The 72089-nt window shown below is 41.6% G+C and overlaps 3 protein-coding genes and 1 long non-coding RNA gene across 12 annotated transcripts in view; 1 reads left to right on the top strand and 3 right to left on the bottom strand.

The window, feature by feature from the left end:
• The window catches only part of LOC112218609 (E3 ubiquitin/ISG15 ligase TRIM25), a 6715-nt gene extending 6446 nt beyond the window's left edge, over positions 1-269 (bottom strand). Inside the window, exon 1 of the mRNA XM_024379540.2 lies at positions 1-269. This exon is cut by the window's left edge and continues 821 nt beyond it. The gene's annotated coding sequence lies outside the window, so the exon portion shown is untranslated.
• A 16731-nt stretch (positions 270-17000) lies between these two features.
• LOC112218608 lies at positions 17001-37257 on the bottom strand. Of its 7 annotated transcripts, none has more exons than XM_024379533.2 (21): positions 35986-37257; positions 35387-35490; positions 35168-35278; positions 34936-35064; positions 34714-34845; positions 34215-34275; positions 33915-34033; positions 33661-33789; positions 33050-33202; positions 32780-32911; positions 32500-32625; positions 32237-32379; positions 30473-30847; positions 29758-30203; positions 29561-29631; positions 28003-28368; positions 27775-27894; positions 18683-18813; positions 18438-18482; positions 17623-17810; positions 17001-17498 (listed from the first exon to the last, which is right to left on the bottom strand). In XM_024379533.2, exons 2-21 carry the CDS (start codon positions 35421-35423, stop codon positions 17465-17467), a joined length of 3048 nt encoding a protein of 1015 aa, XP_024235301.1. In that variant the 5' UTR covers positions 35424-35490; positions 35986-37257; the 3' UTR covers positions 17001-17464. The 7 variants fall into 7 exon arrangements, with proteins under 7 accessions (XP_024235301.1, XP_024235302.1, XP_042157483.1 ...); XM_024379534.2 differs by having other exon boundaries at positions 35387-35438; XM_042301549.1 differs by having other exon boundaries at positions 35387-37257.
• Positions 37258-45773: 8516 nt separating this feature from the next.
• On the top strand, positions 45774-54281 carry LOC112218607. Its single transcript, XR_006079363.1, has 6 exons — positions 45774-45919; positions 46041-47428; positions 48850-48901; positions 49023-50402; positions 51892-51943; positions 52065-54281. It is a non-coding gene; the product is annotated as an uncharacterized LOC112218607 (long non-coding RNA).
• A 15871-nt stretch (positions 54282-70152) lies between these two features.
• LOC112218605 (transmembrane protein 116) overlaps positions 70153-72089 on the bottom strand; it is a 13667-nt gene continuing 11730 nt past the window's right edge. For all 3 annotated transcript variants that reach the window (XM_024379529.2, XM_042301548.1, XM_024379530.2), the window contains one exon: positions 70153-72089. This exon is cut by the window's right edge and continues 662 nt beyond it. The gene's annotated coding sequence lies outside the window, so the exon portion shown is untranslated.

Raw genomic sequence — 72089 nt, 5'->3', positions numbered from 1 at the left:
TGCGTCACAGTCAAACAAAGGCGGATATGATATTGCCACTATTTAATAATAATTAATTTTTCAATTCAAATGTTTCACTTTTATTTAGACAGGTGGGTAATTGACGAATGTGTTTCCTACAATTATGACCTGCCATTGGCTGTGAGTAGATCACCCCGGTTTTCCCAGAAATGCCAACTTTTGCTGAATGAAATAAAGCTGCTTCTTCTGACATTATTGTAAAAAAAAATGTTTTAAAAGGTATTTATTTAAACTTTATTTAACTAGGCAAGTCAGTTAAGAACAAATTCTTATTTACAATGACGGCCTACCAAAAGGCAAAAGGCCTCCTGTGGGGACGGGGGCTGGGATAAAAATAATAAATATATATAAAAATAACATGGTAGCAGCACAAAACATGGTACAAACATTATTGGGCACAGACAACAACACAAAGGGCAAGAATGTAGAGACAACAACACATCATGCAAAGCAGCCACAACTGTCAGTAAAAGTATCCATGACTGAGTCTTCGAATGAAGAGATTAAGATAAAACTGTCCAGTTTGAGTGTTTGTTGCAGCTCGTTCCATTCACTAACTGCAGCAAACTGAAAAGACGAGTGACCCAGGGATGCGTATGCTTTAGGGACCTTTAACAGAATGCGACTGGCAGAACAGTTGTTGTATGTGGAGGATGAGGGCTGCAGTAGATATCTCAGATAGGGGTGAGTGAGGCCTAAGAGGGTTTTATAAATAAGCATCAACCAGTGGTTCTTACGACGGGTATACAGACATGACCAGTTTATAGAGGAGTACAAAGTGCAGTGATGTGTCCTATAAGGAGCATTGGTGGCAAATCCGAATGGCAAACAACATCTAGCCGCTTGAGAGCACCCTTACCTGTCGATCTATAAATTACATCTCCGTAATCTAGCATGGGTAGGATGGTCATCTGAATCAGGGTTTAGTTTGGCAGCTGGAGTGAAAGAGGAACGATTACGATAAATCTAGACTTGGTTTCCTCTAACTTTAGCCTGCAGCTTTGATATGTGCTGAGAGAAGGACAGTGTACCGTCTAGTCATACTCCCAAGTGCTTGTATGAGGTGACTACCTCAAGCTCTAAATCCTCAGCGGTAGTAATCACCTCTGTGGGGAGAGGGGCATTCTTCTTACCAAACCACATGACTTTTGTTTTGGAGGTGTTCAGAACAAGGCTAAGGGCAGAGAAAGCTTGTTGGACACTAAGAAAGTCTACACAATTCCAGTAACCATCCGGTTCCCCTCAGACAGATACAGGTGCTCATTGACTGTGTTGGGTTCCAAGGTCCACTGGCAAGAATCCCCCGTGACAGATTTATCAGGTAGTTCCGGGATTATAATGTGTTTTACTTACACTTTCAAACCTCCGCTCTGGTCTTGGGCTCAGGAGTGGGGTCCATGATGTCACTATAGAGAGACAAACAACTCTTTAGTTTAAATCAACATAATCTTCGATAAGATTACAGCGTTTTAGGAAAACTTCTATTACAAAAGTGAACGCTACCACATCTACATGGAGACTCAAACTTTTCAACTGAATTCCACTAAAACAATTTTTATATCTTTACCAAAGTCATGAGGTAAGGCAGCTTGGAGTTGTCTTCCTCATTTATCCCAGAGCAGATCTATGCCCCTGTACAGTTCTAGGCCTATTGGTTTACACTCCCATAGGCACCAACATCTCACTTCCTCTTCAGTCTCTGCTACTACTTACTTAGTAAGTGACTCATGAAAGATAGCAAGCCCATAAAATGTGCATGACCATGCCACAGATCTGAATTGGTCCACTCACACAGGTGCAACCTCAGGAGGCTGAAGAAATTCGGCTTGTCACCAAAAGCACTCACAAACTTCTACAGATGCACAATCGAGAGCATCCTGGCGGGCTGTATCACCGCCTGGTATGGCAACTGCACCGCCCTCAACCGTAAGGCTCTCCAGAGGGTAGTGAGGTCCAACTGGACATTATAAAAACCCACAGCAATCAACAGGCAAGAAAGGAAATCAGAATGTATAATCAACACCTAGCCCCTCCACTTTAGGCACTTCTATACATCTGAAACAATTGGAAAGGTGGAAGACATATGGTGAAAATTCCATCCAACCAAATGTTACATAATTCTCCCAAAATGTGCACTTGCACACTTCTCAACATGTATTTGAAAGCATTGGATTGTAAAGCATTGGATTGTAAAGCATTGGATTGTAAAGCATTGGATTGTAAAGCATTGGATTGTAAAGCATTGGATTGTAAAGCATTGGATTGTAAAGCATTGGATTGTAAAGCATTGGATTGTAAAGCATTGGATTGTAAAAGCATTGGATTGTAAAAGCATTGGATTGTAAAAGCATTGGATTGTAAAAGCATTGGATTGTAAAAGCATTGGATTGTAAAAGCATTGGATTGTAAAAGCATTGGATTGTAAAAGCATTGGATTGTAAAGCATTGGATTGTAAAGCATTGGCTGGAGAGTTTCCACCATTGTTAAATCCATGAGCGGAGTGTGGAACTTCACAGATCAAGATGTAATCTTAGAAGGCATGATGACCCAATTACATATCAAATTCTTTCATACAGGAGGGTCTAGGGGTATTTTGAATTCAGCAGCGCCCACAGCTTTCAACACATTTCCAAAGCAACTTTTAATTCCATATTCTTTACATTTTACTGACTGAATACACTCAATATCGCTCCCCCAGTCTCTCCCTTATGACAGTGCAGACTAGAAGGTCATGGTTCACCCATGATGATTAAGGGTAGGATTTGGGGAGGGTAACCTCATGCTTGTTCTGCCAGACATAACAGCATTCAGACCAATAGCCTGTTCTTCTCCATCTGATTCATATCATTCCAAAGGGCTCAGACCTCAATAAACAACACTACATAACTCCACTCTGCTGATTTACTGGCATGTCCAGATGTGGTCACCACAGAAAATTAGAAGGACTACTGGTTAGATAGTGTTATATAAATAATCTAATATAAAGCGTTACTAGCAGACCAATATGAAACACCAACAATAGGAAACGGAAACCAATTGTTACTTACCTTATTAATGTACTGAATGTGCTGGTTGACAACATGCATAGTAAAGTTTGCTTAACTATATATATTTGTCTGTCGTGACTACAACACAAAGCATATTGAAACATGGTGACAGCGGTACTCAAAGGAACCTGGATCTCATCGATTAAAATAAAGAATACATCCCAGGCGTCATTTTGGAAAAGTGCCGCGTTAACAAGCTAGTCATCACGCTAAACGTTAACGTTAGCTTTTATCATAGAGTCACGATAGCCAGCTAACTGGCTATTGGATACAAGCAGATTCATGAGTAGCTAACGTTCCATTCTACAAATAAATCGTCATGGAAAATGCACTGAAACTAACCGGGAAAAATATACTTTGATGATTGTAATTTAGCACTCACCTGGAAAAGATGGATAGAGGAATTACATTTGTACATGGGAGAAAAACCTGATGAGCTACTGTATAATCGCATTGGGGGAAAAGGCAGATATTTATGAGACCCTCTTTTTTTTAAATGTTTTAATGTATTATGAACACAACAAATACAAAAAACAGAAATATACAAACAAGAGTACATAAACCTAACAGACAGGGGTATTACATGTCAAGATACATTTTCAATTTGTTAAATATTTTTATGGTGCGTATTGCCTTTTTGTTTTTACATTTACTGATCATTTCAAAATAATATTTAAATTCTATCTTAAATAATGTGAAGAGGGGTTTGTTCTCTGCCCACTTCCTTTTATGGACAAAGAATCTTCCATGAAAGATGAACAAATTAACAATGAAAGTCAAATCAGGGTCCATATCATTTGGTTAAAAATAAAACATAATATCAGACATTCAAATTAACATTGATAGCTGTTTCTTTTAAAATAAAATATTCTAACTCACACCAAAATCTTCTGACATAAGAGCAGTCCCCAAATAAATGGTCAAGAGTCTGGGTCACAATCACAAAATACACATTTGTTGTCAATAGCTATTTTAAATCTGTGTATAATAAAGGTCTTTACAGGGTAGATTCTATGAATGAGTTTGTATGATACTTCTTTTACCTTATTAGATATACAATATTTACCAGACAACAATGAAACTTTGTTCCAGTTCACTTGTCCTAGGGCTGCATTCCAGTTCACTTGTCCTAGGGCTGCATTCCAGTACATTTTAGCAGAGGGAATAGTAACATATTGACATAGTTTCCTTATATACATGTTATTACATTTATAGTTTAAAATGTCAATTCCTTCTAATTGTATTGAGGCTACAAAATCCTCAACAGTTGCACTTGGAGTATTGTTATATTCTCCTAAAAGAAGAATAGCACCTTTAGGGACAGCTCTAACAACTATTTGATACTCCCCGGGAGTGAATGTAACATTGTGTGTTCTAATAAATTCTGGATAATCATATAATTGTCCATCATTATTCAATAATTGTTTAACCCATATAATGTTGTTGTCAAACCAGTTCTGGAAAAACAAAGACTTGTTTTTGCTTTATGTCTTTATTATTCCAGATTGTATACCTATGAGGGGAAAATTGTGTTTGTACATGAGGTTCCAAGTACTTGTTTATGAAAGTTTGCAAGCTTAATAGGGATTTTACCCATATCAAAGTTGCATTTGAGTAAGAATTCTAGACCACCAATCTGTTGGAATATTAAATTAGGGATGATATTCCAGATGCAATCCTTATTTCTTAAATAGTTTTGTATCCATTTAATCTTAAATATCATATTAGAGGTTTTAAAATCCAGAGCATTCAACCCTCCCTCACCTTGGGTGCTACATATTACCGCTTTTCTTAAATAATGAGGTTTATTGCTCCTTATGAAGTTAAATAATTTAGTATCAACCATTTTAGTTACTGACAGAAGAACACCCAAGGCAAGGGAGGTATAAACTCATGCAAGTAGCTTTCCATCATTGTTCATTAATGTGATTGGTCTCCAATTTTCTAACATCATAGAATATTTGTTTGGTTTGGGTATTACAGAAATGAGGCCTTGTGTCATAGAAACAGGCAGGACCCCTAAATCAATTGCCTCCTTAAAAACATTCAATATAAATTCAATAATATCCTCCTGAAAATATTTATAGAATTCACTGATAATGCCAACATTCCCTGGAGATTTGTTCTCTTTTAATTTGCTGATACATTTTTTAAATTTAATTGATAGAAATAAATTCATCACAAGACGTTTGGAGGTCTTCATCTATGAATTTTGCACAGTCTTTGACAGAGTCTAGAAAGGCAGATATGTTACTAGTAGGACAGGCATTACTGGTATAAAGGTTACCATAGAATTCTGAAACATATTTTGAAATATCTTTGGGGTTTTCATTTTCTTTGCCATCTATATTGAGCTTATATCTATTCATAAGCATTCAGATTTTTTTTTCCTAAATTGTAAAAGTAGTTTGTATTTTTTCACCTTCCTCCAACCATCTCCTTCTTGATCTTACAAATGCCCCTTTTGCTCTCTCTTCATACATTCGGTCCATTTCTAGTTGTAAAGAGAATAACTGAGCCTTTCCTTCTTCATCAAGGTCCTCCATGGAGATTAGAGAAAGGATTTCTCTTCTCTCAATCTTTTAAGTTCGGCAATTTCTTTAACTCTTCATGACTGTTTGTCTTATTTCATGCTTCATTAATTCCCAATATTTCCCATAAGACTTAAATAGTAGTGCTTTCCTCCAATTGTCTTGTATAATTACTTTGGCATCCATCTTGAAACGATCATCTTCCAACAGTCTACTATTGAGTTTCCAATAACTCCGATTCGGTTTAACTTCAGATCCATTAATATTTAAAGATAAGAATATAACTTTATGATCAGTAAGAATTGAAGGTTCAATTGATACCTTGACTACAGAATTATCTAATGAATTAAAAATCAACCAGAAGTCAATTTTCTGACTGTCTGGACATGTCCTTGTTACTCCAATATCTGGGATATCTGTCAATCATCACATTAGATACAGAATTAAAATCTCCACCTTATATAATTTTTACATCCTGAAATACACCTATAACTCTATTAATCTCTTCTTCAAATTCTTGAAATAATATCCTGTTGTTTTGTTTGCTGTTGGATGCATAAATATTCCCTAATAAAAACATTTCATTGTTGAAATGTACTGTTAAAATTAACCAACGTCCAGAGTTGTGAGTCTTACTACTGATGACCTTCCCTTTAAATGCACCTCTTAAAACTGCTACACCTGCAGAGTGGTTGTTGCCATATGATAACCACATATCGTTACCCCATTGATTTTTCCATAAAAGATAGATCGGAAGAACAAGCATGAGTCTCTTGTAGAAAGTAAAAGGCTGCATTAAACCGTTTGCAATACAGGAAAATAGCCTTATGCTTGAGTAAATTACAAATACCCCTGACATTAATTGAACAAAGAGATAAAGACAAACTTCAACCAACAACCTTGTTATGCTAATACAAGCGTTTCCTAAGGAAATGTAAGTCAAAAGGATTTCCATCCCATTATTAACCTCTCCAACAAAAACAAAAACAAATACAGGGTCATAAAGTTACCAAAGTATTCTTACTCCCACAAGGGGAGACATTGCGTAGACTTTACAATAAGCAGTTATTCACCTATAGTTAGTGTTTAGTGTACCAGTTCTCAGGTCAGCCTTTTTTCATTCAAGTGTTTTGTGTACATTTTTATAATAAAAGGCTGCTTTTCACCTGGTAACCAGTTTTTGGCCTGACAGTTCTGCCCGAGTTAGACTCTGGCTCTCTCTCAAATGTTCTGATTTGGCCGCATTTCTTTCCCATCGATGACCACTTGCACAGATAAAAAAATGTAGTTTTCCCTGCCTTTTGAGCTGCAGCCACCATCGGCCACAGTTTCTCTCTTGTCACTTTGTCTGCTGAGGTCAGATCCTCCGTGAACCTCAATTTTAGCTTGATGAGGAATTCACAATTCTTCACTCGCCTCCAAAGAAGATCCGGTGTAGATCTGTTGATGAACCGGATGATGGTTGTCCTCGGTCTCTTGTCTTGATCCTTGTCTTCCCAAACGATGGACGATGTCTACAGTTTCCTGAAGTTTGGCTTTTGATTCGGGAATGACAGCTCCACAGATGTCAACAACTCTGCATTTGATGTTCTCACCTGCCTGCTCTGGAATTCCATGGAGCCTCAGGTTCCACCTGCGCTGGTATCTCTCCTCCTCATTCACATTTTGCTCGAGTTCATCCACCTTCTTTTCACTTCCACTTCTTCATGTCACTCTTGAGGGTTTTCACTTCTCCAAAGATAAAGTCAACAGATTTCTTAATGGCCTCAATTTTCATCATATTCTCCCTAACCATGACCTCCAAGCCATTTGCCCTTTCATGCATCTTTGCTGTCAAAAGCATTAGAATATTGTTTTGCATCTCAAGAAGTGACATACCCTCTTGGACTTTTCCCCCTGGGGCATGACGGGAGTGCCGGGGTCGTTAGGTAAAGGCCTGAGCTGGGGACTGGAGGGGCGCAAGTTGTGAGCATTGTTGTCCGTGCTCACCACATTTTCATCACCTATTGTAGTGTTTCACCCCACAGTTACATTCTGAAGAGGAGTACCCAAAATCATACTATCTTTTGTGGTTAATTGTCCATCTGACAATCTCTCCATTTCTTTCCTTTTGGTTCTGGTCGTGGCAGTTTCCATGTACATTCGACAAGCTAGTTTTTGAGTTAGCTAGCTTATCAGGCTATCTAGTGGTCGCAAACTTAGTTTTAAAGGTGAATAACTTGCAGAAAGTAATCAATTACTTTGGTAAATAAACTAAACCATATTCATACACGGTTTTATGGCCTTAGAAATAATCCAATGGTCATAATTAGGTAAGGAAATAATAATAATAATAATTCCTTCAACTACCAAAACAAATCATCTGTACTGACCGCCATCTTGCGCACACATTTATGAGACCCTCTGTGTGGGCAGTACAAAAGACAATATCTTTGTTGAGGAAGTAATTGCAGCAATGGATGTATTTTGTGATCCCAATTAAAAATATATTTTAATGTGCAGTCAGGGCCAAGATGAGAGTTAAAACAAATATCTCACTGAATTGAGGACTCTAGTGGCCACCTACAACTTGAGTAATCACAGACTCTCTTATCAGAGACAGGATTGTGTGTGGCACGTGTGACCCACACTTGAGAGCGCTTACTCAGAGAGACTGATCTCAGTTTATAGAAATGCATACAGATTGGAAGAGCTGCAGAACTGTCCAGACAGAGAGCTAAAGTCCTAAATGTGCAGGGCCCTGTAGCAGTGCATGCATTAAGACAGGAAGAGAGACAGAGAGGGAGAGGAGACCCTACAGAGGGACAGAGAGGGAGAGGAGACCTTACAAAGGGACAGAGAGGTAGAGGAGACCCTACAAAGGGACAGAGAGGGAGAGGAGACCTTACAACGGGACAGAGAGGGAGAGGAGACCTTACAAAGGGATAGAGAGGGAGAGGAGACCTTACAAAGGGACAGAGAGGGAGAGGAGACCCTACAGAGGGACAGAGAGGGAGAGGAGACCCTACAGAGGGACAGAGAGGGAGACGAGATCTTACAAAGGGACAGAGAGGGAGAGGAGACCCTACAGAGGGACAGAGAGGGAGAGGAGACCCTACAGAGGGACAGAGAGGAGAGGAGACCCAACAGAGGGACAGAGAGGGAGAGGAGACGTTACAGTGGGATAGAGAGGGAGAGGAGATCTTACAGAGGGACAGAGAGGGAGAGGAGACCCTACAGAGGGATAGAGAGGGAGAAGAGACCCTACAGAGGGACAGAGAGGGGAGAGGAGACCCTACAGAGGGTCAGAGAGGGAGAGGAGACCCTACAGAGGGACAGAGAGGGAGAGGAGACCTAACAGAGGGATAGAGAGGGAGAGAAGATCTTACAAAGGGACAGAGAGGGAGAGGAGACCTTACAAAGGGACAGAGAGGTAGAGGAGACCCTACAGATGGACAGAGAGGGAGAGGGGACCCTACAGAGGGATAGAGAGGGAGAGGGGACGTTACAGAGGGATAGAGAGGGAGAGGAGACCCTACAGAGGGATAGAGGGGGAGAGGAGATCTTACAAAGTGACAGAGAGGGAGAGGAGACCCTACAGAGGGATAGAGAGGGAGAGGAGACCCTACAGAGGGACAGAGAGGGAGAGGAGACCCTACAGATGGACAGAGAGGGAGAGGAGACCCTACAGAGGGATAGAGAGGGAGAGGAGACCCTACAGAGGGATAGAGAGGGAGAGGAGACCCTACAGAGGGATAGAGAGGGAGAGGAGACCCTACAGAGGGATAGAGAGGGAGAGGAGACCCTACAGATGGACAGAGAGGGAGAGGAGACCCTACAGAGGGATAGAGAGGGAGAGGAGACCCTACAGAGGGATAGAGAGGGAGAGGAGACGTTACAGAGGGATAGAGATGGAGAGGAGACCCTACAGAGGGAGAGGAGACGTTACAGAGGGATAGAGAGGGAGAGGAGACGTTACAGAGGGATAGAGAGGGAGAGGAGACGTTACAGAGGGACAGAGCATTATACAATGCAGATACTGTGGACGGACACGAGAGAAAAAGGGAAACATGCCCTGCATATGGACAAAAAATGTCAATCCTTTAGAAAAAACAATCACTTCTCTACGGTTTGCAAAAGTGCAGGGACCAGCAAGGATGTTCTCTGCATCACACTAGGGCTAAAGTTAGAGAGCATCAATGTGGTACAGGAGAAAACCACAGACCCCAATGCAGCCCTCTTTGCAACCATGCTGGTCAAGAAAAAGTCAGCCAGATTTCAGCTAGATTGTGGTGCAAGTTGTAATATTATCCCTGCAAACTTCACAAAAGCCAGTCACCTAGAGCCCTGCAGTCAGGTATTGGTGATGTATAACAAAAGTACTCTGACGCCACTGGGGAAGTGCACACTTAAAGTAATCAATCCACACAATAAGGAAACCTACCAAGTTGAGTTCATTGTAGTCAACAAGAACTTGCACAGGCCCATTCTAGGAAGTAAGGCTATCCAGGCAATGGAGCTGATTACTGTGCAGCACCACAACTTCGTGGCCATCGAGAAAACAACAGGATCCTGGACATAATAGCAAATAAAATGGGAGTCTTCTGATGTATTCTGAGATGGATGCTTACCCAGCAAACTGAGGCTGTAAGTGGATGAGCGAGTGGAGCCCGTCCAGCTGCCAAAGAGAAGAGTGCCAGCAGCACTATATAAAGCACTCAAAGAGACGCTTGTGGTCTAGAGAAAAGAAGGACGATAAAAGCAGCTGAAAAAAGCACATTGGATTAGCAGCCTGGCCGTAGTGCAGAAACCATCTGGAAACCTACGAGTGTGTACTAATCCGAAACCTCTGAACAAGGCACTCAAGAGGAGCCATTACCCATTTCCCACTATTGAAGACGTGCTGCCAGATCTCAACAGAGCACGCATGTTCTATGTTTGTGATGTAAAAAAATGATTTTGGCATGTGGAACTGGAGGGGGAATCCAGCTATCTCACCACATTCTCTACTCCCATGGGACGCTACAAGGTGGCTGCACATGCCAATGGGAATCCGTCCAGCCCCAGAGATCTTTCACAGGAAGTTGACCCAGGCAATGGAAGGTCTTCCAGGAGTCAAAACCATTGCAGATGACATCCTGATTGTGGGAGGAGACAATGATGAAGCAGCAACTCTGGACCATGACAAGAACCTGAGAATGCTCCTGGACAGATGCAGGAAGCTCTATATCAAGCTGAATAGCTACAGCTCAGGCTGCCCTACATTGGCCCCCTGCTAACATAAGAGGGATTGAAAGTGGACCCAGAAAAAGTGACAGCCATCAGACAGATGCCTAGGCCTACAGATGTGCAGGGGGTTCAGCGCTTCCTGGGCATGGTAAACTACCTAGCCAAGTTCTGCAGCCACGCCACCGAGCTCTGCGAGCTACTGCAACAGCTAACACACAAGGACTCACTGTGGGAGTGGTCAGAGACAGGAGTTGGCTTTCAATAAAATCAGGGATACCAGTGCACAGACCCCTCTGCTGAAATACTACAACCCAACAGAGCAGCTTGTACTACAGTGTGATGCTTCAGAGAGTGGGTTAGGAGCAGCCTTGATGCAGGGAGGACAACCAATAGCATACGCCAGCTGAGCCCTGACAGAGACTTATAAAGGGTATGCACAGATAGAGAAGGAGCTGCTTGCAGAGCCCTGACAGACTGAAAAAGGGTATGCACAGGATAGAGAAGAAGCTGCTTGCAGTGTTTGGCATGGAGAGGTTCCACCAATTCACATATGGACGAACTGTCGACGTGCACAAGCCTCTAGAGAGCATCATGACAAAGCCTCTCCTCAGCACACCAAAAAGACTACAACACATGCTCATGAGACTCCAAAACTATGAGGTCAGTCTCTGATACGTTCCTGGAAAACATGAGCAGGACGAACAGCGCCTTGGCGTTTTTCCTATTTTGTTGCATTACAACCTGTAATTTAAATTGATTTTATTTGGATTTCATGTAATGTACATACACAAAACAGGCCAAATTGGTGAAGTGAAAAAAAACTTGTTTCAAAAAATTACATGAAAACTAAAACGGAAAGTGCATATGTATTCACCCCCTTTGCTTTGAAGCCACTAAATAAGATCTGGCGCAACCAATTACTTTCAGAAGTCACATAATTAGTTAAATAAAGTCTACCTGTGTGCAATCTAAGAGTCACATGATCTGTCACATGATCTCAGTATATGTACACCTGTTCTGAAAGGCTCCAGAGTCTGCAACACCACTAAGCAAGAGGCACCACCAAGCAAGTGCCACCATGAAGACCAAGGAGCTCTTCATGGTGTTGTGGAGAAGTAAAGATCAGGGTTGGGTTATAAAAAAATATCCAAAACTTTGAACATCCCATGGAGCACCATTAAATCCAGTATTAAAAAATGGAAAGAATATGGCACCACAACAAACCTGCCAAGAGAGGGCCGCCCACCAAAACTCATGGACCAGGCAAGGAGGGCATTAATCAGAGAGGCAACAAAGAGACCAAAGATAACCCTGAAGGAGCTGCTAAGCTCCACAGTGGAGATTGGAGTATCTGTCCATAGGACCACTTTAAGCCGTACACTCCAAGAGTAGCCAGAAAAAAGCCAATGCTTAAAGAAAAAAATAAGCGAACACATTTGGTGAGAACACCATCCCCACAGTGAAGCATGGTGGTGGCAGCATCAGGTTGTGAGGATGTTTTTCATCGGCAGGGACTGGGAAACTGGTCAGAATTGAAGGAATGATGGATAGAGCTAAATAGAGGAAAATTCTAGAGGGAAACCGGTTTCACTCTTCCAGAGATTTGAGACTGGGACGGAGGTTCACCTTCCAGCAGGACAATGATCCTAAGCATACTGCTAAAACAACACTTGAATGGTTTAAGGGGAAACATTTAAATGTCTCGGAATGGCATAGACCAATGCCCAGACCTCAATCCAACTGATAATCTGTGGTATGACTTAAAGATTGCTGTACACCAGCAGAACCCGTCCAACTTGAAGGAACTGGAGCAGTTTTGCCTTGAAAAATGGGCAAAAATCCCAGTGGCTAGATGTGCCAAGCTTATAGAGACATACCCCACGAGACTTGCAGCTGTAATTACTGCAAAAGGTGGCTCTATAAAGTTTTGACTTGGGGGGGGTGAATAGTTATGCACGCCCAAGTCATGTTTTTCGTCTTATTTCTTGTTTGCTTCGAAATAAATAAAAAATCTTCATGCATTGCGCCGACAGAAATAAACATATCTCTGGGAATAAGGGCGGTGGTATATGCTTCATGATCAACAACTCATAGTGTAACCATAACAACATACAAGAACTCAAGTCCTTCTGTTCACCTGACCTAGAATTCCATACAATCAAATGCCAACCATATTATCTCCCAAGAGAATTCTCGTCAGTTATCGTCACAGCTGTGTATATACCCCCTCAAGCAGATAACACAATGGCCCTCAATAAACTTCACTGGACTCTATGTAAACTGGAAACTATATATCCTGAGGCAGCATTTATTGTAGCTGGGGATTTGAATAAAATCAGCTTATTGATTGATTGTGACAATCACGAGGACAATACACTGGACCACTGATAACTTCCGTAATGCGTACAAGGCCCTCCCTTCAGCAAAACCGACCATGACTCCATCTTGCTCCTACCGTCCTATAGGCAGAAATTCAAACAGGCTGTACCCGTGACTAGAACCATTCAATGCTGGTCTGGCCAATCAGAATCCACGCTTCAAGATTGTTTTGATCATGCGGACTGGGAAATGTTCTGTGCAGCCTCAGAGAAGAACATTGATCGATACGCAAATTCGGTGAGTGAATTTGTAAGGAAGTGCATTGGAGATGTTATACCCACTGTGACTATAAAACATACCCTAATCAAAAACCTTGGATGGATGGTGGCATTCATGCAAAACTGAAAGTGCGAACAGTTGAAAGAGGACTGGGAATATGGCAGAATATAAAGTGTAGTTATTCCCTCCGCAAGGCAATCAAACAAGCAAAATGTCGGTATAGGGACAAAGTGTAGTCACAATTCAACAGCTCAGACATGAGACAGATGTGGCAGGGTCTACAGGCAATTACAGACTACAAAAAGAAACCCAGCCACGTCACGGACACCGACGTATTGCTTCCAGACAAACTAAACACCTTCTTTGAGGATAATACAGTGCACCACTGCATCTCAGTGCTAGAGGTGTCACTACAGACCCTGGTTCAATTTCAGGCTGTATCACAACCGGCCGTGATTGGGAGTCCCATAGGGCGGCGCACATGTGACTTCTGAAGGACACCTACACCACCCGATGTTACAGGAAGGCCATAAAGATCATCAAGGACATCAACCACCCGAGCCACTGCCTGTTCACCCCGCTATCATCCAGAAGGCGAGGTCAGTATAGGTGCATCAAAGCTGGGACCGAGAGACTGAAAAACAGCTTCTATCTCAAGGCCATCAGACTGTTAAACAGCCACCACTAACATTGAGTGGCTGCTGCCAACACACTGACACTGACACTGACTCAACTCCAGCCACTTTAATAATGGGAATTGATGGGAAATGATGTAAATATATCACTAGCCACTTTATGCTACCTTATATAATGTTTACATACCCTACATTATTCATCTCATATGCATACGTATATACTGTACACTATATCATCGACTGCATCCTTATGTAATACATGTATCACTAGCCACTTTAACTATGCCACTTTGTTTACATACTCATCTCATATGTATATACTGTACTCGATATCAGCTACTGTATCTTGCCTATGCTGCTCTGTACCATCACTCATTCATATATCCTTATGTACATATTCTTTATCCCCTTACACTGTGTATAAGACAGTAGTTTTGGAATTGTTAGTTAGATTACTTGTTGGTTATTACTGCATTGTCGGAACTAGAAGCACAAGCATTTCGCTACACTCGCATTAACATCTGCTAACCATGTGTATGTGACAAATAAAATTTGATTTGATTTGATTTAAATTGGCCCAACATCGCTGGGGTAGGCTGTCATTTTAATTAAGAACTTACTCTTAACTGATTTGCCTAGATTGAAATCAGAATTGTCAAACAGTTCTGAGAGCAGAACAGTCTCCCAGATATCACAGGAGTGTTGAATGGACAATTGACTCAACAGGCAAAGCTACAATTATACTGAACAAAAATATAAACGCAACATGTAAAGTGCTGGTCCCATGAGCTGAAATAAAAGATCCCAGAAATGTTCCATATGCACAAAAAGCTTACATCTGTTAAAGAGCATTTCTCCTTTGCCAAGATAATCCATCTAACTGACAGGTGTGGCATATCAAGAAGCTGATTAAACACCATGATCATTACACAGGTGCCCATTGTGCTGGGGACAATAAAAGGCCACTCTAAAATGTGCAGTTTTGTCACACAACACAATACCACAGCTGTCTCAAGGTTTGAGGGCGCGTGCAATTGGAATGCTGACTGCAGGAATGTCCACCAGAGCTGTTGCCAGGCAATTGAATGTTAATTTATCTACCATAAGCCGCCTCCAACGTCATTTTAGACGGTCAGGTCCATCAAAAGTATGAGCTCCTGCTGTTGTTTTCCCAATGAGAATACAATCCCTGTATCCAAATCCAGACTCAAATACATCAAGATACAGTATTCAATGTCTGTCGGCCGTAAGCCACTGAAACTCAAACATATCTTTCACATATCTTTTCTTCTCCCACACGGTCTCCTATGTTTCATGCATGTTTAAACCATTCACACCCATGCATTGCATAAAAAGTGTCTTAGATATTGGTGTTTAATATTAAACTATAGAAAGCATTTCCCCTAAAGCCTGTTAGAGATAGGGGGCAGTATTTCCCCTTTGGATGAATTGCGTGCCCATAGTGAACTGCATCAAAATCTGTCCTAAATTGCTAATATATGCATATTATTATTATTGTTGGATAGAAAACACTCTGAAGTTTCTAAAACCTTTTGAATTATGTCTGTGAGTATAACAGAACTCACAGGGCAGGCAATCTTCCAAACAGGTTTTGGAATCCTGAAAGTTGGGGCAACTTTGACGTCACCGCCCCCTCCCTTCCCAACAAGTTATGGATCTGGAAACACTTCCTACGTCTTCCACTAGATGTCCTTATTCAGTAGAAAGTGTAATGGAGCATTTGCTGTGAACTTTGACCTAATGGGAAGGAAAGTAGTAAGTGTCGCAAAAGATTTCCATTTTGTTGAGGCAGCGTTTGCGTTTGAGTGCTTCGGCTGTTCCAATCAGCCGCAGATAAAAACAAATGATCTGGTTGGAATGCTATTGGATCTACATGATTATAACATCCTGAAGATTGATTCTGCACTTAGTTTGACCAGTTTCGTCGACCTGTAATATGTAATTTGGAAGTTTTGATGCAAAGTTATCCTGGACCAGAAGTCATTTTTTGGGCATTGGAGCTGAAAGTGGTAGCAAATGCTGCTACTTGGACACTAGAATTGAACATTATGAAACAAAGCGATTTATTGTTGAACTAGGACTCCTTGCACTACATTCTGATGAAAGATCATCAAAGGTAAGGGGAATATTTATGTTGTAATTTTGTATTTCTGTTGACTCCAACATGGCAGAGAAATATTGTTACGTCTGAGCGCCGTCTCAGATTATTGCAATGTTAGGCTTTTTCCGTAAAGTGAAAAAAAAAATGTGACACAGCGGTTGCATTTAGAACCAGTGTTTCTTTTTAATTATATGTAGAACATGTATCTTTAGTCAAAGTTTATGAGTATTTCTGTTATCTGGCGTAGCTTTCTATAATTCCTCTGGATATTTTGGAGGATGTTCTGAACATGGCGTCAATGTAAACCGAGATTTATGGATATAAAATGCATATTATCGAACAAAACATAAATGTACTGTGTAACATGTCATATGACTGTCATCTGATGAAGATTTTCAAGAGGTTAGTGATTGATTTTTTAAATCCTGCTTTTGTGATTTTCATATTTTGCTGGAAAAATGGCTACGTTTTTTCTTTGGTTTGGTGGTGGTCTAACATAAATATATGTTGTGTTTTCACCGTAAAACATTTAAAAAATCTGACACGCTGGGTAGATGAACAAGGTGTTTATCTTTCATTTGAGGTATTGGACTTGTTTATGTGTGGAGGTTAAATATTTCTAAGAATATTTTTGCATTCCCTGCGCCACCGTTTCAGCTGAACGGGGGGTGGAGTTCCTGTAGGGGAACCCATAGCCTCAAGAAGGGGACAAACTCTCTAGAAGTAGAAAAAGCTGTTTTTAACCTCAAGTAAATGAACATCCTCATTGTTATGGAGCCTCGAGGGTCCCTGAATGAAAAAGCATGGTGTGAGATTATCAGACAGTGACTGACACAATTTCACTGCATACAGACACCCTTCTGTTTAATTCAATACAAACAACTTCAGGGGATGACGAGTGAACAACCATTTCAATCTCAATTCATACATTAACAATGAACAAGATAAATTATGAAACCGTCAAGTGCAAATCATTACACAAATCATTTCAATTTTTCTATTCCAAACAATATTCCAACTACTTCAAATAGGCAGCAAAATACTGCTGTGTAAAAAAAACAAGGTTGAGAAATACAGAACGGACTCTTCATTAATCCTCCATGACCATGAAATTAACATATTTCAAATATAGTACTAAATTAAATAAATTATGTATTTTATTTACAGTAGCACAGCATAGTAATTCATTTCAAACTGGGGACTAAATTATAGTATTTAAACTATTATTGAATATTACATTAGAGTATTTCAAATATATGACTGTGATTTATGTACAATAGACAATGTGTTCTTCTAGGATCTCATGGAGTCTGAATCCATACCCTGGGCTTTAGCCTGTAGGGAGAGAAAGAGAGAATGAGAGAGACAGAACAAAATGGAGAACAAGACCCAAAAAAATGACGAGAGCAGGGTCAGTTGAATACTCACCAACTGAAATTGAAGTCAGTGACATACATACATTTTTGTAAAACCATTGTTGATGCCTATCACCTGCAGGCGTTTGTATTTCTTGGCCAGGTCAACGTTGGTGCGTCCCGGCTGGAACGGATAGGCCCAAAGGATGGAGTTCCAGGATGGACCAAACCGCTCTATACCTCGACACAGATAACTCTCCTCCTCACGGCTGAAGTTCCTCCTCTCCCTCCTCTGTAAATAGATAGAGGTCGCTGAAGACAGACCTGGCTCTCAAGAGCAGACAGGCTATGTGCACACTGCCCACAAAATGAGGTGGAAACTGAGCTGCACTTCCTAACCTCCTGCCAAATGTATGACCATATTAGAGACACATATATTTCCCTCAGATTACAGACCCACAAAGAATTCGAAAACAAATCAAATTTTGATTACCTCCCATATCTATTGGGTGAAATTCCACAGTGTGCAATCACAGCAGCACGATTTGTGACCCATTTCCACAAAAGGGCAACCAGTGAACAAACACCATTGTAAATACAACCTATAATTGTTTATTTATTTTCCCTTTGGTACTTGAATGATTTGCACATCATTACAACACTGTATATATACAACATTTGACATGTCGTTATGTAAGTCTTTTGTAAGTAATGTTTACTGTTCATTTTTTATTTCACTTTTGTTTATTATCCATTTCACTTGCTTTGGCAATATAAACATGTTTCTTATAAAGCCCCTTAAACTGAAATTGAATTGAGAGGGGTGGGGGTCAATGTACAAGGAATGTAGGAGAATGCAGGGTAAAGAACAGTAAGAGAGAGAGACAGACAGAGGACATGAGACAAAACACAAACACACCTCATTGGTATTCACCCTCTTTTCCTTGGTTTTGGAACTGCTCTGCTGCAAGACAGAGGACACCATGACACACATACCTCTGGATAACATTCCCCTACTACACACACACTGGCATAGTGGTCTCTGCTCCCACATTGCCTGATTACTAGAACACTGGTCGTTCTATACTGTCCATCCACTATAGATTCATCTCCAATTCAACACTAACTTCTACAGAGACATCTGGATACACTCATCTCTCTTACGGTCAAAGATGGGTTTCCCATAGAAAGAGTCTTCTGCTGATCATCGATGACACCGTCCTCCCCACCGATGACACCGTCCTCCCCACCGATGACACCGTCCTCCCCACCGATGACATCGTCCTCCCTTCTGTCTGCGTGCGCGTGTGTGTGTGTGTGAAAGTGTGAGGGAAAAAAAGGAGTGAGACAGTAAGCAAAGAACAGACGTGTCAAGCCTCATTGTGAGCAGAGACCAACAGCTCACAGAGCTCATTGAGATAAACAGAGACACAATCAAATAAAGAGAAAATACATATCTCCTTTTTCTTCTTCATTGGAAGTAACATTAGGTCAGTCAGGTCTAATACAGCTGCCTGCTACCAGAACACAGAAGAGATTCACTGACAGGAGAGGGAAAAAGGGAGAAATAAGGTTAAATGGAGCATGAGAGAGGGGCAGAGAGTGAGTGCGGGGGAGAAAGCAAGAGAGAAAAACAGAGAGCGGGAAAGTGGGTTAGAGAGCAAAAGAAAAACGAACAGACAAAGAAAGAGTGTAGTATTTATTTGAAGGAGGAAAGGTGCTCAAAAAGAGCAGAGTAAATCTGTGAACTGTGAATCAACACACAGAAGAGGTGGACACTGCTACACGATAAGAGCGCTATAAGAGTGTAAACTAGCTAGTGTTGTACAACTGTACCTCTATAGAACAGTGTAAACTATCTGGAGTTGTACAACTGTACTGGTATAGAACAGTGTAAACTGTCTGGAGTTGTACAACTGTACCTCTATAGAACAGTGTAAACTATCTGGAGTTGTACAACTGTACCTCTATAGAACAGTGTAAACTAGCTGGAGTTGTACAACTGTACCTCTCTAGAACAGTGTAAACTATCTGGAGTTGTACAACTGTACTGGTATAGAACAGTGTAAACTAGTCTGGAGTTGTACAACTGTACCTCTATAGAACAGTGTAAACTATCTGGAGTTGTACAACTGTACCTCTATAGAACAGTGTAAACTAGCTGGAGTTGTACAACTGTACTGGTATAGAACAGTGTAAACTAGCTGGAGTTGTACAACTGTACCTCTCTAGAACAGTGTAAACTAGCTGGTGTTGTACAACTGTACTGGTATAGAACAGTGTAAACTGCTGGAGTTGTACAACTGTACCTCTAGAACAGTGTAAACTATCTGGAGTTGTACAACTGTACTGGTATAGAACAGTGTAAACTGTCTGGAGTTGTACAACTGTACCTCTATAGAACAGTGTAAACTATCTGGAGTTGTACAACTGTACCTCTATAGAACAGTGTAAACTAGCTGGAGTTGTACAACTGTACTGGTATAGAACAGTGTAAACTAGCTGGAGTTGTACAGTTGTACCTCTATAGAACAGTGTAAACTAGCTGGAGTTGTACAACTGTACTGGTATAGAACAGTGTAAACTAGCTGGAGTTGTACAACTGTACTGGTATAGAACAGTGTAAACTAGCTGGAGTTGTACAACTGTACTGGTATAGAACAGTGTAAACTAGCTGGAGTTGTACAACTGTACTGGTATAGAACAGTGTAAACTATCTGGAGTTGTACAACTGTACCTCTCTAGAACAGTGTAAACTAGCTGGAGTTGTACAACTGTACTGGTATAGAACAGTGTAAACTAGCTGGAGTTGTACAACTGTACTGGTATAGAACAGTGTAAACTAGTTGGAGTTGTACAACTGTACCTCTCTAGAACAGTGTAAACTAGTTGGAGTTGTACAACTGTACCTCTCTAGAACAGTGTAAACTAGTTGGAGTTGTACAACTGTACTGGTATAGAACAGTGTAAACTAGCTGGAGTTGTACAACTGTACTGGTATAGAACAGTGTAAACTAGCTGGAGTTGTACAACTGTACTGGTATAGAACAGTGTAAACTAGCTGGAGTTGTACAACTGTACTGGTATAGAACAGTGTAAACTAGCTGGAGTTGTACAACTGTACTGGTATAGAACAGTGTAAACTAGCTGGAGTTGTACAACTGTACTGGTATAGAACAGTGTAAACTAGCTGGAGTTGTACAACTGTACCTCTCTAGAACAGTGTAAACTATCTGGAGTTGTACAACTGTACCTCTATAGAACAGTGTAAACTATCTGGAGTTGTACAACTGTACTGGTATAGAACAGTGTAAACTAGCTGGAGTTGTACAACTGTACTGGTATAGAACAGTGTAAACTAGCTGGAGTTGTACAACTGTACCTCTATAGAACAGTGTAAACTAGCTGGAGTTGTACAACTGTACTGGTATAGAACAGTGTAAACTAGCTGGAGTTGTACAACTGTACTGGTATAGAACAGTGTAAACTAGCTGGAGTTGTACAACTGTACTGGTATAGAACAGTGTAAACTGTCTGGAGTTGTACAACTGTACTGGTATAGAACAGTGTAAACTAGCTGGAGTTGTACAACTGTACTGGTATAGAACAGTGTAAACTAGCTGGAGTTGTACAACTGTACTGGCATAGAACAGTGTAAACTAGCTGGAGTTGTACAACTGTACTGGTATAGAACAGTGTAAACTAGCTGGAGTTGTACAACTGTACTGGCATAGAACAGTGTAAACTAGCTGGAGTTGTACAACTGTACTGGTATAGAACAGTGTAAACTAGCTGGAGTTGTACAACTGTACTCATAGAACAGTGTAAACTAGCTGGAGAACAGTGAACAGTAAACTAGCTGGAGTTGTACAACTGTACTGGTATAGAACAGTGTAAACTAGCTGGAGTTGTACAACTGTACTGGTATAGAACAGTGTAAACTAGCTGGAGTTGTACAACTGTACTGGTATAGAACAGTGTAAACTATCTGGAGTTGTACAACTGTACCTCTATAGAACAGTGTAAACTAGCTGGAGTTGTACAACTGTACTGGTATAGAACAGTGTAAACTAGCTGGAGTTGTACAACTGTACTGGTATAGAACAGTGTAAACTAGCTGGAGTTGTACAACTGTACTGGTATAGAACAGTGTAAACTAGCTGGAGTTGTACAACTGTACCTCTATAGAACAGTGTAAACTAGCTGGAGTTGTACAACTGTACTGGTATAGAACAGTGTAAACTAGCTGGAGTTGTACAACTGTACTGGTATAGAACAGTGTAAACTAGCTGGAGTTGTACAACTGTACTGGTATAGAACAGTGTAAACTATCTGGAGTTGTACAACTGTACTGGTATAGAACAGTGTAAACTAGCTGGAGTTGTACAACTGTACTGGTATAGAACAGTGTAAACTAGCTAGTGTTGTGTTATACAGCTGTAGAGGTCAGTAACAGAGTTGACTAGCTATCAGCCAGTGTGAGAACATTTCTCTGTGCTACAAGGAATACACTGGAGACCAGGAATCCCACGGGGGAAAAAACACATTCAATTCACCTATTAGTTGTAACCTCATAGCAGCCTGTTACCAGCATCTAACTTAAAGGGTAAATCCACTCATTAGTCCACTGTTGATACAGTCCCAAAATGTTTTGCATGTAAGCAGACAATTTTCTAAATATTGGACTTTCAAGAAGCAAAGTATCACTGGCCACATCAACCAACCAGCCATGGAGGTACGTCACTCGCTGTGGATGTCGACGAAGGCGTCCCTGGCAACAGGGGTCTCCATGGAGATGTTGACCCCGGAACTGACAAAGACCAGAAACAGCTTTGCCGCCCTGGATCCAGAGGTTCCAGGGCCTTCGTCCGTGGTGACTTCCCAATCAAGATCGGATCCGGAGGTACCTGCTTCTTCATTCTCGGCTCTGTCTCCCTCTCCGGTGGCTTCTACCTCGGGTTCAGATCCTAGGAACTCCCAGCCTCACTAGACCATGAGGCTGCCTGAGAGAACAGCCCATTCAACATCACCAACTGTCATCATATGCAGCTCTATGATGAGAAACATCTCAGTCCCCAAGGCAAAAACCCTGTGCTACCAAGGAGCATGAGTACAGGACATAACAAGGCTGCTTCCCGCTGTTCTACCACAGATGCCGGGAGCTGACACTGTCGTAGTCCATGTGGGGGTCAAACGACATCAGGAGGGCTAGCTCGGAACATTTGAAAATTGATTTTAAAAGAACTGATTTTAGTATTAAAAGACTCCAAAAACACCAAATAATTTCAGGTCCAGTACCATCGTTGTGAAAGATTCAGCAGACTGCTGGCATTACACATCTGGCTAAAAGACTACTGTAGCTCTGCTGGAGTCACTTGTACTGATAACTTTGACACCTTCTGGAAACAGAAGATACTCTACAGGAATGACGGAGTCCATCCAAATCATCTTGGCTCCTGGACTCTGTACATGCATTTCAAGGATGCCTTGAAACAATGACTGATAAATGATCCAGGACCAGCTCAGTTAATCCCTACCATTGTGACAATGAGTTGTCATAATGCTGCATCAAATGTACATGATCTTAGGGGCATTGGCAAACAAGTAATTTCATTTATGTACCCCTAGCTGCAAGGAATACATCCGTTTATCCTACAGCTATTGTAAGCAGTAATCATGAGCCTATAAACCAGAGTTACACTGTTAGCACTGAGGCAGTGTGCAGCTCACCCTGCACTATCAGCTCCAATGTAAATACCATGAGTAAGTCTACCTCTGATAAGCTTCCCAGTAAAGCATTAAAAACAATCAAGCAACCCAGAAAAGTACTAAAAATAGCCCATATTAACATATGTAGCCTAAGAAACAAGGTCCATGAAGTCAATAACTTGCTTGCAACAGATTACATTTATATTCTGACTATCTCTGAAACTCACTTAGATAATACCTTTGATAATACAGTGGTAGCAATACATGGTTATAACATCTACTGAAAAGACAGAAATGCCAAGGGAGGCGGTGTTGCTGTCTATATTCAGAACCACATTCCTGTAAAGCTTAGAGACGATCTAATGTTAAATACTGTTGAAGTAATATGGCTACAGGTTCATCTGCCTCACCTAAAGCCCATTCTGGTGGGAAGCTGCAACAGACCACAAAGTGCTAACAATCAGTATCTGGATAACGTGTGAAATGCTTGATAATGTACATGATATCAACAGAGAAGTATATTTTCTGGGTGATTTAAATATTGACTGGCTATCATTAAGCTGCCCACTCAGGAACAATGTTCAAACTGTAACCAGTGCCTGAGTCAACCTACCAGGGTAGTTACAAACAGCACAGGAATTAAATCATCAACATGTATTGATCACATTTTTACTAACGCTGCAGATATTTGCTTTAAAGCAGTATCCAAATCCATAGGATGTAGTGATCACAATATAATAGCCATATCTAGGAAAACCAAACCTCCAAAGGTTGGGCCTAATATAGTGTATAAGAGGTCATACAAGAAGTGTCGTAGTGATTCATATGTTGATGATTTAAAGAATATTTGCTGGTCTGTGGTGTGTAATGAGGAGCAACCAGACTCTGCACTTGACGCATTTATGAAACTACTTATCCCAGTTACTAATAAGCTCACACCCATTAAGAAAATGCCGGTAAAAACTTAAATCCCCGTGGAATGATAAGGAATTTAAAAATTGTATGGTTGAGAGGGATGAGGCAAAAGTTATGGCAAATAAGTGTGGCAGCCCAACTAATTGGCAAACGTACTGCAAATTAAGAAATCATGTGACTAAACTAAATAAAAAGAAACTACACTATGAAACAAATATCAATTATATAAAGAATTATTTAAAAAAGCTTCCGGGGCAACTTAAATGACATTTTGGGAAAAAGGCCAACTCGGCTCCTTCATTTATTGAATCAGATGGCTCATTCATCACAAAGTCCACTGATATTGCAAACTACTTTAATTACTTTTTTCATTGGCACAATAAGCAAACTTAGGGATGACATGCCAGCAAAAAACACTGACACTACACATCCAAGTATATCTGACCAAATTATGAAAGACGAGAATTACTTTTACGAGAGTACTTTTGATTTCTGTAAAGTCAGTGTGGAAGAAGTGAAAAAATTGATGTCTATCAACAATGACAAGCCACCAGGGTCTGACAATCTAGATGGAAAATTACTGAGGATAATAGCAGATGATATTGCCACTCCTATTTGCCACATCTTCAATTTAAGCCTACTAGAGAGCATGTGCCCTCAGGCCTGGAGGGAAGCTAAAGTCATTCCGCTACCCAAGAATAGTAAAGCCCCCTTTACTGGCTCAAATAGCCGACCAATCAGCCTGTTACCAACCCTTAGTAAACTTCTGGAAAAAATTGAGTTTGACCAGATACAATGCTATTTTACAGTAAACAAATTGACAACAGACTTTCAGCACGCTTATAGGGAAGGACACTCAACAAGCACAGCACTTACACAAATTACTGATGATTGGCTGAGAGGAATTGATGATAAAATTATTGTGGGGGCTGTCTTGCTAGACTTCAGTGCAGCTTTTGAAATTATTGATCATAGTCTACTGCTGGAAAAACCTGTGTGTTATGGCTTTACACCCCCTGCTATAATGTGGATAAAGAATTACTTGTCTAACAGAACACAGAGGGTGTTCTTTAATGGAAGCCTATCAACTATAATCTAGTTAGAACCAGGAATTACCCAGGTTAGCTGTTTGGGCACCTTGCTTTTTTCAATTTTTACTAAAGACATGCCATTGACTTTGAGTAAAGCCAGAGTTTCTATATATGTGGATGACTCAACACTATACACGTCAGCTACTACAGCGACTGAAATGACTGCAACACTCAACAAAGAGCTGCAGTTAGTTTCAGAGTGGGTGGAAAGGAATAAGTTTGCCCTAAATATTTATAAAACTAAAAGCTTTGTATTTGGAACAAAACAGTCACTAAACCCTAAACCTCAATTAAATCTTGTAATAAATAATATGGAAATTGAGCAAGTTGAGATGACTAAACTGCTTGGAGTAACACTAGATTGTAAACTGTCATGGTCAAAACATATTGATGCAGTAGTAGGTAAGATGGGGAGAAGTCTGTCTTTAATAAAGCAATGCTCTGCCTTCTTAACAACACTATCAACAATGCAGGTCCTACAGGTCCTCGCACCTTGACTACTGTTCAGTCATGTGGTCAGGTGCCACAAAAAAGGACTTAGGAAAATTGCAATTGGCTCAGAACAGGGCAGCACGGCTGGCCCTTGGATGAACTCAGAGAGCTAATATTAATAATATGCATGTCAATCTCTCCTGGCTGAAAGTTATGGAGAGATTGACTTCAACTACTTTTATTTATGAGAGGTATTGACGAGAGGTCTACCGATTATGATTTTTCAACGTCGATACCGATTATTGGAGGACCAAAAAAAGCTGATGCCGATTAAATCGGCCAATTTATTACAAATTACAACAATACTGAATGAACACTTACTTTAACTTAATATACATAAATAAAATACATTTTCTCAAATAAAAAATGAAACATGTTCAATTTGGTTTAAATAAATGCAAAAACAGTGTTGGAGAAGAAAATAAAAATGCAATATGTGCCATGTAAAAAAGCAAACGTTTAAGTTCCTTGCTCAGAACATATGAAAGCTGATGGTTCCTTTCAACATGAGTCTTCAATATTCCCAGTTAAGAAGTTTTAGGTTGTAGTTATTATAGGAATTATAGGACTATTTCCCTCTATACCATTTGTATTTCATATGACTTTGACTATTGGATGTTCTTATAGGCACTATAGTATTGCCATAATCTTGAGAGTTGATAAATCATAAACAGCGCTGTGCTTCAAGCATTGCAAAGAGCTGCTGGCAAATGCAGAAAATGCTGTTTGAATGAATGCTTACGAGCCTGCCGCTGCCTACCACAGCTCAGTCAGACCACTCTATCAAATATCAAATCATAGACTTAATTATAATATAATAAACACACAGAAATATGAGCCTTAGGTCATAAATATGGTAAAATCCAGAAACTACCATTTCGAAAACTAAACGTTTATTCTTTCAGTGAAATACAGAACCGTTCCGGATTTTATCGCACGGGTGGCAACCCTAAGTCTAAATATTTCTGTTACATTGCACAACCTTCAATGTTATGTCATAATTATGTAAAATTCTGGCAAATTAATTACGGTCTTTGAATAAATGGTCTTCACACAGTTCGCAACGAGCCAGGCGGCCCAAACTGCTGCATATACCCTGACTCTGCTTGCACTGGAACGCAAGAAGTTTCCCTAGTTAATATTGCCTGCTAACATATATTTTATCCAAATATGCAGGTTTAAAAAAAATATATACTTGTATATTGATTTTAAGAAAGGCATTGATGTTTATGGTTAGGGACATTGGTGCAACGAGTGCTTTTTTTCGCGAATGCGCTTTTGTTAAATCACCCATTTGGCAAAGTAGGCTGTGATTCGATGATAAATTAACAGGCACCGCATTGATTATATGCAACGCAGGACAAGCTAGTTAAACTAGTATTATCATCAACCATGTGTAGTTAACTAGTGATTATGTTAAGATAGCATTAAACTTATAAAAATCTATCTAGCAACTTACCTTGGCTCCTTGCTGCACTCACGTAACAGGTGGTCAAGCCTGCCACCAGTCTCCCCGTGGATTGCAATGTAATCGGCATCCAAAAATGCCGATTACCGATTGTTATGAAAGCTTGAAATCGGCCCTAATTAATCGGCCAGGCCATGCCGATTAATCGGTCGACCTCTAGTATTGACACTACTAGTACACAGCTCGGTCACCCATGCATACCCCACAAGACATGCCACAAGAGGTCTCTTCACATTCCCCAAGTCCAGAACAGATTATGGGAGACACACAGTATTACATAGAGCCATGACTACATGGAACTCTATTCCACATCAAGTAACTGACGCAAGCAGTAAAATTAGATTTAAAAAAACCTTATGGAACAGCGGGAACTGTGAAGCAACACAAACATTGGAACAGACACATGCATACACACACGATAACATACGCACTATGTGGAAGTGGTGGAGTAGGGGCCTGAGGGCACACAGTGATGATACCACACACACACAGATGATACAAGAGAAACGATACAGTTATCTCATTATTGGCTGGGTAAAATAAAGGCTAAGGTGTTGTCATGGTGTCTGAACATACAGTACCTCCTCTCTCCTGCCCCCTGCTGGTCACAGAAGAGAGGCTCTTCATCAGACCTTTATGCAAAGGATTCTGAGCAATACCTTCACATGGACCACAGGTCTCAAGTGGAGTGAGACTCACATCTAAGAGAGAAAACAGGGAGGGGCGAGAGAACTATATAATATATTATTGTTTTTCACAGAAAAGACAGAGGGGATATGTAAATATTTTGTTGAGATGGTGAATCTTACGGTTGTGATCAGTGTTGCGTTGTCCGCTGTTGGTTGAGAAGCTCCTCAGGAGGGTTCCTTTACAGACAGGAGTCAGACTGGCCTCTGTTACAACAGGACACATATCCCAATTCAAATCACATCGGAGTGTGGGTGTGTTCAGCACTTCAGGAATCTTATCTCTGCAGTGATCCCAGACGCTCTGTGTCCCTCGCTGAGTCTCTCTCTGTCCCGTTGTGTGTATTTCTCTCCTCCTGCGTATATCTCGGAGGTGCTGTGTGTAGCTGTGTGTGGCCTGCTGCAATACCAGGTGCAGGTCACAGCTGTGGGGACAGTTCCTTTGGAGGACAGGGAACGACCGGCTGGTCACCAAACCGAACACACAGCCTGAGGAGAAGGAAACAGCTGGGTGAACACGGTTTTGCTAAGAGACAGTTAAGCTTTTTTCAGAGCTATTGATAAATAGATACACTACATGAACAAAAGTATGTAGACAGCTGCTTGTCAAACATCTCATTCCAAAATCATGGGCATTAACATAGAAGGGGGGGACCAACTCCATAACAGCCTCCACCCTTCTGGTACGGCTTTCCACTAGTTGTTGGAACATTGCTGCGGGGACTTGCTTCCATTCAGCCACAAGAGCATTAGTGATGTCAGGCAACGATGTTGGGTGATTAGGCCTGGCTCGCAGTCGGCGTTCCAATTCATCCAAAAGGTGCCACAAAGTTGTAAGCACAGAATTGTCTAGAATGCTGTAGAGCTAAGATTTCCCTTCGCTGGAACTAAGGGGCCTAGACTGAACCATGAAAAACAGGCCCAGACCATTATTCCTCCTCCGCCAAACTTTACAGTTGGCACTATTGGGGCAGGTAGTGCTGTACTGGCATCCGCCAAACCCTGATTCATCTGTTGGACTTCCAGATGGTGAAGTGTGAGTCATCACTCCAGAGAAAGCATTATCAATGCTCCAGAGTCCAATGGAGGCGAGCTTTACACCACTCCAGCCGACACTTGGCATTGCGCATGTTGATCTTAGATTTGTGTGCGGCTGGTCGGCCATGGAAACCCATTTCATAAACCACTCGAACAGTTCTTGTGCTGACGTTGATTCCAGACGCAGTGTCGAACTCAGTAGTAGTAGTATTGCAAATGACGACAGATTATTTTTACGTGCTACACGCTTCAGCAATCCGCGGTCCCGTTCTGTGAGCTTGCGTGGCCTACCACTTCGCGGCTGAGCCGTTGTTGCTCCTAGACGTTTCCACTTCACAATAACAGGACTTACAGTTGACCGAGGCAGCTCTAGCAGGGCAGACATTTGACAAACTGACTTGTTAGAAAGGTGGCATCCTATGACGGTGCCACGTTGAAAGTCACTGAGCTCTTCAGTAAGACCATTCTACTGCCAATGTTTGTCTATGGAGATTGCATGGCTGTGTGCTCTATTTTATACCTGTCAGCAACAGGTGTGGCTGAAACAGCCAAATACACTAATTTCAAGGGGTGTCCACATATTTTTGTATACATAGTATAGACAGTTTTGCATTGTCACTTTATCCCATTGACATTTTTGTACCTTCATCATCCAACAGTTTCTTCTGCCTGCTCATTCCTGGCTTGGCTGGAGCTGGGCACTTGAACACTTGGCTAAAACACACACCATGAGGGAGAAAAGAATGGTACACAGAATTACATTTCTTACATGACATGAAACATTTCACAAGAATCCTGTTTCAATAAATACAGCATTTGCATATAGTGCAGAGTGCTGACCTGTGTGTGTGTGTCTGGGAGTGTCCTTCTAGTGGACTGGAGGAGGAGGGGACCAGTGTTCCTGTCCCCAGATATACAGAACACCTCTCATCCTCTCCATCACGGGGCTGCCCAGGGACACTAGCTCTACCAGGTCCATCATAGCCCACGGCTGACACAGACGGTGTGTGAGCCTGCTCTCTCATGTCAAGGTGCTTGTCTCTGCGGTTCTCGGTCTGTGTGTGTGATGCTGTGTTTGTGCATTTCTCTGCGAGTGTGTTTGTGTAGAGAGGATAAGTATTTCTCTTAGCTGCCAAGCCCCTGTCCTTCTCTGGTTGTGTGTTTCCAAGTGTGTACATGTGCAGAGTGGTGTGACTTTGTGTGTGTGTTCTCTTCTCCCTCTCACTCTCTCTGCTGCTGTGGCTGGGTTTCTGAGGCTCCTCACTGGTCTGTCTCCTTACACGCTTCTGATCAAAACACACACACACACCTTGACACTTAACTTACTATAAAATACCCAAGAGAGTCAGTGCGCTTGGAGAGCCTAGTACAGTGTCTGTAAAATAGATTGGTCCTGTCCAGAAACAACATGTCACCGGGCAAGGTGGAGCTACCATATTTCTTATTATACCTATCCAATTCCTTCAGATTGACATGACGTCCCCTAGAGGGTAGGGGTTGTTTCTGGACAGGACCATTGTGTGTGGAGTGGACCAGAGCTGTGTTAGACCCGCACCGTTAGGTCCTGCCCTGTGTTTGTGGGTTGATTCTCCTCTAGGACTCTATGGTGTAGATCCTCTCTCTCTCCATCTCCACCCCTCTCCACTAGAACCGGCCGGACTGGGGTGTGTTCACAGGACATCCCCCTCTCTTCTCCTCCTCCCTCCTCTCTTCTCTCTTGACCCCAACTCTCTACTCCTCTCCAACGCTCTCTTTCCTCACACCTCCTGCCTCCATTCCACTCCTGGTATGGTAAAGAGGTGTGGTGAGGCGGTAGGGATAAGGATGGGGGTAGGGGTAGAGGTAAAAGTAGCTCCTTCCTCTCCCATTCTGCAGGGTTCTGTCGGTCTGGGGAACTTGGTTCAACCCCCTCCCACTCCTCCTCCGCTCCCTGTTCAACAACCCCAACACACACACAATGACATCGTTGAATAATATAAGACTAGAATTAGATGCAGAAGGCTTTCACTTCTCTTCACAAAAATGTAAGTTATTATTTTTATTTGTTTGATTGAATGGTTATGGGTCTGAATAAATAACTGCTATAGCCTACCGCCAGCGCGCGTTCGCTCTTCTTTCAAACTACCTTCTATTGGCTGCTGTATTTAACATTAAGCAAACAAGAGCTTGCATCCCTCTTCAAATAGTTTATTGGTATAAGAAATACAAACAAAAAAAATGTCCAGAACGCTATTCTAGTCTAGATTATCCTGCATGGGAGAAGCCAGTGGAGCACAGGGGCATTTGTTTTGCACAAGAGACAGAGGCTATAAGTTAGAAGCTTATTATGCACAACCCATCATTAATTAGCTAAATATAAGGCTAATACTGCATTGAATGTATTACCTGAAAGAGGTAGGCTAGGACATCTATATATAGGGCTATATATATCAATGTATGTTTTTTTATTTTATTTAACTAGGCAAGTCAGTTAAGAACAAAATCTTATTTACAATGACAACCTACCAAACTGAGTGGTTCTAGCCCTGAATGCTGATTGGCTGAAAGCTGTGGTATATCAGACCGTATATCACGTGTATAACAAAACATTTATTTTTAATGCTCCAATTATGTTGGTAACCAGTTTATAATAGCAATAAGGCACCTCAGGTGTTTGTGATATATGCCAATATACCATGGCTAAGGTCTGTATCCAGGCACTCTGTGTTGCGTTGTGCATAACAGCCCTTAGCCGTGGTAAATTGGCCATATACCACACCCCCTGGTGCCTTATTGCTTAACTAGAACATGATTATCTATTTTGGATGCAATTTGAATGGAGTTAATGGAGAGAAAGAGTGCTTGGGCGTGCACTGATTTAAAGCAACGATATTGGAGTGACTCTGCAGCTGCAACAAAATTGTAAAAGTATTTACAATTAAAAAACAAGGTGACCCCCAAAAGAAGTGCATTTGTTCTTTATATTACTGTAGACTATGCTGCAGCAAATGCAGGCCTACAGCACCTGTCAGAAGAAAAAAAGTTACCATGATGAGATGATAGGTCTACATGCATAGTGAACTGCTCTCCATACTGAGATGGGCTGTCTGTCGCCACCCTGAGTGTTGATAATTCATCATGCAGAGGCCGTAAAGAAGACAGATTTGGACATTGCATATAATTTAACAGTTCCATTTCATGCCATGCTGTTCATATAAATAATTTATTATAATTTACCAGTTTCTCACAGTTATTTATCCCGGGAAAAGAGAATGGTCTTGGGCGGTAAATCCCAGTAACCGGGTTCCCGCCATGTATATGTGTGTGTGGTGTAATATACCTGAGCCTGTTGTCTCTCCAGCTCGTTGATCCTGTGCAGCATGTCTCGTGCTGACCTCCAGTACCCCTCCATGTCCACAGGGGGCTCCAGCTCCGCAGTCTGACCCTGAGACTCCCCATGAACCGCACCGCGCAGAAACACAGCTGGGAGGACAGGGAGGAGCAGGATGAGAGGAAAGACAATGCTACGGACATAATGAAATGGGTAGACTCACTTCAACACTGACATCTGACGTTTGCATACAGGTCTGTGTGTGTACTCACTAGCCTGTTTGCAGGTCTGCAGTATGAAGGCAGCAGCCTTCCTGAGCTCTTCACTGGTAGACTCAGTCAGTAGAGCGATGATGAGGGACAGACCTCCACACTGTAAGAACTGAGACCGGTGCTCCTCTAGAAGAGAGAATTGAATTAAATAAATACTGTAGTTATCACAGTTATTACTGTGCAGTTATCATTGTTGTAATAACTTAATGTTTTCTTTGGAATTGTAAGATTTTTTATCGTCATTATTTGATGCAAATAAAGCTGTGCGTCCCAGCCATACCAGAGGCCTCAGTGCAGTGTCCCAGGGTGAGTATGACAATGAGCCTGTCTTGGGGCTCCAGGCTGGGGCTGGACAGCAGGGAGTGGAGCTGAGGAACCAAACCATAACCTGCCAGACCTGACGCCAACACAGCTACGCACAGTAAGGGGAGAGAGGACCAAATGGACAGGTTACCTAAGGAGAGCTGGTTTACATGGCTGTATGAGAGTGATTTCGCCCTAGCAGTAGGGGAGAGGGGTTGATTTGGGATTCAGGGAGTGAGTCACTCACGGTTGTCAATGATGCAGGCTGACAGGGTCTTGGTCATGATGACAGACAGCTGACAGGCCAATGGGCTGTGGGAGGCATCAGAGGCTAAGCGAATCAGAGTGAGTGTCAGATTTCCGAGCCCGCCGACTGTGGAAAAACTATCCTGAGCACAATCTGTGAGAGGGGTCGAGAGAGATAGATAGTGTGAGACACAGAGATAGGAGATGAATACAGAATAATGAGTGTTCAGACAAACCAAAACCATCTACACTGTAGCCTCTACAGACTAAAGGCCTGCATCCATCCTTCCTTAACACCAGGGAGAGAAACAGAGATATAAACCTTCATTTGAACAGTTACCAAAACGCTCTAGGACACTCTACAGACTGAAGGTCTGCATCTATCTTTAAGATCTTTGCCTGGCCGTCCTAGAAATAGAAACAACACTGCACTTATAAAACTACTCGGATTACAATTACAAACTGTCCATTGCAAAAGCAACCCAAGTATTCTGTGTGTGACAAGACAACTCAAGAAAATCTGTTAAAAAGGCTAACATACCTTTTCAATCACAAGATACTGATACATACAGTATGTAAGTAACTGACTCTAAACATCCCTGTTTTACTCACGGTTGTTGGCAACAGTCATGGATATAAAGGAGCAGATGGGCTGAACCATCTCTGCGTAGGGGTGAGAGAGCTGCTGCAGCCAGCCCTTGACCAGGGGGAAGGCTGACACACACATACGCTGGCTCTCCTCTAGGGAAAGAACATTTTTCTTTGTCCACCAAGTTACACACATGCATAACCACCCTTGTTTATTTAATGTACAGCTGCATAGAACACTGTACAATGACACAAATACACACAGACACACACATTACCATTCTGGGGGTTGTTGACACAGCCACAGAGAGCACTGGACACAGAGGTCCAGAGTTGGAACAGCTGAGTGACGTTAGCAGGTCTCACTGTGGCCTCACCAGAGAGAGGGAAACTAGTTCTGGGGAGAGAAACAAACATCAATCAACCTGAATTGGAGTTGCCCTGTACAGTTTTACTTTAATACAATGTAATCATCTGCTCACCTCTTGACCATGCAGGTCTTGATTGTAAAAGATAATTAGTTGTCTATTTCAACCCATGTCTGCCGGAAACCCAGTGAAGTGCATTTCAGTGTTTACCTGAACAAGTCCAGCAGGATATCCAGACAGCCTGAGGTCTGAGCGAACTTCTGGCCAGACCCTGAAGCAGCACGCACACAATTAACCACATCTGTATGTACAATATATATAGCCTAGTGCTTTTCACATTAACATCAATAAAGCCTTGTTCACACTGGAGGTTTAGAAGTGACTCAAATCCTTTTTTTTTTGCATATCCAAATCTATTATTTTTCCTGCAAAACAGATTTCAGCATTACGTCCTGCAGTGTGAACAGGGTTTAGGTGCTTCACAGTAACCCAGCTTAGACTTCAAAAATCAAGCACTAGTACAGTGGCAAGGAAAAACTCCCTGGAAGGTAGAAACCTTGAGAGGTACTAGACAGGGGAGCCCCATCCTCCTCTGGCTGTACCAGGTAAAACACCTGCCTGTCATGACAATCACCCTCTGTTCGAAATCAACTCTCAACCCCAGCAGGACCAAAGAAACCCAAAGTCAGTTTTTCCTGTCTGCTCTTACGGTTGTTGGCGACAAGGACAGAGAGCAGGTAGACAGCTACTCTCCTCTGGGTCAGTGGACTGTCCTGCTGCATCAGACACTCGGCCAGATCACTGAATGTCTCCCTCCTACACAGGGCCTGCTTACAGTACACTGCACATACACACAGTGTGTTTACAATACACGTACGTCAGCATCAGGGAGAAACTGCTTAAAGTACACTACCAACATATACACACACACCATTGGCCTCTGCCAGCATTCCCAGTGTGAACTGAGCAGTCTCCCTGACCTCTGAGTGAGCACTGGATTTAGAGAGGTTATACACAAACACCACTCCTCCCATCTCTCTGAAGAAGTCCACATTCTCTTCTGAAACAGAGAGAATCAGTGACATTACATCACTATTAGTGGTTCATTTGTCTATTAAATCGATCTACAGAAGATTTGCTGTTTGTGTGGGCGTGTGAGAGACCTCTCTGTTGACAGATGGAGTAGATGGTGAAAAGAGCTTGTTTCTGTGAAGCAGGACATTTCATCTGGTACTTCAGACACTCCAGCAACAAACTCAGATCTGTCTTTGTGGCTGTAAAGTAGAAAAACACATTTAAAAAAGACAAACCAAACAAATAAATTAACAAAAACATAAAGTAGTGTCATGTGTAACATATAAAAGTCCAGCAATAATACTCACCATTACGTTTGCTTATGCTGGAAACATACATTTCCATCTTCAATGGATTGTGCTGCCAGGGTGGGACATGGATATGTTTCAAGAAATAAGGATGCTAGCTAGGACTGTAGGACAGATGTTGTTACCAAAGAAATACAGGCTGTATTAATCTGTGCTGTTGCTGTAACTAGCTAGCTAGCAAGAAAGTACGATCCAAGAGGTTTAGAAACTCTGTGGGATGGTGCTTTCAAAACAACTGGGAAGTTGAAAGACAATAAACAGGTAAAATCATGACGTGGGTCATCTTTAGGTCGGAAACTCAGAGCTCTCGAAAGAGGCCCGAGTTGCAGACTTGGACTGACAAGTTGGATGACCGTTCAAAACACGGTTTCCCTCCCTCTCAGTTCCCAGTTGTATTTGAGGCCGGATATGTTATGAACGCGGCAGTAGTCACAGATTGTTGTCACCACCTGAGCTAGCTAACGTTAGCTATCTGCTACTAGATGTGTCACGGCTCTCATGAGCGACCTTGCTCTAAAAAAACAGCTACCTGTCTAGTACTTGCCAATTCATCAATACACTTCATGAATTACAATTAAAATCAAAGCATACACTCTTACATTGTCATTTGCTGGACAGTAAACAGACTTTAAGATGTTTATGTGTTGATGCCTTTGCTGGTGCACCGGATGGAAAATTGTGGACTCAAATGTACCGCCACCGTTTTTGATTGGCCTCCGTAAAGACGCGACTTGACGAAGCCAGGGACTTTAAAAAAAACCTAACTAACGTTAGCTAAATATCAACAGGTCAAGGTGTCTTAGCTTCAGTATTATTTACAGTAGTGTAAAATAGTTAGTTATGCGTTAGGCTGGGCAGCTGCTAGTGGGCATTATGGATCTCCAGTATCTATGTAGTTATAGTGTTACTAGTGGAGATCCATAAAGCCCACGATTTAGCCAGAGGTTGGTTAAGTTAGCAGCTGCCCAGGCTTCAGTTCGGAGTGAAACTCATGTCATTTACGTTTGCCTTGCACATTTCAGACGTTTCCTAGCTAGCTAATGTTACATTGCAGCAGTTACCAGGCCAACAGGGCAGGGGTCGCTTTAGCTTTTAGAAATCTGCATTTTAAAAACGCACACCATCATAAACATTTTTTTTAAAGCGCTGCATAGGCCTTGCAACATTTACGGTGATATGGCCTCTGCAGAAGTCGGCATTCATACTTGGGCTTTTTCCGAGCAGCTCAGAGATGTGAAGTGAGTTTGTGTTTATACAGGACCTCCCACCCTCACCTACGGAAATGTAAGAGGCGTATTGCGATGCGGTAGAGTTAAATGTGGCCTCTGTGCGCCTCCAATCTGGTTTGTAATTGCACCATACCGCCCATATGGCGTCCGCGTTTTCGGATCAAGCATAAACTGACTCTTGACCCGAGATTTATGTATTTTTTAAAAATTTAACTAGGCAAGTCAGTTAAGAAGACATTCTTATTTACAATGACGGCCAAACCCGGACGAGGCCCTATGGGACTCCCAATCACGGCCGGATGAGATTAAACCTGGATTCGAATCAGGGACTTCTTGCACCCGAAACGCAGTGCCTTAGACCGCTGCGCTACTCGGGGGCGTGCAACTATAGTTTTCACACAAAATAAAATAATGTAAAGCTATTTGGCTAGCAACTAAGCTACACAACATAAGACGTTTACAATGAAAGAGCAAGGTCTTTTTTTGCCAACAGGTTTATCGTAGAAAGCATTTAACCAGCTACATTTTCTAATGTTTTGCTTGAAGTTAATCTCTTATTTTAACTAGCTACCGGAGAAAATGTGTTGGTTAGCTAGCGAACTACATACATATCACGAGCAATAGGGACGTCGCACGTTCCTGTGTGAAACTAGCCACAATAGTGGCGTTTGCCATTCCCTTTCAAAATAAAAGTCCCCGATTTGAAAGTGATCAAACGGGTACAAATAGTGTAATCCTGCCATTTGGACTAAATCATTCTGAGCGAGGTCAGAATGTTGTTATATAAATTCAACAAAGACAATGAGAAAAATGTAAACAAAATATTACACATTTGTTGAAATCGGACTGTGGATGTATTAGACTTTAGAGTTGCGTTGGGGCATATCACTTTGCCAGTGCCGTTTAAGATGAGGGAGGACGATTTGTTTTTTCATGAGCACGGCCTTATTTATATTACAGCATATTGGTTGACTATCATTCATATTCCATTTACCCTGTTCAATGTAACAGAGATCAATTGTAGGTTCCAGACAATGACAAATGGACAGACAGTGACATTCAGTACCACCTTGCAAACTCTTGCCTGCATCTAGCTGATATAGGGTGTAATCATTAGTCCAACAGTTGCAAACAAGACTTTCTATTGGACAAATTCAGGTATGTTGATCCCTGTTTTGTTCCGTTTGCTTCAGTTGAAGAAATTTCCGTTTACGAATCCCTTTCAACAGAATTGGTGAAATGAATACACCCCTGATCACGAGTAAACACAGTTCACTTTCATAGCAGCCACATTTTATTCCTTCTCGCATCCATGCACTCTCCTCCTCTCACCTCTTCCCTTCGCTTGTGGGTTTCAAATGCACAACACAGCTGTATGTGGCCAGGCGAAATAACCTTTCCAAACCAAACCGCTACACACAGCCTACATTGTTGTTACCATATTAGCTAAAGTAACGTCCTTGTCAGCATAGCTAATAGAACTAATGCGTTAGTAAACCCGATACAATCATGAAGCAATGTTAGTGTACTAACAGTTACCGGCGCGCCCCTGTGGCAATAACTGATTAGTACCAAAAGCTTACCTTGACTTGGAAGAGTTCCAGTGTTGTGTTAGAAAGTCATAGCCAGTTAGCTAACATAGCATCCCTCTGTTTGAGCAGGGTGTTTCAGTAGGCTAAACTAGCTAGCTGCATTTGTTTCATGCTTCGCAAGTAAACAACAGGTGTAGACTAACAGTGAAATGTTTATTTGCGGGTCCTGTACAATGCAGAGTTAATTAAAGAGAAAACATTTAATTGAAAAAAAATAGAAATAGTTACATGAGGAATAAACACACAGTGAATAACAATGACGAGTAAAAATAACATGCTAAACATATATGGAGTACCAGCACTGAGTCAATGTGCAGGGGTACGAGGTAACTGAGGTAGCTAAGTACATGTAGGTAGGGTTAAAGTGACTAGGCAACAGGATAGTAGTAGCAGCAGCGGTTAGCCATTTGATTAGCTATTTAGCGGTCTTGTTTAGCGGTCTTATGGCTTGGGAGATTTGATTGATTTGATTTGATTTGGAGTAGAAGTTGTTCAGGGTCCTGTTGGTTCCTGACTTGGTGCACTGGTACCGCTTGCCGTGGGTAGCAGAGAGAACAGTATGGCTTGGGTCGCTGGAGTCTTAGACAATTTTTTGGGCCTTCCTCTGACACCACCAGGTATAGAGGTCCTGGATGGCAGGGAGCTCTGCTTTCTTTGATTTAACTTGCTTACCACTTTGTCCATGTGGTTTCTTCCATCACATACTCCATGAAATGATGACCTATTCCTAAATATTTGGTCAAATTATATATTTTGTGTATGGTTTACTAGAGACAAGGGTGGCTCAATTTACTATTTTGGCTCAACTTTCCCCACTCACCCCGACTAGACTTTAGTTGAGAAACCAACTGCTTCAAAGACACAATGTAAACAACGATGAACTAGGGCGGCAGGTAGCCTAGCAGTTAAGAGTCTAAACTGACTTAACTGATACAAATCGGAGCTACATGTGTAGACTAGTAGTACCAAACTTGACCATGGTTTAAATAAATCATATTTTCACATGAACTCTCTGGTGCACTCCCTCACTTTATACTGTCTGATAAAATCCTTAATATATTTTCCTCAGTATATTTATGACTTTATGTTAGCCAGTGTTAGTTTGCTAAAACTGCTATGGACCTTATTTTGACCAGATATGCTGACAATCTACGGTCCACATACTGTGAAGGTTTCATTGCTATTGACATATGAAGTTTATATACATGTGTAATGCCGAGTTGACAGCAATTCCATTTAGATTAGTCAGATCAGGGGAGGAACTGAAATTGCCATTGTTTTCTGTGGAGGTTCTTTTCGAATCATGATTTGAACTTGAAATTAAAGCCAGTCAAAATGTCTTAATAGTTGTAACTCATTGAAAGTGAGTTAAAATGGAGTTTTCCTCTGTTTTCCTTTTTATGCTCACTTCATCCACAGGGTTTCTTTAGTATAATTAACATTATGGAGCTGAGGCTGGAGGAAGTTTACTTTTTAGTCAATCAAACTGTCTGTACTGTACTGTCAATATTTTAAGTCACAATGTACCATCTTCTGTTTAAAAAAGGACATTTTGTAAATTAAGTGATTCCCTTCACAATAGGTAAATAAGGCCTTGCTTTCAGCTTCGAATGGAGATTTAGAGATTTTTTAATGACTCAACAATTATCTTCCTGCACCACCTCCACTAATTTCGGTATCTTGGGCTACTTGTTTCATGCACAAGGTGAATATAAAATCAACTTTTATTTTACGTTTTCTATTGAAAAATATTGAACTTTTTAGATGCTTCACATTTGGAAAACTGTGTAAACGGGAAGCGGTTTGTCAAGATCTGATAAAACTGTGCAGGTTGTGCCAGATATAACAACCTACTTTTCATAGATATTTACACACTAGGTTTCCATTGACCCAGGTTTATTCGACAAAAGCAATGTAACAAAACAAAAAATCCTTGCGACTTGTGTAATGGAAACAAACCGCAGGTAAATGAACAAACAGATTACCAACCATTTCCAATCCCACCATACGTTCTCCACTATGCAATCTGGTTTCCGAGCTGGTCATGGGTGCACCTCAGCCACGCTCAAGGTCCTAAACGATATCATAACCGCCATCGATAAAAGGCAATACTGTGCAGCCATATTCATCGACCTGGCCAAGGCTTTCGACTCAATCACCACATGTCAATCACCACATTCTTATCGGCAGACTCAACAGCCTTGGTTTCTCAAATGACTGCCTCGCCTGGTTCACCAACTACTTCTCAGACAGAGTTTAGTGTGATAAATCGGAGGGCCTGTTGTCCGGACCTCTGACAGTCTCTATGGGGGTGCCACAGGGTTAAATTCTCGGGCTGACTCTTTTCTCTGTATACATCAATGATGTCGCTCTTGCTGCTGGTGATTGCCTGATCCACCTCTACGCAGACGATACCATTCTGTAAACTTCTGGCCCTTCTTTGGACACTGTGTTAACTAACCTCCAGACGAGCTTCAATGCCATACAACTCTCCTTCCGTGGCCACCAACTGCTCTTAAATGCAAGTAAAACTAAATGCATGCTCTTCAACCGATCGCTGCCTGCACCTGCCCGCCCATCCAGCATCACTACTCTCGACGGTTCTGACTTAGGTATTTGTAGTTGCCACATATTCTATGTGTCTGGTTAGACTGTACACTCTCCTTCCAGACTCATCTTAAGCATCTCCAATCCAAAATTAAATCTAGAATCGGGTTCCTATTTCGCAGCAAAGCATCCTTCACTCATGCTGCCAAACATACCCTCGTAAAACTGACTATCCTACCAATCCTTGACTTCGTCATTTACAAAATAGCCTCCAACACTCTACTCAGCAAATTGTATGCAGTCTATCACAGTGCCATCCATTTTGTCACCAAAGCCCCATATGCTACCCACCACTGCGACCTGTATGCTCTCGTTGGCTGGCCCTTGCTTCATATTCATCGCCAAACCCACTGGCTCTATAAGTCTTTGCTAGGTAAAGCCCCACCTTATCTCAGCTCACTGGTCACCATAGCAGCACCCACCCATACCACGCACTCCAGCAGGTATATTTCACTGGTCACCCCCAAAGCCAATTCCTCCTTGTCCGCCTTTCCTTCCAGTTCCCTGCTGCCAATGACTGGAACGAATTGCAAAAATCACTGAAGCTGGAGACTCATATCTCCCTCACTAACTTTAAGCATCAGCTGTCAGAGCAGCTTACAGATCATTGCACCTGTACATAGCTCATCTGTAAATAGCCCATCCAACTACCTCATCCCCATATTGTTTTGTTTTTTTCTTCTCCTTTGCACCTCAGTATCTCTACTTGTACATTCATCTTCTGCACATCTATCACTCCAGTGTTTAATTGCTAAATTATAATTACTTCGCCACTACGGCCTATTTATTGCCTTACCTCCCTAATCTTACCTCATTTGCACACACTGTATTTCGACTTTTCTATTGTGTTATTGACTGTATGTTTGTTTATTCCATGTGTAACTCTGTGTTGTTGTTTGTGTTGCACTGCTTTGCTTTATCTTGGCCAGGTCGCAGTTTTAAATGAGAACTTGTTCTCAACTGGCCTACCTGGTTAAATGAAAAAATATATATAAAGACACATTTTCTTAAGATTCACAACATTTTTATCCGTTCGACGGGGCAGAATTTCATTTTGTCAAACTTTTGTGACAAATGATGGTGTAAACTGTGTTTTTGAGTAAATGATGATTGAAATTTTGAAGGTAGACCTATGACGGGCACGTGATGTAGGTTAATAATGTAGCTGTAGGCTCCACTACACATTTCATTCTAAATACCTATTGAGAGCTAAATGCTTTTTTTCTACTAAAAATACAATTTCTTTGCTGGACAAGGATTGTCCTGACATTCAAACAAGCCTGAATAGGGAGCAATAGAATCCTAATAGCATCTTTTTGTAGGCACTGTGTCCACCAAGGTTTAATTACTAGGCAAGTCAGTTAAGAACAAATTCTTATTTTCAATGACGGCCTAGGAACAGTGGGTTAACTGCCTGTTCAGGGGCAGAACAACAGATTTTGTACCTTGTCAGCTCGGGGATTTGAACTTGCAACCTTTCGGTTACTAGTCCAATGCTCTAACCACTAGGCTACCCTGCCGCCCCTATGAACACATACCACGCTGCGCATTGGTCCTCACCTTCTTCCACCACAGACAACTGTTACAGCTATGTTTGTCAAACATTAGTGAAAACAACATTTTAAATGTACCACCCACCGTGTCTTATTATTGTAGTGTCAGGTTCACTGAGAAATTATTTAAGATTGGCTTAATAACTTTACCCTTCTCTCTCTTACTGAAGATGTCCAGTTTGTGGATGAGCAAAGGGCTGAGCTAATTCACAGGGTAACGGTGGTGATTCCCATAGCAGATGAACTGATCCAGAGAAACATGCTTAATAAAAAATACAATCCGTGATGCCAAGCCCTGCTAGGAACAAATGAGACTGCTGTACGAGGCCCTATATTCAGGAGGACCAATGGTGAAAGTAGTCTTTTGAGATTCTATTTGAAAAACAACCTCATCTAGTCCAAGATATGGGTATGAGGCTCTGTTTTTATTGACCATTTGACTTTTGTATGTTGCGCGTATTGTTAAAATATCTGTAGTGAACAACAGTGTAAAATGTTCAATTATATTTGTATAGAAAAGACTAAGAAACAGGTAAGGACAATCTTCTTGTATCTCTCTGATGTAAATGTATTGTATATTTCACAATGACTAGTCCTTGAGGAAACAACTCTGCCATTTCATTATCATTACCACCACATTTAATTATATTCACTTGCTTTTAAGAAGATGCAGGAGGTGAGACTTAAGGTGAGTGTTGACAACTCCCATGTAGCTTATTGAATTAGCAGATTCTTAGACTAAAACCAATGAGGAGCCCATGCATTCAAATTTCACTGTATCCTACTGTGGGGCTATCTGGGGTCCTGGTGTGAGCTGAGTGAATTGGTGGGATGATAATAATTGTTATTATTTTGTATGTATTGTATCGCTTTCTGGAAATATATTTTACACATCAACATCCCATCAGAACAGGATAACCACGTAGTTTATTTTTTACATTTATTTATTTAACCTTTATTTAACTAGGCAATCAGTTAAGAACAAATTCTACCAAGCCTACCAAAAGGCCTCCTGCGGGGACGGGGGCTGGGTTAAATAAATAAAAAAGAGTAATAATATAGGACAAAACACACACGGCAAGAGAGACAACACAACACCTCATAAAGATAGACCTAAGACAATAACATAGCGAGGCAGGAAAACATGACAACACAGCATGGTAGCAACATATGACAACATGGCAGCAGCACAACATGGTAGCAGCACAAAACATGGTACAAACATTATTGGGCACAGACAACAGCACAAAGGGCAATAAGGTAGAGACAACAACACGTCACGCAAAGCAGCCACAACTGTCAGTAAGAGTGTCCATGATTGAGTCTTTGATTGAAGAGATTGAGATAACTGTCCAGTTTGAGTGTTTGTTGCAGCTCGTTCCAGTCGATAGTGGCAGCGAACTGAAAAGACGTTTTGTGGACCTTTAACAGAATGCGACTGGCAGAACGGTTGTTGTATGTGGAGGATGAGGGCTTCAGTAGATATCTCAGATAGGGGGGAGTGAGGCCTAAGAGGGTTTTATAAATAAGCATCAACCAGCCACCCCAGTCATAGACTGTTTTCTCTACTACCGCATGGCAAGCGGTACCGGAGTGCCAAGTCTAGGTACAGGCCGGTGCTGATGGAAGAGAATAGCACCCCGCAACAGTCAACAAAGAACTATTTGAAAATGTAATGCTTAAAACCATCAAATCAAATTGTTTGAGGACAGATTTGGTGGAGACAACCGAGCACTGAAGTGGTCCCTTGGTAAAAAAAAATTGCCACTCCCCCAACTTTGGAAGATCTGTTTTGCCGAAAAAGGTTATAACCAGAAAGGTTAACATCAGTATTCAAAACACTCTTCCTTAACCATGTCTCAGTAATGACCAACACATCTGGATTGGAGGTGTGAACCCACACTTTCAATTGATCCATTTTAGGTAATAAGCTTCTTGTGTTAACGTGCAGAAAACCCAGGCTTTTACGAGAGCAGAAATCAGTGAAACAGATATCAGAGCACAAGTCAGAATTGGGGCAGTAGAATTAGCAACAGTAGATGGGCCAGGGTGTACATGCACATTTCCAGATATCATCAGCAGTAATATAATCAAGGCACGGCAGAAGACAGGGAGAGCTCTGCAGTGTTGATTTATGACATTTGAATGTGCATTAGATGGCAACAAGATTGTGTTGTACAGCAATTTCATCAGGTAATTTGAATACACAGCCAGCAAGAGGTGGTTAGAATAGGATGGCATGCCAAAAGTCTGTGTAACCAATAGAGTCAGAGTCCCGAATGTGGGAACAAACAGTCTGTCCCATGGTTGGGTTAACAAGAAAGTAGTAGTAGTCAACAAAGCATGCATAGTCATAGTCAACAAAGCATGCAGGAGTCATGAGGCAAATAGAAAAATAGCAAAATGCACAAGAAAACATATATATATATATATATATATATATATATATATATATATATATATATATATAATGACTTGGGGCTAGCCATTGTTCAGAGTTCAGTCACTCACCCCAACAGTGTGTGTGTGCTGGAGGTGAACGAAAGCTCGGGAGAGAGGGGGGAGTGTGGTGGGGGTACCTATACCAGACAGGGGGAGATAGGGCAGAGGGTGAACAGATCGCCAGGTGGAATCCATCCAGCAGTGCAACAGGCAACAGGAGTCGGTGTCACACCCACTTGGGAGAAGCTTTTATTTCTTGTAGACAATGCCAATGGATGGTCTCTGAACAGTGGGAGGGGTCTTCAAAGGCCTCTGGATTTGGGTGGGGCAGACTGAGAGAGACTCCTGCTACTTGTTGGGACAAAAGGCTGCGACACATCTTACTTCACACCTCCGTGCTAATTGAATCGTGTCTGTCCTAGCAAGCCTGGCAGCCTTAACTCAGCATTCAGTCCATATAAAGTGAAATATATACTTGTAATGTACTTTATAATTTTTTCTTCTTCTTGGCTTTCGAAACAGCATCGGACCAAACACTACTCACTCAGTTCCAAGTTGGATGGTATCCTCAGGTCTCTGCTGTTTGTTTGCCAGGGCACCCTCCGTATAGCTTGGAAAAGGGAATCCTTGGTAGCAGTAATCCCTGCAGGTAATTTAGTCCAAAATTAGGTTGTAGGTTTGGTGTTTTGATCTTTAGCGAAGGCTATGCTCTGGAAGATAGCATCTTACATATGTCCCTGCCAAACAATCCAACTTTATCTAACTCCAAATCTATCCTTTTGTTAAAAACATGTTGAAAAATGCAAGAACTCGCATGCAGCTGTGTCTCTCTCTCTCTCTCTCCCTTGTATGTATAAATACATACACCAATGTAAATTACAAACAATATTACAACAAAAACATTACATGTGAATACAGTTCATGGATAGGTTGCAGTTCACACAGTTCAGCTCATGTGAGGGGGGAGGAGGTTGTTGGGCAGCGTTATTTGTTTGATTAAATTGGTTGTAATGAACCCCCCTCTTCTCTGTGTGTTTCCTAACGGTTACCGTGCAAAGATGAAGGTTGTTTCACCTCCTGACCCCAATACCAGAGAGGAGTTCTTGAAATGTGAGTAAATATCTACACACAACTATAAATACGGTTTCACTAGCCTGCCTGACCCACACACAAATGCGTGCAGGTATACAGACACATGCAAACACAATGTTTTATTTCAAAATAATTTCAGATTCCTGCCAGCTCACATTGGACCCCAAAACAGCTAATAGATATCTGCGTCTGTCTGAGGGGAACAGGAAGGTGACCAGGAGTGAAAATGCTGAGTCCTATCTTCACCATCCAGACAGATTTAACTTCTACTGCCAGCTGCTGTGTAAAGAAGCTTTGTCTGGAACCTGCTACTGGGAGGTAGAAAGGAGTGGGAGCAAGTGTAAAGTTGCCGTATCTTAAAGGGGATCTGCAGGAGAGGAGATGGAGTGGATGTTAGCTTTGGACGAAATTATCAGTCCTGGACTTTGGTCTGTGATCCGTCTATCTGCTATTTCAGGCACAATAATATCAATACTGATATCCCTACCCCCTGCTCCTCCAGAGTAGGAGTGTACCTGGACCACAAGGCAGGAACTCTGTCCTTCTACAGTGTCTCTGACAAGATGACCCTCCTCCACAGAGTCCAGACCACATTCACTCAGCCCCTCTACCCTGGATTCTGGGTTGGTCCTGGTTATGGATCATCTGTGAAGATACTGACACCAATATAGTAAATTAACAAAGTTGTATCTACACTCATTGACTTTCAGTGTGTTCATAAGCATCGTAAAATATTTTTCAGCCTGACACAATAACATAATACCTTTCTGAAAACAGTAATACAATCTACAAGTGAGTGCACTATTCAGAGGATGCAGTCCATTTCAATGAAAGGGATTTACTCTGTTAGACATCAGCTTTGCACAAGCTCCATTGACAATGAGCTGTTTGCATTGTTTGTTGAAATAAATTCTGTGCAATCTGATGTAGCTCATGGAATGGATGTTTCTTTTGTAGTATATGTTTTGTTGAGTTGATGTTTAAATGGCTTCCGGTCCACAGTTATGGAGCTTTGACTTGAAGGGTCATGGCTGTTCTAGTAAATGTCATTCAATCTCAAACTTACAATAAGAAAGTTCTCTCTCTCTATCTATGGTTGTGACAGACCACTTATAGCCCCTCTGCTGGCCAGACCTGGTATCTGATACATGAGTTCAGATCCAGGAAGTGAAATGTTATATGGGTTAGTGGGAGCCACTCCTAAGCCTACTCCTCAGCACAATTGGAAACGAAACTCATCTCTTCAGCTCAGTCTGCTTGCGTTTCAAAATGGCAGAAGCCATGGACTCAATCAGTTGTTCAATCTGTTTGGAGATACTGAAGGATCCAGTGACTATTCCCTGTGGACACAGCTACTGTATGGACTGTATTAAATGCTTCTGGGATCAGAAGCTTGTCTGCAGCTGCCCCCAGTGCAGACAGATCTTCCCTACAAGGCCTGTTCTGAACAAAAACACTGTCATTGCAGAATTGGTGGAAACACTGACAGAAATAAATACGAAGAAGATTCACAAGGTGAGACTTGAGGTGAGTTCTGTACCATCACTCATTCATATATCTTTATGTACATATTCTGTATCCCTTTACACTTGTGTGTATAAGGTAGTAGATTTGGAATAGTTAGGTTAGATTACTCGTTGGTTACTACTGCATTGTCGGAACTAGAAGCACAAGCATTTCGCTACACTCGCATTAACATCTGCTAACCATGTGTATGTGACAAATACATTTGATTTGATTTGTGTGTTGACAACTCACATGTAGCTTATTGAATTAGCAGATTCCTAGACTAAAGCCAATGAGGAGCCCGTGCAGGGCCTCATTCAAACACCACTGAGTCCCACTGTGGGGAATAGGCTATCTGGGGTCCTGGTGTGAGCTGAGTGAATGGGTGGGATGATAATAATAATAATCATTCTTTGTGCCTCTTTTTTTGTGTCTTGCATGAACTCAACAACACAGCATCACCACATTTAGCGCTTAAAGGGATATATATATATATATTTAACCGGGCAAGTCGGTTAAGAACAAATTCTTATTTACAATGACAGCCTACCACGGCCAAACCCTAACCCGGACGATGCTAGGCCAATTGTGCCAAACCTAACCCGGACGACGCCAGGCCAATTGTGCCAAACCTTAACCCGGACGATGCTAGTCCACCCTATTGTGCACCACCCTATGGGACTCCCAATCATGTCCGTTTGTGATACAGCTTGGAATCGAACTAGGGTCTGTAGTGACGCCTCGGGTACTGAGATGCAGTGCCATTGACTGCTGCGCCACTTGCGATCCCCTAATAGTTCACCCTAATTATAAAATGACATGTTGATTTTCATACCCTGTAAGCAGTCTATGGACAAGGTATGACGACAATGAATGCTTGGTTTAGTTTCTCTAGCACTTTTTCCATATGCTAACGTTTTAGCATTTGTGGCACAAATCCTTTTAAGTCATGGTACCAATATTAGCATTTTCCGCGCATTATGTTTAAATCATCTATAAGTAACTTTGTTGAGTTTCACAATCAATTTGAAATGCTTTTGGATGATTTGGACATGATGCGTGAAAATACTTATATCGGTACCATGACTTGAATGGGATTTGTACAACAAATACTAAAACGTTAGCATTTGGAAACAGTTCCAGGGAAATAAAACAAAAGCATGGATTGCTGCCATACTGCTCACTCCAGGGTTAGGAAAACCAATGTGTCATTTTGTAATTTTGGTAAACTATCCATTCAAATGCATACGCCAATGTAGATCACAAACAATATTACAACAAAAACATTACATGTGAATACAGTTCATGGATAGGTTGCAGTTCACACAGTTCAGCTCATGTGAGGGGGGAGGATGTTGTTGGGCAGCGTTATTTGTTTGATTAAATTGGTTGTAATGAACCCCCCTCTTCTCTGTGTGTTTCCTAACGGTTACCGTGCAAAGATGAAGGTTGTTTCACCTCCTGACCCCAATACCAGAGAGGAGTTCTTGAAATGTGAGTAAATATCTACACACAACTATAAATACGGTTTCACTAGCCTGCCTGACCCACACACAAATGCGTGCAGGTATACAGACACATGCAAACACAATGTTTTATTTCAAAATAATTTCAGATTCCTGCCAGCTCACATTGGACCCCAACACAGCTAATAGATATCTGCGTCTGTCTGAGGGGAACAGGAAGGTGACCAGGAGTGAAAATGCTGAGTCCTATCTTCACCATCCAGACAGATTTAACTTCTACTGCCAGCTGCTGTGTAAAGAAGCTTTGTCTGGAACCTGCTACTGGGAGGTAGAAAGGAGTGGGAGCAAGTGTAAAGTTGCCGTGTCTTATAAAGGGATCTGCAGGAGAGGAGATGGAGTGGATGTTAGCTTTGGACGAAATTATCAGTCCTGGACTTTGGTCTGTGATCCGTCTATCTGCTATTTCAGGCACAATAATATCAATACTGATATCCCTACCCCCTGCTCCTCCAGAGTAGGAGTGTACCTGGACCACAAGGCAGGAACTCTGTCCTTCTACAGTGTCTCTGACAAGATGACCCTCCTCCACAGAGTCCAGACCACATTCACTCAGCCCCTCTACCCTGGATTCTGGGTTGGTCCTGGTTATGGATCATCTGTGAAGATACTGACACCAATATAGTAAATTAACAAAGTTGTATCTACACTCATTGACTTTCAGTGTGTTCATAAGCATCGTAAAATATTTTTCAGCCTGACACAATAACATAATACCTTTCTGAAAACAGTAATACAATCTACAAGTGAGTGCACTATTCAGAGGATGCAGTCCATTTCAATTAAAGGGATTTACTCTGTTAGACATCAGCTTTGCACAAGCTCCATTGACAATGAGCTGTTTGCATTGTTTGCTGAAATAAATTCTGTGCAATCTGATGTAGCTCATGGAATGGATGTTTCTTTTGTAGTATATGTTTTGTTGATGTTTAAATGGCTTCCGGTCCACAGTTATGGAGCTTTGACTTGAAGGGTCATGGCTGTTCTAGTAAATGTCAGTCAATCTCAAACTTACAATAAGAAAGTTCTCTCTCTCTATGGTTGTGACAGACCACTTATAGCCCCTCTGCTGGCCAGACCTGGTATCTGATACGTGAGTTCAGATCCAGGAAGTGAAATGTTATATGGGTTAGTGGGAGCCACTCCTAAGCCTACTCCTCAGCACAATTGGAAACGAAACTCATCTCTTCAGCTCAGTCTGCTTGCGTTTCAAAATGGCAGAAGCCATGGACTCAATCAGTTGTTCAATCTGTTTGGAGATACTGAAGGATCCAGTGACTATTCCCTGTGGACACAGCTACTGTATGGACTGTATTAAATGCTTCTGGGATCAGAAGCTTGTCTGCAGCTGCCCCCAGTGCAGACAGATGTTCCCTACAAGGCCTGTTCTGAACAAAAACACTGTCATTGCAGAACTGGTGGAAACACTGACAGAAATAAATACGAAGAAGATTCACAAGGTGAGACTTGAGGTGAGTTCTGTACCATCACTCATTCATATATCTTTATGTACATATTCTGTATCCCTTTACACTTGTGTGTATAAGGTAGTAGATTTGGAATAGTTAGGTTAGATTACTCGTTGGTTACTACTGCATTGTCGGAACTAGAAGCACAAGCATTTCGCTACACTCGCATTAACATCTGCTAACCATGTGTATGTGACAAATACATTTGATTTGATTTGTGTGTTGACAACTCACATGTAGCTTATTGAATTAGCAGATTCCTAGACTAAAGCCAATGAGGAGCCCATGCAGGGCCTCATTCAAACACCACTGAGTCCCACTGTGGGGAATAGGCTATCTGGGGTCCTGGTGTGAGCTGAGTGAATGGGTGGGATGATAATAATAATAATCGTTCTTTGTGCCTCTTTTTTTGTGTCTTGCATGAACTCAACAACACAGCATCACCACATTTAGCGCTTAAAGGGATATATATATATATTTAACCGGGCAAGTCGGTTAAGAACAAATTCTTATTTACAATGACAGCCTACCACGGCCAAACCCTAACCCGGACGACGCTAGGCCAATTGTGCCAAACCCTAACCCGGACGACGCCAGGCCAATTGTGCCAAACCTTAACCCGGACGATGCTAGTCCAATTGTGCACCACCCTAACCCGGACAACGCTAGGCCAATTGTGCCAATCCCTAACCCGGACGATGCTAGTCCAATTGTGCACCACCCTATGGGACTCCTAATCATGTCCGTTTGTGATACAGCTTGGAATCGAACTAGGGTCTGTAGTGACGCCTCGGGTACTGAGATGCAGTGCCATTGACTGCTGCGCCACTTGCGATCCCCTAATAGTTCACCCTAATTATAAAATGACATGTTGATTTTCATACCCTGTAAGCAGTCTATGGACAAGGTATGACGACAATGAATGCTTGGTTTAGTTTCTCTAGCACTTTTTCCATATGCTAACGTTTTAGCATTTGTGGCACAAATCCTTTTAAGTCATGGTACCAATATTAGCATTTTCCGCGCATTATGTTTAAATCATCTATAAGTAACTTTGTTGAGTTTCACAATCAATTTGAAATGCTTTTGGATGATTTGGACATGATGCGTGAAAAATACTTATATCGGTACCATGACTTGAATGGGATTTGTACAACAAATACTAAAACGTTAGCATTTGGAAACAGTTCCAGGGAAATAAAACAAAAGCATGGATTGCTGCCATACTGCTCACTCCAGGGTTAGGAAAACCAATGTGTCATTTTGTAATTTTGGTAAACTATCCATTCAAATGCATACGCCAATGTAGATCACAAACAATATTACAACAAAAACATTACATGTGAATACAGTTCATGGATAGGTTGCAGTTCACACAGTTCAGCTCATGTGAGGGGGGAGGATGTTGTTGGGCAGCGTTATTTGTTTGATTAAATTGGTTGTAATGAACCCCCCTCTTCTCTGTGTGTTTCCTAACGGTTACCGTGCAAAGATGAAGGTTGTTTCACCTCCTGACCCCAATACCAGAGAGGAGTTCTTGAAATGTGAGTAAATATCTACACACAACTATAAATACGGTTTCACTAGCCTGCCTGACCCACACACAAATGCGTGCAGGTATACAGACACATGCAAACACAATGTTTTATTTCAAAATAATTTCAGATTCCTGCCAGCTCACATTGGACCCCAACACAGCTAATAGATATCTGCGTCTGTCTGAGGGGAACAGGAAGGTGACCAGGAGTGAAAATGCTGAGTCCTATCTTCACCATCCAGACAGATTTAACTTCTACTGCCAGCTGCTGTGTAAAGAAGCTTTGTCTGGAACCTGCTACTGGGAGGTAGAAAGGAGTGGGAGCAAGTGTAAAGTTGCCGTGTCTTATAAAGGGATCTGCAGGAGAGGAGATGGAGTGGATGTTAGCTTTGGACGAAATTATCAGTCCTGGACTTTGGTCTGTGATCCGTCTATCTGCTATTTCAGGCACAATAATATCAATACTGATATCCCTACCCCCTGCTCCTCCAGAGTAGGAGTGTACCTGGACCACAAGGCAGGAACTCTGTCCTTCTACAGTGTCTCTGACAAGATGACCCTCCTCCACAGAGTCCAGACCACATTCACTCAGCCCCTCTACCCTGGATTCTGGGTTGGTCCTGGTTATGGATCATCTGTGAAGATACTGACACCAATATAGTAAATTAACAAAGTTGTATCTACACTCATTGACTTTCAGTGTGTTCATAAGCATCGTAAAATATTTTTCAGCCTGACACAATAACATAATACCTTTATGAAAACAGTAATACAATCTACAAGTGAGTGCACTATTCAGAGGATGCAGTCCATTTCAATGAAAGGGATTTACTCTGTTAGACATCAGCTTTGCACAAGCTCCATTGACAATGAGCTGTTTGCATTGTTTGGAAAGAAACACATATATTTATCTACACTTATTGACTTTCACTGTGTACATATACATCATGCAATCTGTTTCAACCTGACAGACTTAACATTATTTTATGATACAAACTACTGGTGAATGCCCAACATGTGCACTACTGCTAGAATATGAACTGTCCACAGTCTTTGTCACTGAAAGGGATTGATTCTAATGCTAGGCATCAGTGTACACAAATTACTATACCCTGTTCAAAGGCACTTAAATATTGCCCATTCACCCTCTGAATGGCACACATACCCAATCCATGTCTCAAGGCTTAAACATCCTTATTTAATCTGTCTCCACCCCTTCATCTACACTGATTGAAGTGGATTTGACAAGTGACACCAAAAAGGGATCATTGCTTTCACCTGGATTCACCTGGTCTATGCCATGGATAAAGCACTTGCGTTTCAAAATGGCAGAAGCCATGGACTTGATCAGTTGTTCAATATGTTAGGAGATACTGAAGGATCCTGTGACTATTCCTTCTGGACACAGCTACTGTATGGACTGTATTGAAGGCTACTGGGATCTGGATGTCCAGAAGCTTGTGTGCAGCTAGCCCTTGATCATGACTCTCTGTTGCATTACATTACACATAAAAGTCATTGGACGGTGCCGTTTTCTGTAAGGGGGAAAATATATTAAGAGCCATGACGCTCTTTCCGAACAATATCATGCATCACTTGCGGTACAGTTTTGGAAGCATAAGGACCTTGTATTTCACATCGGCAAGAAATTATTTTTTAAAAAACAAAAGGTTAAATTGATGCACAATTTTATAGGGTTACGATTCCCACACGGACAACAGACGGAAGACCAACTGGACTACCTGTGCTAATTAGCTATATGCGTCTTTCGAACACCTGTGTATAAATGGAAGACGGAGGCCACAAACGTGTTGTCCCAGTCAGCTACAACTGTGTTAAAACCGATTAAAACAGTATACAGTGAGTGTGTATTTTGCATTTGTGAATATATTTTGTTGTGATATGAAAGTGGATGGATTTATGTTTCTAGAACCGTACCACAATTGAAAATTCACTTTTAGATGGCTGTTGAGATCAACCAGCTGGCAGCAAACACAACTGTCACGACTCCCACCGAAGGTGGCTCCTCTTCCTGTTCGGGCTGCGCTCGGCGGTCGTCGTCACCGGTCTACTAGCTGCCACCGATCCCTTTTCCCTTTTCTGTTGGTTTTGTCTTATTGGTTACACCTGTTTCTTGTTTAGGTTTTTAGTTGGGCTATTTAAGCCGGTAAGGCCCGCCTGTTCTTTGTGCGGGCTTAATTTTCCTCTGTGTATGTTTGTGGTGGTGCGTTTCCCTTTGTTTTTCCAATGGACGGGTTGGGGCCTGGTTTTGGGCCAGTCTCGTATGTGCACCCAGTATTGGCGTGACCATTTTTCTCTGTTACGGAATAAAACATTGTTCTTTACCTTCTGCTTCCTGCGCCTGACTCCGCACCCACTACGCCTAAAGTGCGTTACAACAACGAGGACCGCCGCAGTGCATCCACCTGCCTATGTGGTGTCCAATTCATTATTTTAACCCTCACACACTCCCCCATGCCATCTCTCTCTCCCTCAGACTAAAAACATGTCGTTTGGGGTCTTAGACAGTGCCTGGGTTGCCGCTTTTCCTGGGACGGGGTCCCTGGACGAGAAAAGGTTGAAGACTTGTAGGCTTGGCCCTAATTGATGTGCTCTCTGTCACCTGGAGCTGCATGTCAGATGGTCCAGGATCACAAGGAAAGCACAAAGGACAATGCCCAAGGACTAGTCAGCCCTTCCCCTTGAGTGGTCAAAGTGTATCTCTCTGTTACAGTATTCAGAGGACTAACTATTGAATATGATAGAGTAATACTATAGTATCCATGTCTGGTATCTCTCTTAAACTTGTTCACTAAGGATAACTCTGACGCTCTCTATATGGATGTACTGTATGATCTCTGTGGTTACTTGTATTCGTATAGGGTGAACTCTGAATTACTCTATGCAAAGGGGTTGTATATCTGTACAGGGTGGACTTCTTAGGAATTATTTACATTGCTCTCATGCACTACACAAGCCTTTAGACGCTGTGAAACCCTGTGCAGATTGGGCCTTGATGGTCAGGCTAGTCTGTAAACTTGGTATGTTTTGTTTGGTGAATGGGGGTTGGTTTTGAGTTGAAAGGTTACACCCTCATAAATTGAATGAAATGCCTTTGTTCTCCCTCTTATCCTGTATCCAGTCCATGGAGGAAAGTTGTATGATCAATTCTCATTTCCTAGGCTTCCAGGACTCTGGCCAAGAAGGCATCTCTTTGTTCCTGCTTTGTCATCTAAGATAACCTTAGGATCTACACTACTGTTCAAAAGTTTGGGGTCACTTAGAAATGTCCTTGTTTTTGAAAGAAAAGAACATTATTTGTCCATTAAAATTAATCAAATTGATCAGAAATACAGTGTAGACTGTATTTCGAATCATACAACACATGCTCCGACGCTCGTCGGATGTGGCAGGGCTTGGAAACTATTACAGACTACAAAGGGAAACACAGCCAAGAGCTGCCCAGTGACACTAGTATACCAGACAAGCTAAATAACTTCTATGCTCGCTTCAAGGCAAGTAACACTGAAACATGCATGAGAGCACCAACTGTTCCGGATGACTGCGTTATCACGTCTCCACAGCCGATGCGAGTAAGACCTTTAAACAGGTCAACATTCACAAGGCCGCTGGGCCAGATGGATTACCAGGACGTGTACTCAGAGCATGCCCTGACCAACTGGCAAGTGTCTTCAATTACATTTTCCACCCCTCCCTGTCTGAGTCTGTAATACCAACATGTTTCACGCAGACCATCATAGTCCCTGTACCCAAGAACACTAAGGTAACCTGCCTAAATGACGACCGACCCATAGCACTCACGTCTGTAGCCATGAAGTGCTTTGAAAGGCTGGTCATGGCTCACATCAACACCATTATCCCAGAAACCCTAGACCCACTCCAATTTTCATACCGCACCAACAGATCCACAGATGATGCAATCTCTATACAACTCCAACACCATCATTAAGTTTGCTGATGACACAACAGTGGTAGGCCTGATCACCGACAAGAATGAGACAGCCTATAGGGAGGAGGTCAGAGACCTGACCATGTGGTGCAAGGACAACAACCTCTCCCTCAATGTGATCAAGACAAAGGAAATGATTGTGGACTACAGGAAAAAGAGCATCAAGCACGCCCCCATCCTCATCGACAAGGCTGTAGTGGAGCAAGTTGAGATCTTGCCCACATCAACAACAAACAAACATGGCCCAAGCACACCAAGACAGTTTTGAAGAGGGCACGACAAAACCTATTCCCCCTCAGGAGACTGAAAAGATTTGACATGGGTCCTCAGATCCTCAAAAGATTTTACAGCTGCACCATCGGGAGCATCCTGATGGGTTGCATCACTGCCTGGTATGGCAACTGCTCGGCTGCTCGGCCTCCGACTGCAAGGCACTACAGAGGGTAGTGCGTACAACCCAATACATCACCGGGGCCAAGCTTCCTGCCATCCAGGACCTCTATACCAGGCAGTGTCAGAGGAAGGCCCTAAAAATCATCAAAGACTCCAGCCACCCTAGTCATAGACTGTTCACTCTGCTACCGGATGGCAAGCGATACCGGAAGCAGAGATGGCAAGTGATACCGGAAAATTGCACTTCGATTATATTATTCAAATTGTGAAATAACTGTAAAATCCCATTGATAGTCAGTAGATTTGCTCAGAAGTTGTGGTCAGTAGTAGTGGTCAGTAGTTACAGTGGGGCAAAAAAGTATTTAGTCAGCCACCAATTGTGCAAGTTCTCCCACTTAAAAAGATGAGAGAGGCCTGTAATTTTCATCATAGGCGCACTTCAACTATGGATACTAAATGTGGTCAAAAGTTATGTGGTTGTTTGTAGTGACTTTTTTCTCTCATTATTTTGGCCCTCAGTGTCAATGAGTATCCTAGCAACGGTTCCGTTTTGGAATCTCAATAATGACACAGACAGTTGTTGTTAGAAGAGAGCAGGCGATGGGTTCCGAAAATGGCTGATGTTACAGATTGGTTCACACGATTTCGAATCCGATCACATATTTGAAAAGCAGAGAAGTAGGGGAAGATTTCATAACGTAGAAACATTTTCTCGACCTTGTGGCGTTTGTGGTTAAAACAGCAGTTGTTTGGGAAAAGTTGGAAGAAAACATGGTAATGCAGTTACAAAAACAATAAGTTCCGTAGTGAATATTTTGATTCCACGAACAGATATGAATAGCAGAGTAGACAAATATCCCATATGCTCTATCTTTTTGTCTGACTTGTTGCGATAGTGGTCAAAATGGACATTGTTTGCAAGAATGTTACAGAAAATGTTGTTGATGTGGTTACATAAACTGCTGTGAATATTGATCCAAATATAATGTTTTTGTCCAAACGCCAGATTTCAGTAGCAGAGAAGTAGATGACGCTGGTAAGTGGTTGCAAAGTGGAATTATTAGCTGTTTCGGGTCAAAGGTTGCATGATTTCACGCCACTGTCTTCTATCTCCTCATCATTACGGCCTGCAGTGTCAGTGGGTATCCTAGCAACGGTTCTGTTTTGGAATCTCAATATTGACACAGAGAGGTGTTAGCAAAGAGCAGGTAAGGGGTTATTGAGAAAACCTGGTTTCAAGACCCTCATTCACAGTTTCAATGTTTCCTCGATCAACAAGAATTACTTTTATTTCATTCATTTTGCGTGTACACACTCTAAATTTGCCTCTCCGGGCTGCATAGAATGAATTGAAATGCTCTTCTGCCCTCTCCAGTGGGGTCATATTTGGAATTTCATCCTCCATCATTCACTTTTAATTCTCTCAATTTACAATGACACCGTTTTGGGTTTGATTGTTAAATGCAATGCCCCTTTAGACCTCCTTTTAATGCTTTGAAAACACAGTCATCCATTTCAGCGTATGGACCCATTTTGCATTGAACACGTGCAAGTTTGGTATTTTAGATGCGTTTAAACATTTCATTCCATTATAGGTTTTGTCCCCTTTAATTAAGTTTAAATACGCAGTATCTTTAGATCCTTTAGTTGCGTTCCATTGATGCATTGCATTTCTGCGTTAGGCCTAATATTAGACATTTGATTAGGCCACATTGTGCATTGGTGCCCAGTGTTTCCCAAACTCAAACTTCTTAATTGTTTTCACAGCGCTGTGTTTGGAATTCCATTTCCAAGTTAACATTCCAATTATAAGCACATTTGCGCTTCCATAGTATGCTTGATCAAATTGCATTGAACAGGGCAGCTCATTCATTTGCAGAGATTACTTGCGGCTGACGAATTCTAGGAGTTCAAGTCCTTCCAAGCGAGCTGTCCTTGCGGTCCGAATGAAATGATAAATAGAAAAATATCCAGAGTGTGTCCATACCAGAGCTTTCCTTCCGATAGTAATCCTTCACGGAGTCTTTTGACTTGTCGTCACCAAATACAGTAATTGCCTCAACAGCACTCTGTAGGGTAACACCATGGTGTAGCCAGAGGACAGCTAGCTTCCGTTCTTCTTTCGGTACATTGACTTCAATACAAAACCTAGGAGGATCACGGTTCTCACCCCCTTTCATAGACTTACACAGTAATTATGACAACTTCAAGAGGATGTCCTTCAACCTATCAGAGCTCTTGCAGCATGAACTGACATGTTGTCCACTCAATCAAAGGATCAGAGAATGAATCTAGTACTGAAAGAATAAGCTAAAGCTAGCTCACACTGCAGTGCATAAAAAGTGGTGACAATAGTTGAACAGTTTTGAACAAATTAATTTATTCAAAAATGAAGGAAGAGCAAGAGAGAGAGAGATTACTAGAAATATCATTTTTGTCACCTTTCACTTACTTAGCTAGCTAATGCTTAAGCCTACTCAAACACCCAGCTCAAACAGAGGATGCTATGTTAGCTAGCTGACTTTGACTATCCAACACTGGAACTCTTCCAAGTCAAGTTAAGCTTTTGGCTTTACTAATTAATTCCCGCCGGTGTAACTGCTAAACTGGTTACTGACTGTACTGCATGATTGTAGTGGGTTTGCTAACGCATTAGTTCTATTAGCTATGTTGACTATGATGTTACTTTAGCTAATATGGTGACAATGATGTAGGCTGTGTGTAGCGGTTAGTGGTTGTTACACATCAGACAACTGATGTGTTGTGCATTAAAGTCCACAAGCAAAGGAAAATGTGAGAGGAGGAGAGCCCATAGATGCGATAAGCAATACAACAAGTTATTTGTATGTGGCTGCTATGAAAGTATTTACGTGTGATCAGGGGTCTATTCATTCCTCCGATTCAGTTGAAAAACATTTCTTAAACGGAAACGAACTGAACGAAACGGGGATAAACATACCTGAATTTGTCCATTAAAAACTCTTATTTGCAACTGTTGGACTAATGATCACACCCTAGATCAGCTTGATGCAGGCAAAAGTGTGCAATGCGGTATTGAATGTGTCACTGTCTGTCCATGTGTCATTGCCTGTCACCTCAACATTTTATTTTAACCTGTGTGCACCTACGTTATAAACTTTCATTCTTAGGCTAGCAACCTAATGATGGGTATAGGGAAAATGTTTGTATCATGTAGTAGCCTAAACCTATCAATTTTACATTGAACTGGGTGAATGGAATATTAATGACATCCAATATACTATAATAGGAATAAGGCCATGCTCATGAAAAAAATAATCATCCTCCCTCATCTTAAACTCCACCGACCGCCACTGATGTGAAAACATGTTTAATATTATTTGGGCAAATGATTGAAAATTAAATACAGAAATAGTCCATTTACATAAGTATTTACACCACTGAGTCAATACATGTTAGAATCACCTTTGGCAGTGATTACAGCTGTGAGTATTTCTGGGTAAGTCTCTAAGAGCTTTGCACACCTGGATTGTACAATATTTGACCATTATTCTTTTCAAAATTCTTCAAGCTCTGTCAAATTGGTTGTTGATCATTGGTCATAGATTTTGAAGCAGATTTAAGTCATTACTGTAACTCGCCCACTCAGGAACATTCACTTTCTTCTTGGTAAGCAGCTCCAGTGTAGATTTGGCATTGGGATTTCGGTTATTGTCCTACTGAAAGGTGAATGAATCTTCCAGTGTCTGGTGAAAAGCAAACTGAACCAGGTTTTCCTCAAGGATTTTGCCTGTGCTTAGCTCCATTCCGTAACTTTTTTTATCCTGAAAAACTCTCCAGTCCTTAATGATTACAAACACATGAATGCCATGATGCAGCCACCACTATGCCTGAAAATATGGAGTAGTACTCAGTAATGTGTTGTATTGGATTTGCCTCAAACATAAGGCTTTGTATTCAGGAAAAAAAGGTAATTCCTTTCCCACATTTTTTGCAGTTTTTCTTTACTGCCTTGTTGCTAACAAGATACATGTTTTTGAATATTTTTATTCTGTACACGCTTCCTTCTTTTCACTCTGTCAATTAGGTTAGTATTGTGGAGTGACTACAATGTTATTCAACTCTGTCCCATTGGCTTCATGGTGAAATTCCTATTTCAGCTTTTCATTTTAAATTAATTTGTACATATTTCGAAAAACATACACATTTAATTCAACATCTAAAAACCCTCCCACTTTAGTAGATGCTTTTTCCACTTGGAAGCGCCAGGTTCACTCGACCTTATTCATGGTTTCCACCTGCATAATGGTGAAGGAATTATGAGGGAATTAGGTCAAGGTTAGAATATGGCTTATCTGTAGACACGCCTCCACCACACCTTCATTTCTTAGATCTCCACCTCAACAAATAGCTGGTGAACAGCATGCTATTCTCATGCTTAAGTTCAAGGTCAGAATAAGCATAGTGAAAAAAGTGCATAAAAAGGAATGACGATTTATTTACACGTGTTCAATAACTCGGGTTAGAATCGTCTCCTAAGGGATTTGATAAACAAAATATCCTCATAAAGTGTGCTTTACCGTGTCAAGTAAAGTGACACAAGGTCCCCTTTGGCATCAGGGAGTATGTACCAGGGCAAAGAAGGTAATGACAAAGAAGTACTATTGAACTTTCCCTTTTCAATAATGTGCCTATACATACAGTATCTTCCAATGCGTGCCTACAAGAGACACCGCCCAGGATTTATCAGTAGTCAGATGATGTGTTTTATAAAAGTCAAGAACCATATCTTGTCCTGGTCAACCATTAACACAAAGCGTCATATAGTACCCTCCATGTGCCTCTCTGTCTAACCATTAACAGTAAAATGGCCAATATAGAGTGAACTCTCGACTTGAACCACTGTTATGTCTGCGGGGAGGCTAAATACATTGTATTCTATTACAGTGAAATTAAAATTGATTTAATTGTAATTACATAAAATACTCTGGAATGTCAAAGTGGAAAAAAAGATTTAAAATAAGATCAATAAAACCCAGAACACTAATATAGGTTGATTAGATAAGTATCCTCCTCCTGAGTCGAGGTATTGTGGATCATGATATTCACTGTGTTATTGGTAAGAAACTCCCATGTAGATTTGGCCTTGTGTTGTAGGTTATTGTCCTGCTGAAAGTTGAATTCCTCTCCCAGTGTCTGTTGTAAAGCAAACTGAAGCAAGTTTTCATCTAGGATTTGACCTGTGTTTAGCTCATTCCGTTTCTTTTCATGCTAAAAAAAAACTCCCCTTTCTTTGCCTATGTCAAGCATACCTAAACGATGATGCAGCCGCCACTATGCTTGAAAATAAGGAGGTAGTTACTCAGGAATGTGTTGTGTTGGATTCGCCCCAAACAGAAGGCTCTGCATTTAGGCCAAAAAAGTGTATTCCTTCGCTGTCTTTTTTTGCAGTATTACTCTACCGCCTTGTTGCATACAAGATGCACGTTTTGCAATATTTGTATTCTGTACATTTTATTCTTATTTTTACTTTGTCATTTAGGCTATTATTGTGGAGTCACTACAATGCTGTCGATCCATCCTCAGTTTTCTCCCATCACAGCATTTGAACTCTGCAGCTGTTTTAAATCCCCAATGGCCTCATGGTGACATCCCTGAGCAGTTTCCATCCTGTCCTGCAGCTCAGTTCAGAAAGACGACTGCATCTTTGATATGTCTGGGTGGTTTAATACATCACCCACAGCATAATTGGGACCCGTCAGGAAACTAGGCACTTGTTGCGCATCACTACTTCACAGGAGAGGCATTTGAACGTAAAACTTTTTTATTTATTATCAAAATTTGTTTTTTTGCAGATATGCCTTCTGGAACATGTGGACTTTCATGTGCCTTAATAACAAACTTCTATGCCTTCTGTAAATATGTAAATATGAGCCTAGTTGGTTTCAAATCAAATTGTATTTGTCACGTGCGCCGAATACAACAGTTGTAGACCTTACAGTGAAATGCTTACTTACAGGCTCTAACCAATAGTGCAAATAAGGTACATACAGACACTGGTTAGGCAGGCTGATTGAGGTAGTATGTACATGTAGATATGGTTAAAGTGACTATGCATATATGATGAACAGAGAGTAGCAGTAGAGTAAAAGAGGGGTTGGCGGGTGGAGGGTGGCGGGACACAATGCAGATTGCCCGGTTAGCCAATGTGCGGGAGCACTGGTTGGTTGGCCCAATTGAGGTAGTATGTACATGAATGTATAGTTAAAGTGACTATGCATATATGATAAACAGAGAGTAGCAGCAGTGTAAAAGCCACAAGAAAAGACAGGAACCTTCCCGCTAGCCATGATTGCCTGAGATAATGAATGGACTGGACATGTCGAGAGATTAGTTCGGATTGGTCTGCCTTGTAGCACACTTCTGTCAATAACATGAGCTGCTCAGTATGTGTAGGTAATCCTTTCTGACGCTGCTTTTTTGAAAGATATCGCAGAGCCATTTGCATTGCTAGTTATAGCCTAATGTTAGCTAGCTAGCTAACATTGAAACTGGTTGGTTAGCTCCATGCAGATTCATGCAGGGTAGTAATGTTATGAGTTGGGATTATGGTTCATTGTTTAGCTAGCTAGCTACATGTCTAAACAAAAGACTCCACTATGCAAGTAACCATTTCACTACACCTTCTGTATCATGTGCATGTGACAAATAACATTGGATTTTTATTTGATATAGTATGTTTACCAGAGACGGTAATGTGAATAACATGACTTGCACCAAAGTCAAAGTAGGATATAACATTAGGCCAACGAGACAGTGTCCAAGTTAAGAAATTCTCCGGTAGAATGCCCTGCTTTTATTTTGTCACACTCACAACCATAAATTTTGGGTTGTTTAGTACATGGCCTCACATGTAAATCCCTTATAGAGATGGGTGGCGCTAAGGCTTAAGAGGGTGTGAACAACGCTGAATTAGTGTAGACAAAGAAGAGCTCTCCAGATGGTTTACCAAAATATTCAAGGCCCATTTTCTCAAAAGTGAGGTAACAAGTTTATCAACCTTCCAAGCAAAATTACTTTTTCATTGTTCCTCAACTGTATTGTATGATATACCATTTTCTATCTCTGAGTCTCTACTTTTATCCAATGTAAAAAAACACAATTTCAAATTTTTGCTAGATAAGCCCGAATCGAAGCCGGTCGGTCACAATTATTAACTTAACCATGCTTAAAGAAATATTAAATATCTGATTTGTCATTTTTACCCATCTACAATCACTGCCCTTCTTTATAAGGCTTTCAAAAAGTTCCCTGGTCTTTGTAGTTGAATCGTTGCTTGAAAATCAATATTAGACTGGGGGACCTTACAGATGTTGGTAACCCTTCATTTTACAGTCTGGTAATTACTAGATAAATACCTAGCAACAAAAAGTAAATACATAGTAACTATTTAGTCCCAAATATGCTTAGTAGGAACCAAACATGTACAAACTACTTACGAAATACAAAGGTACAAAATGTAATTATATAGTAGTCCACTTTATTCCAAAATAAATGTATTAACAACCTTATAAGTACAAGGTAATTATTATGTAAATACCTAGAAACAACATCTGATATATATATATTTTTTTACCATGTACTCACCACATAAATACCTTCAAGTCAATCCTCCTGACGTTGGTATTCTCTCACAATGTTTATATGTACTTTGCATTTAGTTACCATGTACAGTGCATTTGGAAAGTGTTTAGACCCCTTCACTTTTCCACATATTGTTACAGTACAGCCTTATACTAAAATGTATTCAATTGTTTAAATCTACACACAATACCCCACAATGACATAGATAGCAAAAATAGGTTTTAAAAAATGTTTACAAATTTTTTTTAAATATCACATTTACATAAGTATTCAGGCCCTTTACTTGGTACTTTGTTGAAGCACCTTTGGCAGCAATTACAGCCTCGAGTATTATTGGGTATGATGCTACAAGCTAGGCAAACCTACAGTATATTTGGGGAGTTTCTCCCATTCTTCTCTGCAAATCCTCTCGAGCTCTGTCAGGTTGGATGGGGAGCGTCGCTGCACTGCTATTTTCAGGTCTCTACAGAGATGTTGGATCGGGTTCAAGTCCGAGACTTGTTCCGAAGACCCTCCTGCTTTGTCTTGGCTGTGTGCTTAGGGTCGTTTGTCCTATTGGAAGGTGAACCTCCACCCCAGTCTGAGGTCCTGAGCACTCTGGAGCAGGTTTTCATCAAAGATCTCTCTGTACTTTGCTCCGTTTATCTTTCCCTGACTAGTCTCCCAGACCTTGCTGCGGAAAATAATCCCCACAGCATGATGCTGCCAACACCATGCTTTACCGTAGGGGATGGTTTCATCAGACCAGATAATCTTGTTTCTCATGGTCTGAGAGTCCTTTCGGTGCCTTTTGGCAAACTCCAAACAGGCTGTCTTGTGCTTTTTACTGAGGAGTGGCTTCTGTCTGGCCACTGTACCATAAAGGCTTCATTGGTGGAGAGCTGTAGAGATGGTTGTCCTTCTGGAAATTTCTCCCATCTCCACAGAGGAGCTCTGGAGCTCTGTCAGAGTGACCATCGGGTTCTTGGTCACCTCCCTGACAAAGGCCCTTCTCCACCGATTGCTCAGTTTGGCCGGGCGGCCAGCTCTAGGAAGAGTCTTGGTGCTTCCAGACTTCTTCCATTTAAGAATGATGGAGTCCACTGTGTTCTTGGGGACCTTCAATGCTGTAGAAAGTTTTTGATACCCTTCGCCAGATCTGTGCCTCGACACAATCCTTTCTCGGGAGCTCTACGGACAATTCCTTCGACCACATGGCTGGGTATTTGCTCTGACATGCACTTCCAACTGTGGGACCTTATATATAGACAGGTGTGTGCCTTTCCAAATCATGTCCAATCAATTTAATTTACGACAGGTGGAATCCACTCAAGTGGGAGAAACATCTCAAGGATGATTAATATAAACAGGATGAACCTGAGCTCATTATGGGATATTGTGTGTAGATTAATGAGGGAGGGAAATGATTTAGTCCATTGCAACATAACAAAATGTGGAAAAAGTCAAGGGGTCTGAATACTTTCCGAATGCACGGTATGTTTGTATTAAAAGGGCTGTAAATTAGGTGATGTCTGTTTCCAGGTAGATACAATGTAGTTACTTGTAAAATACTACCACATTGGATGACTCCATCTGATAAAGACGACAGAAAATCTGTCCGTGATCTTACCCTGTTGTCTCATGGTACACCTTCACACTTACAGTGTAGGATAAAAGTAGACAGGCTGTAAAATGAAGCTGTTGCTAATACATGTAAATACCAGATACTTGTAAGTCAACTAACGCTCTATGGTTTAGTCTAATTATTGTGTAGACATAATGTACCAAGTAATTTTCCTTACATGATACTACTTTAACACTTACAGGGAAGGTACATTTTACATTGACAATTTAGTCACTCTTATCCAGAGTGACTTACAATTAGTGCATTCATCTTAAGATAGCTAAGTGAGACAACACGTCACAATCTTATCAAGTACAGTTTCCCTCAATGTATTTATCAGCTAAGTCAGTGCTCATGGGAAAAGAGAAGCGCTGTGAAAGTAATATAAGATACTCTTTAAAGAGGTAGGGTTTCAGATGTTTTTAAATATGGGCAGGGACTCCGCTGTCCTGACTAGAGTGAAGCTTGTTTCACCATTGGGGTGCCAGGACAGAGAACAGCTTATTTTTTCACTGCAACTCCTCAACTGGCTCGGGAGATTCTAAGGTCGAGTCATGCGTCCTCCGAAACATGACCTGCCAAACCAAGCTCCTTAACACCCACCCGCTTAAGCCAGCTGCACCAATGTGCCAGAGGAAACACCGTTCAACTGACAATCATATTCAGCCTGCAGGCGCCCAGCCCGCCAGAAGGAGTCACTAGAGCGCGATGAGTCAAGTAAAGCCCCCCCGGCCAAACCCTCCCCTTACCCAGACAACGCTGTACGCCGCCTTATGGGACTACCGATCACAGCCGGTTGAAACGGTTGAAACACAGCTTGGGATCAAACCTGGGTCTGTATTGACATTTCAAGCACTGCGATGCAGTGCCTTAGACCGCTGCGCCACTCAGGAGGCCAGACAGAGAACAGATTTGACTGGGCTGAGCGGGATCTGAACTCCTGTAGGGGTGGGAAGGCCAAGAGACCAGAGGTGGCGGAAAGGAGTGCTCAGTTTGGGCTGTAGGGTTTGAGCATAGCCTGAAGGTATAGAGGGGCAGTTCCCCTTGTTGCTCCGCAGGCAAGCACCAGAGTATTGAAGATGATACGAGCTTCAACTGGAAGCTAGTGGAGTATACAGAGACGTGAGGTTGGTATGGGAGAATGTAGGAAAGTTGAACGTCAGGTGGGCTGCGGCATTCTGTATAAGTTCATTGGGTTTGATGGCACAAGCGGGGAGCCCAGCCAACAGAGACTTGCAGTAGTCTAGACGGGAGATGACACGTGCATGGATTAGGACCTGCACTGCTTCCTGTTTGATAAAAGGTTGTACTCTACGGATGTTGAAGAGCATGAACCTACAGGAGCGAGTCACTGCTTTGATGTTTGCAGAGAATGACAGGATGTTGTCCAGGGACATGCAAAGGTTCTTTGCACTTTCTTTTCAAAACACTTGAGCGTGCTCTCTCTGACCAACTCTATCGTTATCTCTTTCAGATCAGCCAAACTATTCAGGGTTCAAACCAGTCAGGGTTCAAGGCGGCTTACTCAACTGACACCACTCTTCTCTGTGTCACAGAAGCTCCAGAAGGAGGTCCAGATGGAACTGGCATGTCGGGGCGACATGTCCAGTGTCCAAGGAGAGGTTGTCGTCTCGACATGCTAGTTCCGTCTGGACCTCCTCGCGCAGTCCTCTTCTGAATAGCGTACGGAGCGCCGGCTCATTCCATCCACTGGAGGCTGCTACTGTCCGTAAGGTGAGCGTGTAGGCGCTCACCCCCCTCTCTGCCCTCCGGTGGATGATTGAAGATACCTCTAAACAAAGCCATGAACCCCTCATACAAAGCCAGCTTCTCCTCTCTTTTCTCCCAGACGGCCATAGCCCACTCCAACACCCGCCCAGTCAGCAGAGAAATAACCATGGCAACCTTGGACTTCTTGGTGGTGGGGCTCCCATCTGGTGAGCAAAATAGAGGGAGCACTGGAGTAGGAAGCCACGGCATTTAGATGAGGTTCCGTCATATTTGTCCGGGAGGGACAAACGGGCATCGCTGATCTGGGCGGACTGCTGAATGGACTGGTATGCTGGCTCGCTGAGTCGACTGGTTGTAGAGTATCCTCTGCTAGTTGAAGGCAATGCCGCTCGGGTATGTTTGAGATGTTGAAGAACCAAGGACCTCATCCACAGCCATCCCCAGTTGCGCCAGCTGGTCGTGGTGTTGATGAGGTAGGTTAACCTGTTCGTGGACCGTCTGGGAGATGTCCTGATTCCCTGCTTCTTCCATTTGTTGAGGCAGTACTCTATAACGGAGATGCTGGGACTTGAGAACAGGTGCAGGTGGTGAGTTTAATAAAGCAATAAACATGGAACAATACAAAACAAGAGTAGCGTCTGGACAGGAAACAAATAACCCATACTGCCTGAATGAAGGGAGTGACAGATATAGGTGAGGTAAGAGCGGGAGCAGACGTGACACTGCCCTTCTTTATGAGGCTTCGAAAAGCTCTGGTCTTTGTAGTTGAATCTGTACTTGAAATGCAATACTTGACTTAGGGACCTTACATATGTTGGCATGGGGGACAGAGGAAGAGGGTATTTGTCACATCTCCATCTCCGGCCTCTAGGTCACCAGGCTGCTCGTTTATGGTGCACACCTGTCACCAGCGTTACGCGCATTTGCGCATAATGACACTCACATGGACTCCATCACCTCCTTGATTACCTGCCCTTTATATGTCAATCCCTTTGGTTTCTTCCCGTCATCATTGTTTCTCTTCCTGTTTCATGTTGGTGAGCTGTTTGTGTTTCTTGTTTTGTTAATTGATTAATTAAATGTATTCACTCCCTGAACATGCTTCCCGACTCTCTGCGTACATCGTTACAGTAGTCCTTAAAAATCATGTCTACCCCTATTATTTTACACAGTGAGTCCATGTAACTTATTATGTGAAAAAAAATGAAATTCAACATTTTGTCTTTCTTTAAAAAAGGGGGTGCATACTTACAGTACCAGTCAAACGTTTGGACAAACCTACTCATTCCAGGGTTTTTCTTTATTTTTACTATTTTCTACATTGTAGAAAATTATGAAATAACACATATCGAATCATGCAGTAACCAAAAAGGTGTTAAACAAATACAAAAAATGTATATTTGAGATTCTTCAAAGTAGCCACCCTTTGCCTTGATGACAGCTTTGCACGCTCTTGGCATTCTCTCAACCAGCTTCATGAGGTAGTCACCTGGAATGCATTTCATTTAACAGGTGTGCCTTGTTAAAAATTAATTTGTGGAATTTCTTTCCTTTGTAATGCATTTGAGCCAATCAGTTGTGTTGTGACAAGGTAGGGATGGTACACAGAACATAGCCCTATTTGGTAAAAGACCACGTCTATATTATGGCAAAAACAGCTCAAATAAGCAAAGGGAAATGACAGTCCATCATTACTTTAAGACATGAAGTTCAGTCAATCCAGAAAATGTCAAGAACTTTCTTCAAGGTCAGTCGCAAAAACCATCAAGCTCTATGATGAAACTGGCTCTCATGAGGAACACTACAGGAAAGGAAGACCCAGAGTTACCTCTGCTTCAGAGGATAGGTTCATTCGAGTTACCAGCCTCAAATTTCAGCCCAAATAAATGCTTCACAGATTTCAAGTAACATTAATTGATCAGAAGAGACTGCGTGAATCAGGCTTTCATGGTCGAATTGCTACAAAGAAACCACTACTAAAGGACATCAGCAAGAAAATGCTTTTTTGGGCCAAGAAACACGAGCGATGGACATTAGACCAGTGGAAATCTGTCCTTCGGTCTGATGAGTCCACATGTTAGATCTTTGGTTCCAACCGCTGTGTCTTTGTGAGACGCAGAGTAGGTGAACGGATAATCTCTGCATGTGTGGTTCCCACCATGAATCATGGAGGAGGAGGTGTGATGATGTGGGGGTGCTTTGCTGGTGACACTGTCTGTGATTTATTTAGAATTCAAGGCACACTTAACCAGCATGGCTACCACAGCATTCTGCAGCGATACACCATCCCATCTGGTTTGCGCTTTAGTGGGACTGTCATTTGTTTTTCAACAGGACAATGACACAACATACCTCCAGGCTGTGTAAGGAATATTTGACCAAGGAGAGTGATGGATCAGATGACCTGGCCTCCACAATCACCCAACCTCAACCCAATTGAGATGGCTTGGGATGAGATGGACAGCAGAGTGATGGAAAAGCAGCCAACAAGTGCTCAGCATATGTAGGAACTCCTTCAAGACTGTTGGAAAAGCATTCCAGGTGAAGCTGGTTGAGAGAATGCCAAGAGTGTGCAAAGCTGTCATCAAAGCAAAGGGTGGCTACTTTGAAGAATCTCAAATATAAAATGTATTTTGATTTGTTTTGTTTTTTTGGTTACTACATGATTCCATGTGTTATTTCATAGTTTTGATATCTTCGCTATTATTCTACCATGTAGAAAATAGTAAAAATTAAGAAAAACCCGTGAATGAGTAGCTGTGTCCAAACTTCTACCTGGTACTGTATGCAATGACAATATTTTATTTCTAAAAATTATATTCATTTGTAAAAATGTGTAGTATTTTCTTTTCACTTTGACATTATGGATTATTTTGTCTAGATAAATGACACAAAATCACAATAAAATGTATTTTATTCCACTTTGTAAGACAAGAAAATGTGAAGAAATACTTATGATACCCACTGTATGTGGAGTGGATGATAAAGGGGTGGAGGGGATATTGACATAATGGAAGGTAGGGGGTTAAGAATGAGTGGGCTAGGGTTAGGAATGAGGGGGCTGCTACAGGTGAGTGTGAGGGGGGGGACTGAGGGATTAGGGGGAGGTATGGAGGGGAGGGGGAGGAGGCGGTCAGAGGTGAGGACAGAATATACCCTAGAGTAGAAACACCTGCCACTACAAGTCTGTGACCTCAACCTTTTAAACTGTCATATCTTTCATCACACACTTTAACGTTTATAGTCACAAGTGACTGGGCATGACACAGCAGAAAACACATCACTCGTCTCTGTCACCAGTTGACTCAGCACTCCCAGCCCCTCTAAGTGACACACATAATGACTGAGTACAAGTTTATATTTGATCTGAACTATGCATTACAACAGGTGACCATCATGAAACAAGTCTGAAGTCATTATGATACAAGGTCACCATAGGATTAAACCATTTTGTTCTGAGCTTACAATAAATGAGAGTAGGAGAAAATCAGTTAAAATGGGACTGGGTAAGAGGCCATTTATTGCACAAATAAAACATCATAACAACATAAATATACAAGGGAAATGTTATCCTGTGATTTTAATGCCTACCAAAGAACATCTACATGCTAAAGTACAGTACATTTAGTCCTCGAGTGCTTTTTCGTCTTTAGTCTATACACATGTCAAATGACTGAATAAAAATGATACTTCTGATTTTAATTAATTTTGTTCAAAGGGTGATACTATATAACCTGATTTTTTAAAAACACTGAATGTGTACAAATGATAGCTTGCTATGGTTACTAGCTGTATTGCTTGCTATATTGTACACAATCACTGACAGTTGCTCTAGCTATCTACTGGAAAGAGTGAAATCCCCAACACCATAAGGAAGCGCTTCATAAACCATATTCCATTAATCAAATCAATCAATCAAATGATGGTCATTGTCATGCCATGTTGTTCTCTGGCCCATCTGGCTCTACAACTCATCAAAATAATCACCTCATTCTCTCTTCTTACTGAAATAGCATTGTACTAAAAAATGAATATATCATTGAAGATTCTTCTAAATAACACTAACAAAAATGGTGCTACAGAAATCACATTCAAACGCACGTTTTGAGGTCCAGGAAAATTCTGAATTGCAAATGGTGTCTTCTGACATACCACTTAACGTAGCATTTTATGTAGAATTCCAGGTGAACTCTGTGAGTAAAGGTGTTATTCCAGTCTCTTCAGTGGTGAGGTGGGAACAGTATCTTCCAGTAGTGGATCAATAGGCTAACGTTGCGCAATAATTTGGGGCATGTAGCCTATTTGAATCATTATGGAAGTCAGACCACACATAGCAGGTTAACCCTGGAGCCTTGCGCACAGTTCACAATGACTGGATCATTGTCATTACAGTTCAATTATTAGTAAGGATTATGGTTGATTTATCGGACTAGCCTATTGTTCAACCCCTATTGCACACTTTTTTCACCTTCCAATATTTTATGGATTGAATTTCAATATGGCAACTTTCAGGATGAATCAAAGCACTGTATTTTTGATTCATTTCTATTGTGTTATTGACTGCATGTTTGTTTATTCCATGTGTAACTCTGGGTTGTTGTTTGTGTCGCACTGCTTTGCTTTATCTGGCCTATCTGGTTAAATAAAGGTTAAATAAAAAAATCTATATTATATTTTGTGCGGAAAGGCTCACCAAACCAGTTCATGTCATACATACCTTCCTAACCCTAATATTTGCCTAAATAATCTACCAGAATATTTTTTAACCAGTTGGTGCTGAAACTGTAACAAATATGCATATATTTCGATTTTCTCTCTATGTATTCTAGTGAG

This window comes from Oncorhynchus tshawytscha, linkage group LG19, assembly GCF_018296145.1.
Source record: "Oncorhynchus tshawytscha isolate Ot180627B linkage group LG19, Otsh_v2.0, whole genome shotgun sequence".
NCBI classification, from domain to species: domain Eukaryota; kingdom Metazoa; phylum Chordata; class Actinopteri; order Salmoniformes; family Salmonidae; genus Oncorhynchus; species Oncorhynchus tshawytscha.
This window is presented reverse-complemented; position numbering and strand designations above follow the sequence as displayed.

Excerpts from the sequence above, each read along its gene's own strand:
- LOC112218608 (XM_042301549.1), bottom strand. The coding sequence starts at position 35,423 with ATGGAAATGTATGTTTCCAGCATAAGCAAACGTAATG. Across the intron at positions 33,203-33,660 it reads CATGACTGTTGCCAACAACC|ATTGTGCTCAGGATAGTTTT; the intron begins GTGAGTAAAACA and ends CCCCTCTCACAG. Across the intron at positions 30,204-30,472 it reads ACACAGGGCAGGACCTAACG|AAGCGTGTAAGGAGACAGAC; the intron begins GTGCGGGTCTAA and ends TGTTTTGATCAG.